We start from the raw sequence: 61,256 nt of genomic DNA, 5'->3' as shown, positions 1-61,256 counted from the left end.
CTAAGCATATTCAAGGAAGGCTTTTGCTAGCCCAAAGTGCAGTGACATTGGGTGAGTGGGAATGAAGCATGCCTTTTCCAAGCATTCTCCTTCAAGACTGGCAGAATAATGGGTACACTGGGGTTCTTCACAGTGTTATGAACATCTTAGAGAGCAAAAAATTATTCAAAAGCAAATCTTGGCAAAAAAAAGAGCCTGCCTCTCTTAACTCCAATGCTAACAAAGTACGTGTTTCTGCTTCTCCACAGCTTCTCCAGTAATCAGTGGAACTATTAATTAACCCGAGGGCCATTCCCAGCCTGTCTGTGAGCACAGCAGGATCCATGGAAGGGGCAGAAGATGAGCTGATGAAGATCTGGACTTATAGTCTAGAAAAGATGTCCACGAAGGGACGTACTTTCCCCTGAGGAGATCTCAGGCCATACTGACACCGTTGCCATCTAACATGGATGTTTTTCAGCCTGTGTCAGTCATCCATAGGACATGGCTCTTTCATACCATCTTCTCAACAAGGGATCGAGGTTCGTATGGAAACAGCACGTTCCTACCTGTGCCTGTGGTGAGTACTCATTCTCATGTGAACTTCAGAACACTGATTAAACATGCTCCCATACTGCTGGTGAACAATCGCAGCACACCAGTTTGGACAGCCATGTGTTCTCATTGAGCCCTGTTGTACTGAGCAGTAATTAAAAAGTCATGAGTCCTATTTAAATAGAGGGCATTCTGTCCTAAACCTCTAAGTGCCTGTGGCTGTGAGTAAGCTCACTCTCTGAGCATGTTCCCTGGTCTGTGTACATGCACCAGCTTCATCAAAAGGATGTAGGAAATGCCAGATCCAGATACATGAATTGCACTTGGGTTGCTTTTTTTTTTAATACATCATTGATCAGTCCAGGGGTAGCAAAAATTAATAGTAATGAGCTAATTACTATACCAGCTGCCTACAAAGAGGGGTCCTGTAGGCAGACTCCTTCTGCCCATTTGCCTGCTGGTTAAACTACCACTCTAAAAATTATAAAACAAAACTTTTTTTTCCCCCCCTTTATAAACATCTCTCAGCGTCACCTTTATATGGCCCACAGCACCAACACTGCCTAGCTTTTAAGTTCTCAAAATGCAGCCAGAATCTCCCCTAGCACATTATAACACATTTTACTAGCTTGAGCAGGGTAAAACACAGCCGTCTCCTCGAATGGAGCTGCTGAGCTCCAGCAGCCTCTGCGTGAGGACGGGCTGCCGTCTGCACGCCTGCCAGCGTCCGAAGCCCCTTCACAACTGCCAACCCTTTGAAAAGCCAGCTTGTTTCTCTGATTGATTCACTTTTTAATGAACTGGGAAAGCCTGTGAACTTAAACCCTGACACCTCCACCTCCCTCCCTTCCTAGTCATCCCTGCAGCAATGTACTGATTATATTTCAAGTTATTATGGGTTTAATACAGCTGCCCCCGGTGCCTCTTTCCCCTGAACTTCATCAATAAAAGTTGTGTACTACTCTTACTCCAGCTAGTTCAGTTTCTCCCTGAATCTCTCCCTGTAACCTGTGATATATCAGCAAGGCTGTATCATATCAGCCCTTCAGAGCTGCCAACGCTGCTAGCGTTTAAAACCTGCTTGTGTCACAGCCTTGCATAAGCTTTGTGTGTTTAAGAAGGACATCTTGATCTTTGCTATGCACTGCATCAGCTCTCTAAGTGGGTAGCACATACTTAGCACTACTGAAAATACCGAAATAAGGTAATCCACAAAGAAAGAGAAATTAATAGATTGTGCCAGTATCATCTTTCTTTGCATTCACAGAAAAGCTATGAAGAAATTTTCTAGTCAGGCAAGTTCAGTAGAAGAAAAAATAATGGTGGGGGAAGCAAAAGACCTAGGCCCAGCACAATCCAGTTTCTCCCACACAGTGTTTCTTTATACAGTACAAGCTTTACATTTACTTTTTTGTTGGTGTTGTAGGGATTTTTTTTTTCCCCTTCAAGATTCCTATTTGCTAAAAACATCATTAAAAATGTAATTAACTGGCTTGTTCTTTGGAAAGTCTGCGATTGTTTACAAAAGAATTGCCACACAAGCTGCCACCTTCAACTGTGTTGAAGTGGGAAGTTATGCTCTTGTTTACAACTGTGCATCAATTCCACAATATATTTAGTTTTGGTACATGTTACATATAAAATTCTTACTGAGCTTAATGTTGCAGCAAATAACACATATAGTAAGTGAGTAGGATTTATCACTGGCTGTAATGTCGGAGCACATATTCTAAATATATAGGGTGAATGATATATACACGTGCACATGCAAACCAAATGGAAATATATTTAGTTTAGGAAGTGATGAATTGTGTTTGCTTTCATTATTCTCATCTTGTATGTAGGAGAACGAAGATCAAGCGCATCCACAAAAAGAGTGGCTGGTTGGGATTACATCCATGAAGCAATGTTCACTACCCAGCAGGTTAGAGAAGAAACAGCACTTTGCTATCCATGGCATGAGAGGGGGGTCCCTGAGGAGTGTGGGAACCAGTGTGGTTGGTGGGTTACAAACAAATCCCATGGAGTCCCAAGACGCTCCTGGAAACCACAAAACTTCTATCCAGCTCAAACATCTCCCCCAAGATGTTTTCTTCAAACTTCCTCCTTAAAGAAAGAAGTGGCAATTTTCCACTTTAAATTCTTTTTTCTTTTCCTTTTCTTTCCCCCCTCCTTTTTGGTCTCTCTCATAAACACAGAGGCCAGAAGGCTATGCTTAAATAATTCATCTACAAATTTGCAATATCTTTTTGAACTATAGCAATTAAATGGAAAATGGAAAAATCAGCTCAGCATCCTGTTTGGATGTAATTAAAGGTATAATCTGTTCCATTTGAATACTTCAGTGCTTACCCTTCTTAAAACAACAAGTAAGAATAGTAGCTCATTTGCAATATGGTTTTTTTTTTCAAGACAGCTAAAAAGACCAACTGATGAAACAAGAATAATAATTTTTAAATGTGGCATAAGTACAAAAATACCAACTACAGCTTTTGAATGATTGTTGCAGATCCCACATCTGATGAGAGCTTCATAACAAGAGGTACGAGCTTTATGGCAAAACACTGAAGACTTCCACTATTTGGTATCAGCATCTTGATATGGCCGATATAATTACCTATCAAATACATCAGTGGGATGGATACCAGAGGATACCCAAAAGTATGTAAGTAAGTGGGATGCATATCAGCTCAGTCTTTTAGGAGCTGTTTGATCTTAAGGGTTCTTTTCTAAAAGACAGATACCACATTCATCGCCCCTTTGTTTTCTGTAAACAGCTGATGATTTTACAGCATGATTAAATCAGTCTGTTTATGTCTGGCTTATGAGTTTTCACTGAATATTTGTTTCCTCCAACTGGACATTTCTCCACTGCTCAAAGAAACTGAAGTAGGCATGAAGTTAATATCTGCCTTGTTCATTTATTCTTCTGTAAGCAATGAAGGTTTCCCCAAATCACAGCGCAATCTCTCACCTTGGAGAGTTAATATAGGCCTCGTTCTCTCAGTTTAGTTTAACAAAACAACTGGCATAAGTTCAATGGAACCAATGATTATTCTGAGAGGTTATGGTGAACCACAGAAGTTGTTAGCAAAAAGCTGGCTTTGTGAGATCTCCTAAGAGGAAAGGTGTATGGATGTTTCAAACCGTAGTTAACAGCGTATTCCAACAAGACAAGAGACAGCCACCGTCCGGTGTAGCCGCAGAGGAATGCGGCCTGGCGACAGCAAAGGGCACTGTGAGCACGAGGGGACCGCTCACCCCTCGCCACTGCCCAGAGAGGCACCAGGGCAGGCTTTGCCTGCAGGGCTTCCTTTCCTGCAGCCACCCTCTCTGTGCTCTGCAGCTTGGCTCCCTCCCTCCCTCATGGGCACCTCCAGCAGGTCAGGCCCCAGACCCAACCAGAAGGAGTAACTCCCTTCAAAAGTCACTTTTCCTCCGCTATAGTCCTCTCTCTCTCCAGAGAGGACCAAGAATGCCTGAAGCTTTTTGAGCTTAATGCTGTGTTTTGTAGGACTGTTTCAAAAAACCTGAGGAGGGATTTTTTGGTCTCTTTTTCATTTCTTAAATACGTAACTTAGTAAAAAAACAATCCTACAAAGCAAAATCTTATGTTTTACAAAGCATTTTTAATCGTTAAAAAAGTAATCCATTTCTGAGCTCAGCATTGGTAAGCTGAGGGGAACATCTCACGTGGGAGGGAACAGGTTTAATCGGGAAAAGTATTACAAAACTGTAAGAGTGATATTGCACATGGGAATAAAATGGCACAGTGGCCGGTATTAGAACGGTGACTATGAGAGAAGTTTAAACTCAAAGCTTTTTGAAAGTTACTCAGCACCTATTAAAATTTCCAGCCTTGCTACTTGGAATGCCCGAGACCTTTTCAGGACTGGTCCTTCAGAGGCTTGAGCCCCCAGCATTCCTCAAGCATCACCCTGTTACAAGGACAGCTCTTGGGTAAGTCACATCTTTTCTGACCTGGCTAAACTCGTCACAGTGTGGCCCACATGTGCCTTTCCAGTCACTAAAATTCTGAAATTACTTTTAATACAGTATCACTGAGAGGCCTCGTTAAAAAAACCAAAACCAAGTAACACCAGGCCCTTGCTTGTCCTCCAAGGGACAAGCTAGAGGCGAGCAGAGGTGAAATAAAGCAACATGAGCCACCAGGCAGGAATAAGCCTACATCCCAGCTACCATCTTAGATCTCATGGTCTCCACCTTCAATTGTGTTGCTTCCTGCACACCAAAACCACTTCTGTGAACTTACTGCTAGAACTGCTGTTAAAAGAAACACAACAGTGTAACACAGTGTGTTGAAAAATACCCACAGAAGAGAGGGGGAAAAAAATCCTCAGCGCGGTTGCATCTGTCTGGAGTAAAGAGGACTGTTTTCAGGCAGTGGGCTCAGACACATGACCAATCCACTGCGGGTGACTGTCAGTACTCACTGAGGTTTAAGCACAGGCATTTTACCTACCATTTGCCAGGGGATTAGAGCCCGCACATGCTGGACACGCTGACATTTCTGTTACCCTTTACCACCTGACGCAGCAGTTGCTCAGCAGTACTCACCTGCCCCAGTGAGGCACATTCAGGGCTAGGGCCGGAGCCATTTCAACCCCCAAGAAACATCTCTGAGAGACACAGACCTGTTTCTAAATGCAGCAAGGCTTATCTCATGCATGCCACAGGTGTGATGTCATCCCCTCTGGTGAAGGAACGAGGATGTCTACAGCCTCCACTGTGCAAAAATGCAGGAACTGAAGTTAACACGCCTCAGACTTTGTTATAATGTGGTGATAATTAAGGAATGTAATTACCACTACAAAGTTAATTCCTCTTTGAGTTCTTACAAACAAGTTTTTAATTTGCACCAAAAATTTCCATTTCAGATTTCATGTCAGCCATGACTGGCTTGCGAGCTCGGCAAGGGGACGGAAGGCGGCGGCTGGCGGGTTCTGCCAGGCTTGGGGGCAGGAGCACTGAGGCTCTTTGGGAATGGCAGAGGCGACAAGTGGCCAACAAACCCCGGTGTGTGCAGGTATGGCAGCCAAATTGCTCTAACCGGTCTTGTCTTGTGAAAATAACAGCTGTGTCAGAGAAACTGCTGCTTTTTATTAAAAGGAAAAAACCAAAACAACAACTTATAAAGTAATTGATTGCTTTCTTCTAGTCTTTTATTAGTTGTGATTAAGGAGATACAGTAGCCCTGTTTACACAGCTCTAACAAGTCAGGACCTGCAGCACGTTATTGGCTTGCGGCCCACAACTTGCAGTCCATTCTCTACAGAATCAATCTGAAGTTGAAAACATCCCCTGTAGGAAGCGTAGACATCTCTGCTTATACAGGATCAGAAAACAGTAATAACTTCAGGTCCTGTAAGTTGCAAGTTCAACTTACAGAGATCAGCCCTGACTTGTCATTGCTCTCAGCATGTTCGTGATGAGATCAGAGTGCTTCACGGAGGACTCATACTTTCAACTTGACAAGGGACATAGGTGAGCATGTTACACTTCACTGTTACTTGCAGCTCAGGCTGCAGAAATAAATTGAGAGCTCCTCACTGTTTAACATGCAGTCAAAGCGCTGCCAATCTAAAATGGCTGATCAGTAATACTTTAATTGCAGTTTCATAGAAACAAATTGCTATTTAATTGCAATAAGCTCTTCTGTGGCTTAGCTGGACTTGACAATAGTTGTACACCTGCTACTAAAAGTAACAAGCAGCAACAATGGTTATCTGGTACTTGACGTACAGGAGGCTCAAGCTGTGAAATCAGGCCTGGAACGTATGACTTCACACTGAAGAAATATAATACTTAAAAAAACCACCTCTATACAATAATGTTCCAATCTCCATTCTGTTATTTTACTAGAGCTGTTGAGAATGTAGATCCTTGCAAAAAGCCTCACGCTTGACATATACCTACCAGCCAAAGAATTTGGTGAAAACATTTAAATTAGAATGGCCTTTTGAGGTGCCTGACAGTACTTGATGGAAGTCATGTTATGCCAGTATGTGATTTTTGATTTTCAATTTTTTTAGCATGCACCCTAAAGTTAGATGATGCAAATTTTATCAGCGTTAACTAAGAGGGGAAAAGGGAGACAAACTCAGCGTGGTTAATATTCTAAAGATGTGACTTAATTTCATGGGCTTCATTTTGGTAAGACATTCTCATTTTATATTTCATAAGATACTGCATAACCTGTTAAAATATTTAAAGATAAATCATGTAGGACTGAAAAGACAGTATCTTGTTGCAAACAGAATTTGGTTTGGAGAGGCTTAATGTCCCACTGCCTGCCAGGATGCGTAAATCTCATAACTAGACAGCTGGATAGGTAAAAACATTAAACCCATTTAGAGGGCAATCTTTTTACAAAATTGTTTCATTAATAAGAGTGACAATTTATATGATTGAGTCGTTTAGATGCAGTATAGACAGAGCATTTTATCCAGGTTCACAAGGATGATTTCAGATTAGTAATATTTCCTTTGATTTTTTTTTGAACAGCATTCATTTCTGAAAGTGAGGGAAGCTCTTACTGAATGATTATCTGCTTGACTTTTCAGCAGCACTAAATGCAGAGGGTGTATTTCAGCCTCAGTGTAGCAAACGTGTGTGTTAAAAGGTGAATGAGTCCATGGTTTTCCTTAAAGATCTCCCTAAACAGTGATCTTTCACGTAAGGACAAATCTCAGTGTTTCCCGTAGCCTTCTGTCCACACCTACCATCCCCCTTAGAGACTGTTTTATTGTTTGAAATGCCTCTGGTTTCAAGAAAGTGTTTTACCTAAAGCAAGAATACTACTTAAATATGTTCTATTGTATATTCATAGCTCCATTAGTCCTCCTCCAATTTAGCACATCAAAGCAAAGGCTTCATCACTTGCATGTGGATTATGCTAACATGAGTGACATTTGTAATCTTATAGGTCTGCAACTTAAGAAATGCTTTTAAACTAAGCTATTAAATAGGTAGCTGGGCTTTACAAACCAGACATATAATAGTTTATTTAAAGCCGTTAATGAACTCCAACCCCTACATCACTAAACGCCACGCAACGTTACTTACTCAAAGTTATTATCTATCTTCTTAGCACTTCTGGGTTATATTGGACAACCAAAAATCTGTGCACGTTAGATTTAAACACTGTACCTTGAGTGCTTATACTGAAAGAGTATAAAAAGATGACTACACTCTTGCTAATACTTGAATTCTATATTCAGGGCCTCAAGTGTCTTTTCAAAGACACTGAAACAGCACAATTTGCAGGACTCTACCTAAAGAGTGAGATCAAAAAGCTTAGAAACTTACTTATTTTAAAAAGACATAAATACATGTAATGAAAAAGTCATACATAGCTTCAGCCATTTTATTGCTTTATATGTTATGCAAGTGTTCTTTTGTCTTTACTGTCTGATACTGTACATTTTCTCTGTGACAGTCCTATTTTTCCTCAAGCACTGAAGTGTTAAAAGAAGAAATTCAGCAGACCTCCAATATACTAGAGGTCAAGAAGTAGAATCTGAAAAAAAACCCCTGTATCTGCTGTTGGTTGTTTAGACAGACAAATCTATAAGTCAGCTTTTTGTTTATCAGCATCACAACAAAAATAAGTCAAGCTCTGTCCATAACCACACAGTGAACAGCTTCTCACAAACATAATTAAAAAAGGAAACAACATAATCATGATGTGCTGCAAATGTATCAGTCTCCTAGAAGAGTAGCTCTTAATATTGATTTGTTATTAATTGGGGCAGAGGCACGGTCTAGGTGCTTGCAGTTTCCTGACTGAAGGCACGCAATGCACAGACATGGATTGGTGTTACTGTTCCTGCTACAAACATGAAAAGTCCAATTTTTTGGTGTTTTTTTTTTTTCCCAAAATTATTCAGCACAGCTCTACCACTGAGCAGCTAATGGGAGAAATCCACTAAAGGAAGTTGCTCCTGTTCCAGGCTTACAGGAGGCTTTGTTGCCCTGGGGGAGTGTGTGTGTGTGTGTGTGTTGTGTTTTTTTGTTGGTTTGCTTTCAGAGGACAGAACATATTTGAGATCAGTTAGTTCTCAGAAACAGCTCTGGAAACGTGTTTTTCTTTCCCTAAGATTATCAGTGTCAAAAAGTTAGTCTCTTGCCACAGCAAACACAACCTTATGTTGTTGAGATCAGAATGGCTATTGTATTCCTTTTTATGAATACTCCATTCTAGGGCCCAGCACAATGTACAGATCTTTTGGTGCTTTTTATTTTATTATTCTTTGACCTCTTATGGTATGTACAGACACCTCTGATGCTTTGCACACCCACTGAGACATGGCACACCCTTAACACAGGGGATTCTGCAGGAGAGGACCGGGATGGAGACGGACCGCTGTACCAGAATAAGTCACTGCAATGTGAATTATAATATACTTCCAGTTACCAGAATTAGGAACAGCAATGAAAAATAAAGACCATTTTGAAGTAGTGCTCTGTACCCTTGCCAAATGTATCACAGCTAAGTACTTTAACAAATTCTTTACTGGCATTAGACAAAAATAAAGTCCAAACCAAAAAGGTACTTGTAAAGGTAATTGATAATTAAGGTAATGCCTACATAAGATACAGTTTCAGAGTCATGTTTTGAATGTAGGGGTTGGGGTAGTTTGGGTTTTTTTTTTTAAAAACCAAAAAAAAGCAAAGCTTCTAAAACCCATACTCAATGCAGTATTGTTTGTTTTACTTTTTTATTATTTAAATACACCATACTAGAGCAAATGTCTCTGAAAATATCACAAATAAAAGATTTTTCTTCATTCAGCAAATTAGAAGTAGGTGAAAATTTCTACACAGTAGCTGCTATGAGCCTGACTTTTTTTATCCTTTTTTTTTTCCTTTCTTTTTTTGCCATGGGAAGTAGCAACAGTAGGACAAAAACACTTACATGCATACATACATTGTATTTTACAGAGATACAATAAAAGTGTTTGTGATAGAATATCACAAAAGCCACATCTTTATCTCATGTTCAGTTTGATTGAAACACATTTCCTTACAACACTTAAATATACAAAGAGCAAATAGAATGTTGTTAAGGTAAAACACAGGGTACAAACTGGCCAGTGCCCTGCTAATTGTTAATGAGGGTAGAAAGCAGATTTCAATGCTTCTTTTAATTAGCTTCATTAGTCATCTTCCCCACCCGCCCCCCCCAAGATGTCCTCCGGTGGATCTTTTTTCATTTTCTCTACAGTCTCCCATTAGCCCAGGTTCATGGAGTCCTTAATGTTCATATTCAGTCATTTTAATACACCAATAAATGTGGGAAGGGCAATCAAGAATAAAGAAGGTGCAATGGTATGGAGCTGGCATTGATGCTAGCTACAAAGGTGACTTGTCTACTTGGAGACATGGGATCCATCTGTGATGAACAAAATTTGAGATGAAGGCACGCATTCTGCATTACTCTGACCTTTTAGCAGACCTGTAAGAAATAAAAATGGGTATCTTAGCTAGAATACTAAATTTGAGATAGGAAACTACGACATGACTTGCTTTTGTCTTCCTTATTCACTAATCTCTTTTTTATTAGATTACTTTCCAACTGTGACTTGATTAAGGCTTTCTACACTATCCATTTATACTGCTAACATTTCAATTTCAAATAGCAAAAAGCAAACACTTTCTGCAGTTCCACCACTAAAAAGAGCAGATGGGAAAAAAAAAACCCCAACAAAAAAAGACAACAATAAATAAGTGTACTTTCTGGTAACAAATCCCAGTGAATAAGGTATTTTTTTCTTGGCCCTCTAAAAGGGAAGAAACATTATGCCATGCGTTTGAAGAAGCTTGTAATACGATCTTATAATTGAAAGAAATAGTGTGTAAAGCAAATAAGAAGTATAGCCAATATCCTCCCAAGGCAACTTTGGTTAATATGCTGCATTGCACAAGAGCTAAATACAGATATTTCAGGGTTCCCTCCCCCCCCCCCCCCCTTAAAATTCCTCATCTGGTGTGTTAGTTAATGTTACATAAACATTTTAATGTATGAAGTCAAACATGTGCTTTCACACTGGTGTTAATGAATTGTGATAATTAAAAGTGTCTAACTCAATAAAAATCTAAATTTTCATGGATAAAATAGAAATTATCATCCATAGTCTTCAAATACAATCTGTTTGCAATTACCAAAATGAAATAATATATATTAGATTTTTATGGTTTTTAAATGACATTTTGCGCTTCCCAGGAAGTTCTTTTTTTACCCTTTTTCTAAGTTACTAAAAGCCTGAGGTCTATTAGTAACTGCAACCCCCCACTTTCAAGCTAATTAAAGTAGTAGAGGCTTGGAGGTTTAATTCCCCAGAGCTGAAGCTCAGTGTGAGAAAGGTAATTTGTCTGTCCAGAACAAAGATTAGGGAGCAGCCAGCAAGCATATTTAATAAATGAGCATCAAATATCTTCTGCTATGGACACAGACAACACCAATTATGTAACTACAAGGGAATTGTTGAGTGATATGTAAACTAGAAGATTTTTAAGATCTTCTCTGAGAGACGTAATCTAACTCATACTTTATTTAAAAGTATAGAAGCTGAAGACAAGTGTTTGCCACGAACATTACCAACCGGTGGAAAACTCACACTTTAAGTAGGTGGCAATGCAGTTACAAACAAGAACTGTTACAAGCAAGAACTGTTACAAGGATACCACCACTACCAAAAAAAAAAAGCAGAGGGAATTCTTGACAATGCAGCCCCCTTCAAATGAAACGGCACACAGGACATCACAGAGAGTCTGCATTCTGCAGCAAGCAGCACCGAGCTGGGAGAACACAGGCTTGTGTCAAGCTACACAGCAAGTGATGGGAACTTAGGATTTACATGCGTGGGTTGCCTCAGGGAGGGAGGCAAAAGGCTGGAACAGCCAACACCACAGCATTTACCTCCTTAAAAAGAAAAGCAAGGGTTTGGTTTGTATTTTTTTTTTCAAAGTTAGGTCCCACAGCCCTTTCTGCCTGCAGCCCTTGTTCCCTTTCACCCGTAGGGATTAACTTGTCAACTTGTAGTAAGACAATAGCGAGTTCGTAACTGTCACCTTACATACGCAACATAAATGTGTTTTAATACTGAGCGCGGGTCTCAATCTCTCCAGTTTAATAAAACCCCCTGTGAAATATTCTGCTACATCTATGATCTCTAGTGGCAGAATAACCTGGAGACTGATCGATGTTTAATGTTTAGTAAAAAGTAACTGTTAAAGCCAACTCTGTCACAGAGAAGAACATTTTTAATTAGTGGCCCTAAAACACACAGCTTTCTGCAAAACCTCTCTCATGTAAACATCTTCAGACTGTTAAAAAGCCAACCTACAGAACACGACTCTTTTGGCACCTGCCCCTGTAGCTTCCAAAACACTGCAAAAACCTGACAAAACTATGAATTATCTGCTCAACTCCACTTCTGTTTTCCAGGGCTCAGGTGCTCCACAACTCCCCTTTGAAAAACATCCTTTTCTGGAGGTTATACTACAAAGCGAAAAATCCACAAGCTATAATCTCTGCCCCCAGTCTCCTCCCTAATACCTCTTCACCTGCCTCATGGCCGACGGTAGGAACGCAGCTAACAGTTGGTGACAGGAACTAATGAAAACCTGCTCTCAGCATTTTCTTTGCATTTAGCTTGTACCAGGTGTCTATGAGCTCTGCACACCCAGTCCAATTTTACTTCTCTTTTCCATGTTCTATGTTCCTCATCGTGTCTAGTGCTTTTATTGCAACTAAATCATTTTTATGTTTTGCTAAGGCATAGTAAGAAACTGATAAAACTAAATGACAATTTAGACACCTATTTGAAGTTACATTAAACTTTACATTCGTAGAAGACAAGTGGATAAACCACTCTCTCAGAATGGTAAACCTTTTACTGCCTAGTATAAAGATAAATGGTTTTACCTATATTTTGAAATGGGATACCTACAAATACTCATCTAACAGATTCACTGCTAGCTAGTCTATATTACAGTTTTGTTTCATTAAAATTCACAACAGTATAAATCTATGAATCTTTAACTGTATTTGTACTTCCTTGAGAAGAGGCTGCACATTCTCCTCCAATCTTAATTATCTTTGTTCTGCCTAACTATATAGGACTTTTGTACTCAACTCTCTCATCACTTCGATTGGCAAATTAAGTAAATACAAAAGGTCCACGTTTTATTTTGATGTAATTACATTCACTGTATATGGCTTGAAAGAATACTTAAAATTAATCAGTAAATTTATGCACACACACACAAAAAGCAAACACAGATATTGAAAATGTAGCAACACAACAACAAAAAAATCATGGAAATTAAAAGGCAGTTTGTGTTTTCTTGCACATATTTCTCCACTAACAAAAAAGATTCTGTACGTTACAGACTAAATCAGACTTTTTCAACCTTCCAGATTCCTATTTGCAGATAAATGTTATTTTTTGTGATCCTTACAGACATTAATGAAGTTCCTATTGTAAATCTATAAAGAAATACCAACTCGAGTGTGCACTTTTTGTTTCATTGCAATAACTCAGTGCTGTGTGATTGCCTGGGTTAATGATGAAAAAGTCAAATATACTATCAGAGCTGATGGAAAAATCTATCACCAATCTGAAATTAAAATTCATCTGTGGTCAATAAGATTTAATATCCATGCAAGTGGTGCTGTAAAGAGTAAATGAATCAATGTCATCAATACATAATCAGTATGAAATATGATGTGAATAAAATTATGTGCAAGAGTCATACATTCACTCTTTTCTGGACCAGGGTGGAATGAACAGTCTCTTAACTCAAGGTTGACAGTAATTGTTACAAATTAGGCACAGCAGTTATCAAAATGCACTCACTTGCATAGCTTTAGGACTTATTAAGGAGATTAAAATAGATCTAAAACTATCTAGTTTCAGAGTTACAGGACAACTGTTGATCAGATTTTTTTTTTCCTTCTTCCTCTCTATATGATTCGTACAGTCATTATGTACTCGTTTAGCTAAAAACCCAGAGCTATCAACCACAGCTATACAAATCTCTAGTTGAGCTATTAGTGTTATGGAGCAGTAAGAAAATAGCACTTTGTTTTTTAAATCTGAGTTATGACATACAAAACAGACATGAAAATACTTCTTAAGGAGTACCCCCTGCATGCTTCCTCAACTAAAACCTTGCAGTGAAACACGTTGGTTTACTTCAGGAACCTTCCCTTCGCAAGACACATATTTCCATGTTAAAGGATCTCATTTTCCCCCCACAGAAACCTGCTGTCTTATAGCCCTTAATTTCAAGGCTATAAAATAAAACACTTCCCTTTGTTAAGAGTTTATATTAAGGTATGCTCTCTGCTTTGTGTTGTGCGTAAGAAGTTCAACAGCTGCACAGATGCACGTGCCCAAACCAAAATAAACTGTCTCACCCTACATGTTATATTTAAAAGGTTAGCATTTCCTCCCATACCCCATGCCTAAGTTATTTAAGGTAAGTTCAGTTACTTAAAGGTCTCCTTGCAGGGGTGGGGAGTGTCCACTATTAGAACGAAAGGAAATTGATCTTCATTTAGCTCTAATAAAGCTTATTAGTAATTGTTGAGTATTCACCTTCTGGTCTGGCAGTAGTGGATTACTCTGAAGTGAATTCAAATGGCCATTGATGAGAGCTGTAGGTCTATCATGTTCACAAAATAAACTGCCATTGATGTAGTGAAACCGATCTCCGGGGACCAGGCGATTCCGGCAGGTAGAGCATGTAAAACACTGGAAAAGGAAAGAGACAGCGAGTGAAACTACAGCACAAATTAAGCATGCTGCGGGTTTGAAAATTACACTTCAGAGACTGCAAGAACAGTTGAGATACGGAGCAGCTGGGTTTCTAGTATCTCCAAATATGGCATTAGTCTTACCTGTTGGGACTACGCAGGACATAACTCAAGTATAGTTTCACCCATTACAAGGGAACAAAGCTACACGCTAACAACAGAAGCTTTATAATATATACTCGTACTGCTAGCTATTGCTTTGCATTTCATTCATAAGCAGATGCAGATTTTACACCAAAGCAGCGTGGCAGTACTCATCAGCTCCTAAAAAGCCCAAGTCCACAGGAAAAAAAAGCCTCACCTTAAGATGATAGACGTTGCCCTGTGCCCTCATGACCAGCTCGCTAGCAGGAATGGACTGTCCACAGGCACTGCAAGCACCGCTGTTTCCAAATAACCTGAAACAGAGGTGACGATCATGAATAATTTAATACACGGGAGGCTCGAAGCATTTTTGCGCATCACTGCAATGGTTTATTACACAACTATTTTAGACTTCTGACCCCCGTCTTCCAACTTGCTTACGTGTCATAATATGAAAAAGTATGTTTTTGTGTAGCTTCACCCTACCTTGGATGTGGTTATGCGGGATTTAATCAGAAATATTGACTTACACCTCTAGAAACACAAACAATTCTGTACTACACACATTTTATCAGATTACTGGGTTCATCATAAAAAAAAAAAGAAGATACAATTCATGACTGGAGTTTAAATGCATTGTGTCCTTGAAATTATATGAAGAACTCTTTTGTACTTTAATCATATCTTGAGATATGAGTCATCAAAAGGGTTAAGAGGATTTGATTGTATATCTAAGAAGACATCATGCTCAGTGTATTGAAACTCCAGTAAACCTCCATCAGTGCAGAGTTTCCATTAGAAACTCTCTGCTATCCAGGTTGATATATAATGTGTATGGGTTAACCTTTTCAATCATGGTGTCAACACTTTAGATTTGCCTCTGCTCATCTCTTTCATCCTAACCTTCTCTCTCTCTTGATAATGAAATGCTTGCTCCAACTTCCCTCTATCTGCTCCTGAGTCCACAATTTAGATTACTTCATCTCTGCTAGCAACAAACTGAATGAAATTTCGATTTGAGCAGAAAGTAATTTACCGGGATCTGGACCCATTTGTCATCATATCTCTCTGGGTGTTTGCTGTATCACTGCAGTTTTCCTATGCAATCAAATGAGACCACAACATCTGCCATTGGGGGGGGGCACGCAGCGGGGGGGAGGGGGGGAACAGGCAGAAGAGTGGCGAAGAAAAATATATACATAATTCTTCAAATCCATTTAAAGGCACAACGCATCGATTCAAAATACACTACAATAACGATTATTGAGTTCTACCGTTACAGGCTGCGTTAGCTCGAATTAGAAAACCTTTATTTGCCTTTGCGCCCATCTCTAATACACACAAATATTTATAAAGGCTACCACAATCATTTTGCAGTTAAAAAAAAAAAAGGAAACTGAAGTAGCTGGCAGGGTCACAGACCCACTTTTCTGCACGATGTAAAACACAGTAATAGGATTTACAAATTAGCGTATTGGTGTCATAATAAATATTAATATTTGCATCTCCTTCCTGTCCAAATAAAGTCATAAAATTCTGTTTGTGTCAACCTAGGAGACGCATTACAACAGAATACCCGTAATCTGAATGATTGCAGTGTGCCTCTGTATAAAAATAATTGCTTTGAATTTTCAGAATCTGAGCTTGCAGAGGAGGCTTGTCATGTTCAAACTACTAATTTGCTGTCGCCACTTTATTGAAAATAGCCTGTAAGTTGTTATTAAATGTATCGACTGAACGACAGAGAGAGTAGTAAAACTGCCCCTTAAGATGGCTTTTAATAGGAAGCTGAGAAACAAATTTTGCAGCAGCATCGATTTGAAGAGTTCAATCAAAACTCCATTTCAAAACTAATTAGTCTGAGATCCACGACACATTGACACGTTCTTGCGGAATCACAGTGGTTACAAAGGGAAAGCTGAACTAACACATCGCCAGGACCTCCAGCCAGAGGGGCCAAACTGCCCGGCAGCTCAGGATCCATTACTAGGGCGTCTTCTAAATCAGGACTGGCTCCCAGCAGTGACATGAAGTACTGACGTTACTTCCAAAGCTTTACGATACGTGTTTTTCTTCCTCCGTTGTTACCACTAATGAAGTTGGCACATAGGAACAGTGCACGAGATGCAGTGCAAGGAAGCAGCGTTACACACCTAGAGCAAAGACCTCAAAATCCAGGCTAAGGGACTGGTGACAAGGGAGTTGCAGGGCAGGGGAAGACAGGGCAAAAGATGAACAGACAGTGTTACTTGTCTTGGGAGAGCCCCAACCTGGTGAGCGGTCGCCCACAAACCCCATACGACGGCACCACCCAACTGGAAACGCTTTGAGAATCCTGATCTCATCCCACCACTTGTCTTCGTTAAGCATTCATGTGCTAGATACAATTCTCTCTGACCAGAAGTGGTCTTATACCCTGAATTCATCATGAATTCTAATAAATGGAGTCAAACTAATCCAGAGGCTTTCCACACTTCTTAGGTTTTCCCTAAGCATGTTCCCAGAACAATTCTGGTTTGGACAGCCACTTCAGCTGAATCTTCTGCTAAAATTCCTAAAAATGTACTGCAAAGTCATGACACTTTTCCACTGCATTGTATGACTTACCAGGAACATTAAGCTTATTTTTTCATCTCTACTCTTATGAATGGTTTTGTCCTGTAATACCATTTTTGTCTTTAAAAAAAAAATAGTTATTCCTCCTTACCAGTAAAGGAAGTCTTCCACAGTAAGTATTCTTTACTGAAAAAGTTGTTTCGCGTGGTTTCTGGGAGGCTGGAGAGCTAATTATCTAACCAGGGGGACTGTCCAGGACAGTATTTGATTTAAAAGGCTTGAGGCTTTAGGTGCTCAATTAAGTAGCTATCGGTCTCAGACCGGACTTTAATGGGCTCTTTTCTCTTTAACTGCAGCAATGGGTAGAGATACCCCAGGTCAGGCTAATTAAAGCCAGGGGACTCTTTAATTGTGATGACAGAATTGGTTTCAGTTTCCTCTTTGGGTCCTCAGTCCAAGAAGGTCATTAATATTTCAACATTTGGGCAATGCAATCAATCACAAACATCAAGAGGTTCGCTATACAGACAAGGCAGCTCTTCCACACTTCACAGCATTTTACTGAGCCACCTTAAATTAACCACTGTGTGCTTCCAACACAGCATTCCCCACACCCCCAAACGCATACAAGCTCCTGGGGTTTTGGGGGTTGCTTTGGTTTGGTTTTTTTTCCCCGAACTTTCACGAGAGTGGGAATGAAGGCAGCAAAAAAATCTTTACAGTCTAGTTTCTTTTCTTGCTGCTCGAAATTCAGGATCAGCAGAAACACATCTCTAGCAACTTACACGAAAAAAGGTTCCAGTTGTTTCCAAAATTGCGCAGACAGATTGAAGCGCTCCGATTCCGGCGCAACACGGCGCACATTTGCGCCCACAAACACACATCCGAGCCCTCCCAAAGAGAAATGCACATCCAGACCTACTGATCCAGAAGCGATTACTGTTTCTGTACATTCCCTATGTTTCATCTAAATTCTGCACCAGCTATATTAAACGCAACAAAGAAAGGCAACACAGAAATTACGCCTGGAGCCAAGTCCATTAAAGGTACTTCAGAATAACTGGAGACCGAGCACCTTAAAAGCACCAGAAGCTATTGATACTGAAAAGGGGGGCTGTGCATAATGGCAAGTGCTGCATTAGAGAAGGGGAAGAGGAAGGGAAAAAAAAAACCCAGCCAAATTACGCTTGGTTAATTCAGAGTAACAGATCTGCCCCCAAGTGAATTGGAGGCCTTGAATTAATTCTGTTATGACAAATCAAGATAAACGTTCCCCCTAAATTGCATGCGATTTAATTAATTTTTGAGATCCTGGGTTTTTTTTTTTTCCTAGCTAATAGTTCACATGCTCCTGTGCTGTCATTGTGCTTGAGTGGGCAGACTTCAAAGTGATATTAAATAACCAACTATTAGATTTACCTAGCACGTCCTATTGGAAAAGTGCCATTTAATTACCTAGCCTGTTCAATTAAAGGGACAGCACTCCCTGAATGTAGCAGCTTGCCGCTGATTACCAGGGACACGAGCCCACCGCCCGCACCCCCCGCCCGGCGCCACGCACCCCCCACGGAACGCGCCGGGCGCGGAGCCCACGCCACGCGGGGAGGGGCTGCGGGCGCTGCCCCTTTAAGACTCGCCAGGCAGCCGCCCCCCGCTCCCCGCCGGCCCCTCTTAGAGGCCAATTTTGTTAATTAAATGTTTTGTTTGCGACGCGGCTCTCATTCATTTCGGACACGTCATTCCGAGCAGATCTAAGCCAGGGACCAGATCTCATTAGATAAAACCTATCAGAACTAAGAGAAAATGGAGGAGACACTAATTAAAGCTTTTAATTGTGCGGATTCGCTGCCACGCTGCTGCTTTATCTGGCATCTTGAGGTTGGGAGGGCCGCGCTCCGCTCTGCTCCGCTCCCCTCCCCGCCAGCGGGAGGGGCAGGGCCGGAGTTCGCCTCCCTCTCCTCTCCCAGGAACCTCGTCTCCCAGCGAAAGCTGCTGCCGTAGCTCTACGGCTAATTTGGTGTCGGGTTGGTGAGGGGGAAGGAGGGAAAAGGGAATGTTGTGCTGTTTAAGCAACAACCAAACACACACAACACCTCGGAGGGTTACTGAGCTCATCAATAAACGCCCCCCCCTGCTCTCGGCCCAAAGGAGTCGAGTCCCTTTCACCTGGCTCCTACCGGGCCAAGCAATCCTTCTCTTCCTCATTGTTTTGTTAGTCCTGTCCAGCACACCCCGCATCTCCAATAAGACCTGTGCCCAAGGCTCAGGAAGGGAATGTGCTGCTGCAAAAGCCCCGAATAACATTTAAAAAAGGGGGAAGATGGCAAAAGGGAACCCGAGAGACTCCTTGCCAAATGGGTGGCATTGTCTCTGCAACCAAACGAGGCCCATTTCAGACAAGAAAAGGGAAAGGACCATGCTCATGCCAGCACAACCCACATGGAAGTCTGCAAAGTCCACTTCCAGCAGGAAAGCTCCAAGTTAACTCAGCCCTGGCAGGGCCGGGCTGTCCTACCCCACCTTGAGTGTATGGTGTCCAGTTCAAGTTTCAGCAAGCATCTGTCTGAGTTATTTTTGCAAGTCAAATTACACAGATCTAAAGAGAAGTCAGGCGATAGAACAAGGAGATCAATTCAAACCCTCATCTGATAAAGCATCCTATTCATAATCGCCTACATTAAAATACACGAGTATTAATTTTTGGCAACACAAAACCAGGGGACTGTGATAAGCTTGCCTGAACTTGCCTCTGGGGTAGAGTGGACGCATCTTCTCTTTTTAATTAGTAGTAATCAGACATGAGGGTTTGTTTGATGTTGTCGGTCGAGTGATGAATCTGTACTATTCAGTGCATCTTAACAGTAGTGTCAATTTTTCCACTTCAAACGACTCTTTCCCTAACACCGTTCTGCTCTATTTAATTACCATTCTGCCAGGCTTAGGCTTGTTGTTTAGGATGATGACCAAAAAGCATCACTAACACCACCCCCACCACGGATTTTCTAACATTTCTCTCTAAAATTACCTGCCAAACTAGCGCAGCGAAAGTTCCAGCTCCTCATAGGTACCATGAGCTGTGCTTCATCTACTTCCCTGGCCGAAGCTGCAGCCTGGTGTCAGGACAGCGGCTGCACCAGAGTGATCGAGCTAAGACTCTGTCCTTTCAGCCTGAGGTCTCTACGCATATGTGCATGGTCTGAGCAGCTCTGATCTTCGCAAACACAAGTCAAGTTTTAAAACATAAGCAAACTTGCAACATTTGGTGGCCAATTTTTTTTTTTCCACAAAGGAAGGAAAAAAGTGCAACTTTTTGGCCATCAGGGAGAAGGGAAAACCTAGGCTAACTCCTGACACGTACTACAAAAGAGAAACCAGAAGCATTTAAACAAAACACAATTTGTTTTAACCAAGCACTTCTGTTCTGCCAGGAAGGTATGAGGCTTTTTTGTTGTTTTTTTTAATTACCGAGTGTTGAAATAGAACACCTCCTTGAAGCACTCATGTGCATCAGTCTATCAAACCATTTACTCAAATTAAATGTGTAATCCTTCAAAATGCCTCCTTTTAAATTAATGAGTTTAAGTAGCTTGAGTTCACCTGAAAAGATCATACGGGCACCTGACCTCACAAATTCTTTCTATTAATTATATTGGAAACTCGTTGGAAGGGATACTCTGCGTAATCTTACAGTACCCCAGCAGATGTGAGATTAATAAGGCTTAGTTCCCCCTACCTACCCAAATCTATGGCATTTAAAGCCAACAGCTTCAAAAAAGAAAGAGATAAGAAGTAAAGGGCAGGAGCAGATCCCTTCTCTCCTGTCCCCCGCATTTCCTATACTGGAAGTTCAGAAAAATGTCGGTTCAAAGCTTTTCTGTGTCGATGGGAAGACAAACACTACCACTGGTTTTGGCTATAAGTAGAACCGGTGGCCCTCCAACTGTCGGCTAATCAGCTCTTTCACAAGGAGAACAGAGAATGAGTCATTCTGTTTCCACTCAAAGGAGTTTAAAGGTGCTTATGTAAATATCATAATTAATCAGATGCTAAAGGCAGGCATTTCATTACTTAGCACCTCTGCCACAGCCTTATTTAAGCCCTACGATTTTAACATTTACCGTTCAGATATGCACACTTCTCCTTCGACACTACAACAAAGCAGATTAATTTAGCCTCTCTGATTGCTGTTTATTTTTAGTTAGGACTTGTTTTGTGCTGACAAACCACTTTAAAGTTACAGTCCTCGTTCCGCCCCCTCCCCCCCCCCCCCCCCCCCCGACTCTTCCCTCCACTTGGCAGTAGCAACTGCGCTCTGGGCAAGGAGCTGACATCCGCACCCCCACCTCCCTCCTCTCCCAGCCAAGGGGCGATCCTGGCCCAGAAATAAAGGGGAAGAAAAGTGGGAGACGGAAAAGAAAGAAAAAAACCTAAAAAGGCAAGCACGGCATGGAGGAAAGGGCAGAGGGGTCCCCGCCTGCCCGGCCATGGCCAGGCCGCTCACCACGCTCACCTGATGTAGTCGTTTCTGCAGAGGATCATGCCGCTCTTGGTGTAGCAGGAGGTGCCGATGTCCCCCAGCTGGGCCTGGCAGCAGGAGCACTTGAGGCAGCGGCTGTGCCAGTAGCTGTCCATGGCGTAGAGCAGGAAGCGGTCGGCGATCTTGCCCCCGCAGCCGGCGCACCTCTTCCACGAGAGGGAGCCCGCCGTCACCGGGGGCGGCTGCGAGCTGCCGCCGGGGTTCACCATGGCCTGCGCGGAGAAAGCCCGCGCGGGTCAGCCACGGGCCGCGGCTCCGCGCAGCCCGCACGGGGCCGGGGCCGGCGGGGGAACGCGGGGCAGCGCCGCGGCCGCGCTGCAGGCGAGGGGCAGCGCACGCGTCCCCCGCCCCGCTCCAGGCCCGTGCAGCTGCTGCGCACAAGTCGGGAACAGTCCGGGGTTGTTTTGCTTATGGGGAAAAGAAGAAAAAAAGGAAAGTGTGTGAAGAGGTTGGGGGGGGGGAGCGTGAAGTTGTGAAACTGGTTTTTCAGTCTAGGAGAGGCTCTGCAGGCACGGGGCGGTGACGGGGCGGGGGGGGGGGGGGCGCAGGGCCCCCGTCCAGACCTCGGGATTTCATTTTATTTTTGTTTTATTTTGGAGACATAAAAACACTCAGAGAAAACACTCCAGCCTGGGGACACTGGCCCGAATAATAGATCATTGAACTTTAGGACGCCGGTTAACTTCCTCCACAAACATACTCAACTTTTGTCTCACTAATCTGCCCTTGATCAGCAGTTTAAATGCTAAAGCTTTGTTACTCAAAGAAAAGGAAAAAAAGTTTACCGACCATCAGAGAGCAGCAGATAAGGAAGGGGCCCGCTCAGGCTGCAGTGGCTCTGGCTGCCCCCCAAACTGCTACTAAGGGCATTTTTCACTTTCTAGTAAATGCTTTTCACAAGCAGGACAACCGAGAGATAATATAGGAATCAATTCATAAAGCTTACTCTAAACCGATTAATGTGTTGCCTTCAATCCAGAGTCCAATAAACTCCCGGTGTTCCTCTAGTCACTTATACTATAAAAAGATCAAGTTATTTACTGCCAATTAAGCAGCATGTTTTGCCTTTGTCCTCCGTAAGCCGTACGTGCCGATGCCGAGGCATCTGGCTGGCTGCTTGGGACCTGCACACTGACACCGCCTGAGCAGCCAGGACCAACTTTTCCTGCCACCGGCCCAGCCGGGTGGCGGGGAGCCGAGGCCGGTCTCCAACACGCCTCTCCTCCGAAAGAGTACCTGGAGGTATGTCCAGCGACCGCACAATAAACCAGAAGAACTGCGCCAATTAAGCTGTAACAAAAACCCCGAGACTTTGGAAAGAAAACCACTCTAAAAGCCATTAGCGTTGCATTTATCCGAACGCATCATATACCTTTATGTAAATTGATTTCTGATGCATTTGTTCAAGGAACTGCCTTTTGTTACAGTTTCCAGCCACAGTCTAAATGAATCTGCATTTCCTGCTCGAGTCTTTAAACCGTCTCCCTACGCTTTAAATCACTCCGGATTTCTTAAAAGAGGGAAAAAAGATTCCATGCCACCACCTTAGCCCGTCTTTGTCGAAGGCAAACAGATAATAAATACAAAATGGGAAACGTTACGCTGAGAAAACCACCCAGTAACCCCATTAAGCTAAAGCTCTTAAGGACAAGCAATACCTTAATGCTGATTAAATCTAAAAAGATGAATCAAGAGGACTGACCAGAAAGTGACTCCCTTGATAACTAAGGACGGGCCCTCATCAAGTTTCATTTAGAGTTGGGGGAAAAAAAAAAAAAAAAAGCTTTTAACTTAAATAGGCTTACTCTAGTAATTACATAGCCAAGCAATTTAGGTCCTGGGATAGGAGTCAGTGAAACAGAAAGCAGAGCTGGAAGCTAGAGGCAAAATAACCCCCTCTTTTAACGGCGTCTCTGGTGGTGTTTTTTTTTTTTTTTAATGGAGACCAAGGGAGGGACAAGCGGAGAGCTGGCAATTTGTACTACAAAAATGGATGCTTAATTCATGTCTCGGTTTTAATTAGGTGATTCACCGGATTTCTCCTGGATTGAAACAAAAGACCGTGTGGGGGGCAGGAAGGGAATCGGAGAGGAGAGAAATAGAGAGCTCACTTTGATCTTTTCTGCCACTGTTTCAGAATAGTGTTTACTACGGGGGAAGCGGGTCCCCCAGCACACCCTCCCCCCGCCCCGTCCCCTCCATTCACAGCCCAGGCAGGCAGAGCCCTTTCCCGGCGGCAGCTGGAGAAGGGGGAAAGCAGAGCCGCCCGGAGCGGCCGCCGCCAGGCTTTGTAGGCGGGGGCCGCCACAATGCCCGGGCCCGCGGTCCCCCGCGCCCGCTCCGCCCCGCTCCGCGCCCTCCACCGCGGCGGGCAGCGCGGGACGGTGGCGGGCGAGGGGCGCGGGCCGGCCTCGCACGCACGTACGCGGGAAAAATAAGGGGTAATTACCGGCACTTCTTACCTGCTTCCCCTCTATATTGCAAAACGCCGGGGAACTACGTCGCTCGGGGTGCCTGAGGAGGTCTCCTTGCAAAGAAACAAACAGCGCTCGCCCTCTCGCTGGCTTTCGGGAGCGCTGGAGGCAGCCCCCCGCCCGGCAAGGGGCAGCCCACGCTGGAGAAATATAGATATTGCTACGAGTGGCGTCTGCCCAGGTCCTTCCTCCGGCTCCCGCTTCCCGGGAGGGGAGCTGCAGAGCTCAGTCCCCGCCGCTGAGCTGCACACGCAGGGCGCCGCCGCCGCTCGCTGCTGCAATCGCCGGGCAAGTTTGGCAATGTGGCTTCACTTTGTACCGCTCCCCCCCCGCCCCCCCCCCACCTCCGCCCCCTTCTCTGGGCTGCTGGCAAGCTCCCGAGCCTCCCGCGGCGCGGAGCCGGCTGCGGCCCGCCGAAGCGCCGCAGAGAAGAGAGAGAGAGAGAGGGCGAGAGCCGACGAGTTTGAGCGGGGCCGGGCGCGGAGCGGCTCCGGGGATCCTGCGGCGGCGGCGCGGGCGGGACGCGGCGCGGGAGGAGGCCTCGCTGCCTGCGTGAGCGCGCGCGTGTGAGGGAGCGAGTGCGTGTGTCCCCGCGCGCCCGTGTGTGTCCGTGTGCGTGTGCTCCCGCTGCCCCTCACACATGTGTTACTGACAGAGCAGAATCCCAACTACACTCCGGCTCGGCTCCGCCGTCAGCCCGCCGCAGCCAATCCGCCCCCGGCTTGTTCAGGCGGAATAATAAAACCTGCCAATCCCCGAGAAGACAAAGGAATGAGTGAAAGGGGAGGGAAGGGGAGGGAAAAAAAAAAAAAACGGCGAGAAAGGGAGGGGGCGAGGAGGAGGGGAATGGAGAGGAAGGAGGGAGTCAGGTGGGCAGCGGCGGCCGCGCCGCCCGCCCGGGCGCTGAGGGGAAGGCGGTCGCGCGGCCGTTAGGGCGCCGCCCGCCCCGCTCTGCTCCCGGCCACCAGTTGAGAAACTTGGCGGCGAGGGGCCATCCCGGCCGCGCCCCCGCCGAGGACAGGCCCGCTCCCCTCGGGCGGTGGCAGCCGCCAGAACCCGCGCCTGGCGCTTCCCCCGCCGCTGCGGCTCCGCTGGACCGGAGGCGCTGAGGGGACGTACAGCCGCGGGGGCCGGTCCCCGCCGCCCCCAGCCACCCGCCCGGAGCCTGCGGCCTCGTCCTGTCCGCGCTCCTATCCTCAGGGTGGCCCGGCCCGTGGGTCCCTTGGCTGGGGCGGAGAGGCGGCCGCGAGAGCTGTGCCCGGCTCGCTCCGCGGGTGGCAGGGGCCTCGTCGAGCCGCCGCCCTACTTCCCCGGTGAAAGCACCGGGGAGCTATGCTGGGATCCCCGTCCGGATACGGCCGGCTATTATTAGCGCCCAGCGGAGGTTTAAAAGGGTTAACGTGCCGCAATTGGCTGGCAGCCCGCAGCACGGCTCGTCACTTGAGAAGACGGCCGCGTTTGCGGGTAAGGAGCCCGACCACAGGAGCTCATCACCAGAAGTAACGTTCAGTAGGGATACTTAAAATTGGGGAGGGGGGGGGAAACAACCCCCGTATCAGTTGCACGTTTCTGAGGCCTAAGCGCAGCACAGACGATGAGCAAAAGTACAGCAGGCTGTAGCCAGAAAAGCCCCCCGGCACAAGAGCAGCCCCTGCACAGGCGCCGCAGCGAGCGGCTGTTACCCCGGGGACAGCGGCGGCGGCCGGCCCCAGCCGCTCGCGCCCGGCGGGGCCTGGCGGCGGCCGGCGCGCGCCTGTCACGGCCCGGGCGGCCAGCGGCGGCCCCGCGGCCGGTCAGTTACACACCTCGGGACCTGCGAGGGAGCACAGAAAACTTCGTCTTACGAGTTTGGCGATTCCAGACTGCTGACGTAAGTAGCAGCCAATGCAGTGAGGACGGAGGGACTGGCTATTCAGGCGCCGCAGCAGCGAGGCCGGGCGGCGGGCGCGCCGGGCGGCTCTGGCCGGGGCCGCAGGAGAGGGCAGGACGGGCCCGGCACCGCTCGGGGGTACGGTTAATTGCTGGTGTCAAATAAATATTTAGTGATGGCAAGTAGGGCTGAATTACGAGTTTGTCTGCGTCCACCGTCTCTTCGCTGTCCAAGACACCAAAGTATGTCAGACGCATTCCTGCCGTCGGCTAACGTGGAAGCGATGCGCCCGCACGGGTACAGGGCCCCTCACCCACGAGTACGTTCTTAGTAGTAAGTGCACTGGTAAGGAAACGCAGCCCGAGTTCCCTCTGACAGGCCCTCTGACGGCTACGGCAGGTCTGCGGAGTCGCAGCCCAGGTGTACTTGACCCACATCGCCACCTGTGGGCCTCCCGCATCCCTGCATCCCTGACTCCAGCTGGACCGCGGACAGAGGAGCCCAGAAACCCTGTAAAATTTAAGGAAAACATTGTCTAGCTAGGGAAAAAAGTACTCGGGAAAACATAGGCTATCATAGGTACATTTTGTTTCTAATTATATAGCAAATAAACCGCTGACGTTTGAATGGCACTATAGGTACGATTTAAATGCAGGAAGAAGGTCTCTTGTTTTTCTCCACAGACTGGGGTACGTTCAGAGCCTGTGCACAGAGCAGACTGGGAGCTTGCAGAAAGCTTCTGTGGGGAAAGGGGAGAGACGTCTCAGTGTCCTGGTTAAAAATAATGTGGGTTTTTTAGCCTATGAAATACATCATCTGGATGTAATCTCCATGTCCATATTACATTTAAACGTGCTCAGCAGTTTTACATTTGTTAGTCAAGATTTGGTACAATTTAAAGTATATAAAGTAACAGGGCATGCTACAGATAATCAACAGTCACTGTTATTCTAGCTCTCTGACAGCTAAGAGCACAAGACTAGAGCAAACACCAAGCTAAAATAAAATCTAAGTTGTCTAATTATGTACGCCTGTAATGGCTGGAAGCTACCAAATTCAGACTCTGGAAGAGCCATCAGCACCTCTCCTTATTGGAAACAATATTCTACCAAGAGATTCTGCCATAGGCACTAAACTGTTTACTAGTCTTAAAGCTGATGGTGATGCAAAAAAAAAAAAATAGGGAATTACCTTCTCAAGGAGCAGAGTTTTAAATGGCTTAATGACATCTTCCAAATGTCATTACAATGTTCATGTCTTTTTCTGAAATCTGATCTTCACTAATTTTTGTGATTAATTTTAACAGAGGAAAGCTTAACTGAGAGCATTTTGCAGAGCAATATTTTTCTAATTTTTCTTTTGTGCAGCATCTGCTGTTGCTGTGCTGTCATCTTCGTTATGTTTTTCATTGTCTATGTGCCATAATGTAATTAGTTAGTTCAACATCATCTGTGCTATTAGATGAGATGTTTCTATGGTAAGTTAACATAGTTCTGCGTAATTCGTAGATTTCAGCAGTAGGCATGAATGTATCCATCAACTTTAGGTCGATTTGAGTCCGCAAGATTTAAATTCACTTGGCATACGTTATCCTCGAAGACTGTTAATTTTGGCTGAATGGATAAAAAACACAATGCAGAAGAAAATCTGGCTGCTTATATCGTGGTACTGTTGGAGTCAGGGAAAGGAAAGCATAAAATTGCTGGCTTAGTAGTTGCAATCTGAATGTCTGGAAAATGTTACAGCCTGTGATCCAAATCATTCCCCAAAGTAGACGTGCCCCTGAGATAGCAGGTAGTCCAGAATTCATCGGGGTTATCTCTCCGTTCATGAAAGGAGTCTTGGTTCTCTCCCTAAATACTGCATTCCTGCGGGACCTCGACTGTCTTTTCCTTTTCTCATTAGAGGGAAATGTTGAGGCTGCTGCTTTGTCTTGAGATCCTCCATGCTGCACTTTGCTAGTCCTCGTGCCTTGCAAGCTACACCTTTTGAACGAACAATTAGACTTTTAAAACAAGCCCTCTGACCCCAGTCTCTTTGGAAACAGTGATGAAAAATCAACAGCCGTTTGTTACTTTAAAGTAATGCATCCTTTCACTCACATAGGATCTTCTCTTTTAGGGCCCCAGACAATTTTGAAATGTGACTGGATTAAGTATCTGAGTCGGCTGGACAATGATATGGGAGAGTACATGTTCTGGCAGAAGCTGGGAAGAATCCTGGATGGCTTTACTCTCAGTATTCTTTTCCATGCAGTAGACTGCAATGTTTGCCCCAAAGAACAAGATCATTCACTTTTGGAAATACGTGCATAGATTTTGACTTGCTTGTAACTACAGAAGTAACTTTGTTTACAGGAACCCAGAACCATGGAAAGCACGGTTAGCTTAGGTAAGGGCTCACAAAAAAAACCCCTTTTATCATCACTATATCCATACCTTAGGACAGGAGCCAAATAATGCAAATGTCAGTAGTTATATATATTTATATGAACGATGAAGTCCACTTGAGGAAGAGCTAAGGCCGTAAGACCTCATATGGCTAAAGTTACGTTCACTAATTTGTCCTGTGTGCATTCCTGTTGGGAGGATTTATATATTTTACCACAAGCCATCAGTAGCAGAAAGTCCTGGAGGTGAGTTCTGCAGCTGAAGTCAAAGACATCAGAGTCTGAAATGATATGTAATTTATACTTTAAATTAAAAGTCTCTAGACAGCACTAGAATATGCATATGTAATAATAAGTTCACTACATAAAACAATCTTACAATTGGAAATGCTCTGTGGGTTTTGAGAGCAGGCTTTACATTCCACAGTCTAATAAGGCACTTTTAACATGAATCAGTTAAAACTGGTTTGATATTCTTAAACATACACTGACAATGGGTTTTTGTGATGACATATTTGCAGAGTGATATCTTGTCACAAATATAAACATGAACAGTGTATCTTTATGATTCAGATGTCACCATCTTTAACAAGAAAAAAAACATTGACAAATACTTAAACTCATATAGAACTTACCCTTTGAAGTAAAAAACATGTTTTCTTCACAGATACTTCTATAGAACTTGCATTAACATTTTACCTCTGTTCACTAGTCACCATGACAAGTGGTCAGCTTAGAGGATGAGACAGACCAATCTGGAGCTATCTGAAGGCCTAAAGTATAGATTAAACTAGCCACCGAGTTACTTTGAGTTTACAGAACAAAAAATATAAACTGGAAAGGAACTTTTTAAAAAATCAGACTAATTCAACTGACCAAATGCAGAGGTATGTGTTTATAACACCGTCATTGATGCTTCCAAACATCCATCATAAACAGCATGCTTTTGTTAAATCACTGCCACTTCTGTCAGAATCACTTCAGAAAATTTCAGCAAAGTAAACTTGTCTTCTTTTCCCTCTGAGACAAGAAACCATTGAAACATTACATATTTTCTACTCAAAAATTACCTTCTCTCTTGTAGCTGTTTTAAACATTTCCTCTGTCAAAGAAACATTTTTTGAAGCATGTAACTGCACTTTGGTGTGATTTCTGAAAACAGTCCTGCGCAGAATTTAGTAAAAACAACATTCTGGAATAGAGTGTTACAGTGAAAGATGAAAACTGAACTCTAGCCTGTGTTATTTTATTAATTAGCCAAGTAAGTTTAAATATGCAGAATAAATCAGTATTATGCCCCAGTGAATAAACAGCATGTTTAATATTTTTTGACGCTGTTGTCCACACTTTTATAATTTCCATGAAACTATTTTTGAAGCTGTGTGTCCCGTAGCAAATCCTAAGTCATTAGAGAATCTGCCTAATACAAGTGTATCTGGGCAATGAGCTATGTACTGTAACTCATTGCTATGGAGGACTGCTGATATCATTGTAAAGTTCCCATAACTTCTGAAGGACACGATAATTTACAGAAAGGTCCACTACTGACCTTTTCCACCTATTTTGCACCTATCCACAGAGAAGTCCCTTGCAGGTATCTGGCTCGGGATATAGTAAATCAATGGAGGAACATTTGCTCAAGCCATTTTCTGTGTAGGTCTTCAGGGGAAGTCCATGGCCTAGAGCTTCAGAGGATTTTGTTGTATGATACATCGTCGATGGGAAGGTATAGTTTTAGCTAATACATGTTTGTGGTGACTGTTTCTGGTGGAAATTTGACATCAGCCATTGTTTTGAAGGGCTGAGAGAAGCAAACGGACCAAGACTGAAATGCACACATTACAGGGATCTCCTGTTGAAGTTGTCTTTTTCATTTAAGGTCTAACAGCACAGTATGAGAAAATGGAGGGTTACAAAAATAAAGAGGAAGAGCAGCCTGGTGTCTTGTGTCTGGCAGAAATGCCTCTATTGTATTTGATTTGAAATTTACATAGATGCCAGTAGTTATGACACAACTGTCACTCCCAAGTTCATTTAACTGGACACGAAACAATAATGACAAACAGTCAGAATGACAGTTCTCCTTCTATTCTGCAGTGAGGTTCTTCATATCTCAATTCTGCAACATTCCTTCTGTTCACTCTGCCAGACGAATGTGCTTCTGTTATTATGATTTCTCTGACTCGGTGCAGCCTTGCTTTCAGGAAGAGTTTCTAAGCTTTCTATTCACTTTTTCAGTCATACCATTTATCAGAACAAGAGTTTCTTAGTAACAGTTTTTAACATTAACTGTTTAATAGTTGCTTTGCTGATGTAATCCATTATTTAAAAACATCTTCTTGTGTAAGACTATTACATTATTTTTCATACAGAAATATAGCCCTCTACTTTTCTGAAGCTGTTTTTCAGAGCTGGAGCGACTGCTGTACTCCATGACCATAACTCTTTTTATCATTCTACTATGATTCAGTAGCTTTTGCTGTCTTATAAACAATCTTACAATTAAGAGCTAATGTTAATGGAATAGATTGTTGTCATAGGATAATGGTTTCCTGCTGCTAGATAAATGCTGTGGCAAAGCTAGGACATTTATTGAAAGTAATAGTGAAGACAAAACGAAGAGATTTATTTCTAAAGCAGGTGCCACAGATCCAGTGACACCATTCTGTTACAATTGTTTTATTTCTGTTTCACTAAGAGACTGATGAAGATGGAAGCATCTTGCCTGATGTATGCAAGTGCAGCAAAGTGACAGCGGCTCATTTCACTGGTACTGAATAAGCTGCATTGCACTTGGCTCGGGAAGAGATTTATTGTGCAGCTCATCCAATCAGAAAACAGTTTATCCATTAACTACAGCTTTAAAATATGTTGTATTTCTATGAGCAAGATGGGGCTTGATGCTCTCTTTCACAGCAGCAGTTAGGCGTAGTACACAGGAGAGGAGGAAGGCGAGGCCCTGCGGTGCTTGTTGTACGGGTCCATCCCAAAAGCCCCCTTTGTGCCACAGGGACAGCAAGTTGGGCAGGTGAACTTGTCCATAGCGTGTTCCCCTTGTCCCGAATCAGTGGTTCCTTGTCTTCCTCATTCTACATTGCAGGGTGTTGTCCCAACATTAGCAAAGCAGAAATGGCAACATCGTTCTTACCAGCAGTGCCGTGCTGTATTTGACCAACGTTTCCTCTGTCTTTCAGTTAACAGGATCTTGACGGTCTGGAAGGCTTCTTCCATTTCCATGACTCTTAAAATTGCTCATCCCTGAACCCTCCAACAGAGAACTGTGAAAAGCAGAGCTTGTAAAGCTTCCTAGTCTCTCTCTGTGTCCTTGTGGAATTGCAATAAAACACTTTGATTACCCCAGGTATCCACCTCTGACAAAGTTGGAGCTGACTGTTAGGAAGCACATGGGATCCATTCAATTCATGGGATCCATTCAATTCAACAAGCTTTCTCTGGACTGGTATGACCCAGATGCCCGACTTGGGCCTCGACAGGTCTTTTGTCTCTTCTTTTGAACTGTAGAGCAGCTATTCCAAGTGGCACTGTTGTAGCAGTGACAGCTTTAAGGATATCCCACAAATAATAAAAAATATGATCTCTTCCCACAAACTCTGAAGCATCTTTAAAGTCATGTTGTAAAACAGCATAATGACTGTATATGACTGTAAAGTCCATGCTAGGATTTCCTTCAGAAACAAACTAATCTTATTATTAGGCCTAAAGATCTTGACATCAAACCAACAATTCACCATTCCAAGGACTTAACACGGTGTAGCTGCTCACAGCGCAGCTCTGAATTAACTTCTAAGACCAGAGCATGAAGGCAGTAAACAACTTTAACCTTTTCTTGACCCCAGACATATCTCATGGAGTTGAGTAAATGCATGATTTTGCTTTAACCCACGTGTGGACCGTCTAAGGACTAATTAATCCTTCATTTTGTGAGTCTTAAGAAAGTTTTTATACTAATAAATAGGCAAGTGTTACAGCACTTGTGTCAAAAAGCCATCAGAGAAGGTTGGTGCACTGCTGAGCTTAGTTTTTTATGAAAGGTGAGCACCAAAGAAAACATCACGTAGAAGAGCAAAAGTGGGAGGCACCTGTAATCCTGATGGGATGAGTCCTGGCAACTGTAAGGTCCATCAGATCATCTAAAGAGCACACAATCTAGAGAGCTCCAGCAAACACATACTCTTCCAACTAGATCTCCATAGCAGCATTGCTATTCTACTTGATCTTCTAACACTTGTGCTTTCTAGAATCAGTCTCCTATCTGAAGTTTAGGATTTACAAGAAAGTTCTAGGAGATGGACAATTTCTGCATCTTTAAAACATTGGAGTCACTTACCTAAGTACCTTTAAGGACGTGACTCCCAGTATTGTGGAATCCTATGATTTCATCAAAATATTTGGTATATGTATTTCAAGTCCTAACTGTGGAATTGTGGTCTTTGCACAAATCTGCTTTAAACTTGTTTAGTTAGAATTTTGAGTCTTCTTGGTTAGGCAAAAATTGTAACTCTTAAAGATCAACCAGAAACAAATAATTCCTGCCCATTTTCTGGTTTATTTTTTTAAATGATTCTTCATTTGATCTAATAAATAGCGAGGAGTTAATGTCTTCTGAATTTTTGGGATTACCAGTACGATAACTAAATGTCCTATCACCACATATTGAATGTGCTCAGGGACTCCTCCTCAATTCAGGGAGTTATGAAACCTATTTAGTCGATAGGCTTCTCCATATCACACAGGACTGCACACAATCAATCGATATTTAACTTCCGTACCACGATTCACTCCCTCAGAGGACCAGAGTTCCCCATGTCAGTCACCCCATCTTAAAGTGAATCCCCAGCCTCTTGCAGCTCTTTTGACTAAGGCAGCTACGTACATCCTGCCTGGATCCGTCCCAGATGCTTTATTTCTATTGCATGAGATGATTAATTATGTGGTTTCTTTCTGTTTGTCTGATAGACGCTGAGGTAAGAGAGTGATGGTTGCTTAGTGCACTATTATTAAAAAGCTGCTTTTGATAGCCCTGAACAGGCTTGAGTTGTGGGCTACAACTAATCATAAAGCTGCTTACTTGGAAATGTAATGCTTGTTAATACTGTACTCTACTCTTATAAGTAAACTCATTTTTGATTGGCTAGAGTTTAACTATGATCAGTAATTAAGGGTCAGCCATCCAGTAAACTCATTAGTTTACACCAATTACATTTAGTATAGTAACTAATGATTTCAAGGATCAAGCCATTTATTTCTAAGCTTTCAAAGTATAATTATTGTGTAAATCAGATAGAGTGTAAATCTTTTCCATACGTTTTGCTTGGTAATTGAGAAATAAAATGGTTTCCAAATGTATTCTCTGTCCAGTTTTTGTTCTGCAGTAGATCTCTCTGGGGACTCTTTAAAGTATATGGAAAAGGTGATGTCAACAGAAGTGTACGCTAGGCAAACTGAGACAGGATTAATTAATAGAGATGAAAGAGAAAAGCCAGCCCCTTCCAAATCATGGTCCAGGCCTCAACTTGGACATCACACCTTTAATGACAGTTTGCAATCCTAAGAGTGAGTCACGCAGATTGACAAGTATTCAAAATCGAAGAGAATTAAAATCCTTTCTGTTTCATGTATAAAGGTTTTTCCAATATGCAGTTTTTAAGATGGTGTAATCTCTGGAGCATTTTCCTTTGAAGTTTAATATGTAGTTCCTCACATCCACATAACATTTTCAACACGTTAAACAAATTAGTCTCTGGTTACAGAAGTTTTTAGACATTTACAAGTTGCTCTTTAACTAAATTTAATATGTGCGAGCGAAGTCGCTCATGCACTTGTTCATTTAGAAAAATGCACTTTTGGAATGATTAATAAATAAACCAGCCTTTCCTATCCCTTCAACTTTAGTGTTTATTTGAAAGCAATCTACTTTAAAAAGACATTAATATCCCTAGAATTATTATTAGAATAATTGCTTTTAGTCTTCTTGGAACACACATTTTTTCTCATTTCCCTTCAGCGCAGACAGCTTTCGACTCAGATATAAACTTCCTATTATTATTCCCTACTTCCCACCCCAAAAATGAAGAATAGGAATTATACACTTTTCACTAAGGAATAATTAATTTGTCTCAAGTATTAGAACAGAGAATTGTAGAATGACTTTGAATGGTAGTCTCTAAGGAGTAGCATTGTTTGTTCTGTTCGGTCTTTAATGAGGTTTAGTAAATGGCCAGGAAAAATTACCTTCTTTCTGTAATATGAGAGAAGCGAAGAATGAAGGAAGCTATAGAATCCCTAGGAGAAAAAGGAGCAGACACACACACACACACACACACACACACACACACACACACAGAGCTGCCTGTACCACATCGCTTCCAATGGTTAGTGTTCATTTGGACTGAGTACTAGACCTCTAGTTTTTCCATTACAGTTAAAACATATAATGTCCCTAATGTTTTTGTAAGAGAGAAAATTCCTGGATGTCTCCCACGTACTGACAGTGTCTGGCTTATGTTGGGGGACAACTGCCTAGAGCTGAGCTCTGGAAGTCATTCTGGCTTCCTCTGCTTTGGCATTGATTTTGTCTTTTAAGATTCCTTAGTCTATTTCTACCTTTAAAAGCCTTTCCATCCTTATACTGCCCCAGCCTGCTGCCCTGTCTTCTAACCGACTTCTTTTGCCTCCACTGCATATTTGTTGTCACTCCTGTACAGAACGGTAACTGAGGCAGAAGTGGCAGGTGCTTGCTTCAGCTACGGATATGGACCTGCCACCATGGGTGACAGAGTATGTCCAGGAGCACCTTTTCTTTCCCTTCTCTCCAGCCTCAATGTGTGTGCTCCTTGCCGAGTCCCATAAGGTGTGAGTGTGGCTGAGGCAGCTGCCGTTGCTGCTTGGGGTGTGTGGGGAGCTGCCCCACAGCAACCAAGTGAGAAGAGCACAGTCTGAAAAGATCACGTGGAATGGGGGCTCTCTCCCATCCATCCCCTTGGAATTGTTCCAGTTTGTGTGGAATAATTAAGTATTAACTGGTTTGCCATGTGTGCTCACTCTCTAAGCAGTAATGAGGGGAAGAAACCTGGGTTCTATTACCTTCTTCCAGGGAATACTTTAATCCTTTGTATTACTTCTTGGGGCAGGCCCTAGCAGACAAGGTTCCCCCATCCAGGTGAGTGTCTCCACTACAGGACTGACAAGTCAAACACAAGCTTTCCCAAAGAAAGCTCAGTGGTCACACTCCCTACAGAACAGTCAGTAATCTCTTGGGTAGGGTGCTAATTCAGGGGGCAGGAGATTCAAGTTCAAATTGCCTCAGGCAGAGGCTGAATACAAGTTTCCCCGTATCTTGGCCAAATTGCACCAGCCAGGAGGCTGAACCACAAAAGCTTGGGAGAGGAGGAAAGGCAGAGGAACAAGGAGAAGAGACGTGCAGAAGGCAGCAGCGCTGCCTGTCATTATTCTGTGAGAAAAACCTGGCACGGGTGCCCAGTTCCTCGAAAGCGGCGGAGCAAGCCTGGTGAGTAAAGTAATGCACAGTGTTACACCACCTTAGTCTGATGGTGGCTCTGGATCATGGGAGGTGCTCTCATGGCAGACATCAGATTACTGACTAGAATTCAGGGTCATGAGGAACGTGAAGAGAGATGATGAAAGTGGGGAGAGCTGCCTGGACCCATCCCAGACATTTAGGAAAAGATAAAAGTAAAATTCCGCTGCCAAAGTAAAAATCATTTCTCCCTATTGTGGGCCTTCTTCAGTGCAATTGTTAGAGGAGAGTAAATAGAGAAAGATGGTTGAAAGACAGATAGGAGGCAGTGAGAACAGGACTAGTAAGTGAGGTAGAAATGTTGGAAAGAAGATTAAGAGGAAGAAAGATAAAGAAGCAACAGGAGGATTGAAGAAAGCAAAAGGAAAAACCATGACTGACCAAGACACCTCAGCTCTCATTTCCTCAGTCTTCTGGCAATAAAATAACAACCATAAGAGAATCACTAAGCATTTCAGTGACTTTGAAGTCCATAAATATTTAGGAGACATGTAAGTGGCCTGTTGATCAGGACTGTGTTAAAAAGAAAGCAGGGAAATTTAAGAATGTTTTGAGAAATCTGAAGCACTGCTATCAGGAGGAAAAAAAGGAACAGGACTTAACATACTTAATTTTACGTGTGTAACCGAGTATTAAAATCCACAGGCAAGCACACTTGTGCTTTTTAACAGTAGAAAAGATTGAGCCTGTTTCAGACCAGCAAGAACACATGGTTTAAGGCATGCAGTCTCTCTTTCTTCAGTAAGAACCTACTGTGACTCCTATAATTTATTCCTCCCAAGATTCATTTGAACATCTGCAGTATCATTATTTGAGTTTGTTATACTATTAGCTTTAAAATTTTATAAGCCATACAGTAGGATAGGTGACAAGTTGAAAAGTTAAGGAGGGTTAATTTAGAAGTTTTAAAGCAAAGCTATTTTTGAGTTATACAAGTGCAAAAAAAGCATCTGAGTCCAAACCTCCATGGTTACATTTAAATAACTCAGAAACTGCTGAAAGGATTTTCTTCGAACTTCACTCAAGATAAATCCCTCTGGGCTAAGACCGAGCATGAGAATTTAACTCAAAAGGTGATTGTTGTCTGAAGGGAATTTTCTCTTCCCACCCTTTTCCCCCCAAACCCCTTTTGCTTGTTTTGTTTTCACTGTTCTGAAAAAAAAATAAATAGCACTGAAAAATAAGGGTCTGGAGTGTAACTGTTCCATATCCATTTTATCATTATAATAGGAAAAATGCTGTTCGTAAACTACCTTTTTATTAAAAGCAGACCCCCTGCTTTGCCTTTAGCTGTTAGCAGCAGCCTTTGTACCCACCTCTTGCAGGCATTTGATAACGCTGTAACTGGGTGGTTCAACAGAGAAGTATCAGGCTGTACTCTCAGCCCCATCTGCAGCCTCTTTGCATGCCTCAGAAGCTCAGTGCAGCTCTAATACTACCCTAAATGGGCAACTGAGGATTCCCCTTAACAGAAAGCCTTTGGAGAGCAGACAATCAGCAGCTCTGCAGCACTCTTTCCTTCGCTTCCCGTCCCCAGTTCATGGGAGGTGAAGCACTCTCTATACCTGTAGGCTGACCTAAACTATGTTTTGATTTCTCACTGGTCCAGGATTTGGAAAGCAGAAAGGCAGCTGGTAGTCATGCTTTTCCCAGCTCACTGACTGTTATATTGCTGCATCTGGCAACCTCATTCATTCTTACCCTTTACAGTTGAGACCAAGGGACTCACCTCTTAGTTGTGTAGCTGTAGGAACCCCAGTAAAGGAAGATCCTGAACGATGAAGTGGGACACTTCTGTTTTCTTTCCCAGAGTCCTCAAAGTCAGTTCTTTTGAATAGCAGTATCCTGCAGGCCTGATTATCTGGATTAAAAATAAATAAATAAATAAATGTTTCCCCCCTCTCTTCACTTCAACTCTCTCCCACATCTTGTTTTCTACAAATTGTCCCAGGACAGACAAGAGCCTTTCCCTCCCCCTTCTATCCAGGCTTGTTTCTGAGTCTCTGGTAGCATCTCCCACAGTTGCTCACTCATTTGTTTGTTTGTTTTTCCATTTGCAACTTTTGCCCCCTCTAAATAGCTGGCTTGCCCAGGGAAATTACAGTAACTTACTTCATTTCAAATGTATTCACAAAGGCATTTTAATTGTTCCTTTTCATTTAGAGCAGCATCCAAATTTGGAACTTGTGAAAAACTGAAGGGGAAGTTTTGGAATACATTTGCTGAAATAATTCACCACATCTAACCCAGACAACTCAGATATATGTGGAAACAGCTTCCCTTGCCTATCTTTTGTATAACTGACCTGGATTAAAAGCTGCATTGAGCAAGAGCCAATTCATTGTTTGTGGTCCCAGCACAATGTGGCTTGCAAGCTGTGGCAATACTGCTAAACCTGGGGATTTGTTTCAGGAGACCTTGATTTTGGAAACAAAAAGCATGTTTCCTGATGACTGCTATCACTGAGCAGTAGTAAGCGTAGCTGAAATGGGCATAGAGAAGAGCATCAGGAATCCAAAGTCTTGGGCTCAGTTCTTATTTGGTTTAATTTGGGGGAAGTCTACTGTGGCAAAACAGAGAGACCTTAAAGCTGGTATCAAGATGCAGATGCTTATCCCTTGCAGAGGACTAGGCAGCTGCTGGAAGCTCCCTGCTGTACCAGCCCTATAGGAGCAGGCAAATTCTGACAAATGTTGAAAAAATTGAGAACATTAAAAAAAAAAATAATCACAATATTTAAATAACCAGAAAGCCTTTCCATTCATAAATGTCCCATCTGCTCTCCACCACCAAACTTCTGGGGTATCATTTTTCAGTCAGCACTTGGCACTCAGCACTTTAAGCTGTCTGCTGGTATCTCATTCATACAGCTTTTTCATTGCAGGTCAATATTATCTGACTAGGTTCAGATTAAATCTTAATACACCGTTCATCTGGAAAACCCCAACTCCAGGCACCTTGAAAAATTGCAAACATAAACAGTGCAGTTTCCATGCATGATGACATATTGAAATGTATCCCAAAGGGAAGAGTAGCAGGAAAAAGAGGAATGTGAAGTTATTATCACAGAAGAGAATGCCCTTCTTTTTCAGCTGAGATTTTAAGTAAGAGTGAGAAGGAATATGGGAAAGAGAAGAAAAGTCCCCACTGCTGATTCTTTAGCAAAGAAGATTTTCCCATCAGCTATGGTTAAATTAGGCAGAGAAATCAAAGATCTGAATATTGTATGGGAAGATGTGAAATGAGGAAGAGTTCAGTGCAGTTCAAGGCTGGCAAACTATCATGAAGGCAAATGGAAAGTAAGAGCTGAAACCGGAAGAGGTGAGCTGAAGAAACCTCATATGAAGATACAAGCTTAATTAATAAAGACAGGCAGAGTAAGCTGAACGAAGAAGACTCATTTAAAATGTCAAAAAATACCTTTAGTTGTGGCCACTAAGGTAAAAATAAAGGCAAAGTATGTAGAAAAAGCACAAAAGTTGAGGAGTGCAAGACTGGGTTCAGTGATGGGACTGCTGAGAAAACCTGAGACTGCAGAGAAGCTCTTCTAGGGGGTGACAGCACTTTATTACTTGTTGCTGCCTTCCAAGTACCCATGATACTGCTCCTTTAGTAAAAGGGACCACAAATTACCTCCTAATCTTTTTAAACTAAGTCAGTCAGATTCATTTCACCTAGTGATGAACACGGATATGAGCTAACTAGGCTGGCTTTACTTGAGGTGCATTAGGGAATGTATGTTTGGCCACTTGTAATGGCAGAGCTATGGGAAGGGACCAGGGGCAAGCAGCAAAATGTGGTGTAGTTTTCAGCTAGTAAATGGTGGCTAGGCACTGGGGAGGAAATTCGTTTGGTCTAGGAGAACACATTGACATGTAAGGCTGGAACCAATCCAGACATGTGGAAGGATACAAATTGCTCAAAGTTGAATAAGACTCAAGGAAAAAAGTTAACATCAGCAATACAGAGTGCAAGAAAAGTTCATCTCTCTACATCTCACTGATATGAATGAGGAATACTTTTAATATTATTGCTACTGGTGCAAGGTTAATCTCTGTAGAGCTGTATCGATGTGCTTGGGAGAAATAACAGTTACTGGTTGGTTAGTAACTATCAGAAACCATAACAGAAGAGACTCATGATTTTACTGTCTCTGGTCCAATAGAAAACTGTAATCTATGCTGCTTAAACTTCATATACTCAGCATTTGCAGATGCCAAGTAATCAAAATTTTTACTGACATAAAAGTGAGCAAAGTTGAAGCGCAACTGCACATAAGGGATCACTAGGACAATATACCGTGGCTTTCACTTCAGGGTAATAGCTTAATACCCCTGTTCCTTTAGGGGCTTGCAGCGAGCCAATTGTTAGAGTTAGGAAGCACATCAAAACCTGAGCTTGCATACCATTAATTCACTTCTATTATCCAGAGTGGTTCTGTTCTTCAAGGTAGGTAGATCATGGGAAGTTTGCTTTGCTTCAGCTACTGCTGTAACAATTCAAAGAGAGGGTGCAAGAATTTGGGTTCCACAAGTAGATACATTTTAGAAACATTAAAATAACCTCTTAAACTGAAACATGGAAATACCCTTGGTAATCTCTTCTGGCTCCCTCTGTAACAGCTGGGAATAACCACAAATTAACTTTTTGTAAGAGGCCACTCCTGTGTTTTTAGAGGGACTGCAGCTCTAAAACCTCTGCAATTAGTTTCATATCTATCTTCATTGTTATCATTTAGATTGAGGCTTTTAATATCTGACTCAGGATGCCATATGTTGTTTAGTTCTCCATCATTTATCTTCTTACTTTGGATGCCTGTCATTCATAATCCTGCAAAGTTCAGCTGAAACCAGTAGTGCCCTGTTCATGTTACTGGTACTTTGCATTGCAAATATTAAGAAGCAGAATTTGCAATCCAAGTCATTCACAGAACGTTCTTATACAGTACATAATTTGCCAACAGCTAAATTAATCTTGCTGCACAATGTGAGGCTGTGTAAATGTGGTTTCTAACACAAAAGGCTCCAGTGAAATCAATGGTATAGGCACCATACTAAGTCAGACCCAGCTTTTTCAGGTCCATGAAGCTTAGTCATGTGCCTGCTAATTTAGAAATCAAATGTAAGCAAGAATCTCAGCTCTCCTTCTTAAACAGTGTGACGTTTCAATCCAATTTACCTTGCATAGATGAAAACATAAATCAGTAGCTGGTCTCCACTGCTCTTACTAATTTAATGAGCTGGGGATTTGACCACATGTGTATATACACTCTGGGAACCTGAAGACTTTTCCCTCTATACTGCAGTAGGTTTGGAAGCATGCCAAAGAATTGCAGAATCTCAGAATCTCAAGGATTGGAAGTGACTTTGAAAGATCACCTAGTTAAACCCTCTGCCAGAGTAGGACCACCTAGAGTAGGTCACACAGGAACTTGTCCAGGTGGATTTTGAACGTCTCCAGAGAAGGGGACTCCACGATCCATCTGGGCAGCCTGTTCCAGTGCTCCCTCACCCTCACAGTGAAGAAGTTTTTCCTTGTGTTTCTTTGGAACCTCTTATGTAAAGGGAGAAAGGAAAGGCAGTCCAGCCCACTAGCTAGGTCCAGTGTCTAGAACAAGGGTGTGAGCCCCAGGTCAGGTGTCAAGCACCATCCATACCCTCAAACTGGCGACCAGTTGACGAAACGCATGTGCTGCTGCAAGTAGCACCACAGCCCAGAGAGCAGCCTCAAAACACTTCTCAAGACATCTCTGGGGTCACCACCACTCAACTGGAAAGGTCTTTTCCTCCCCTTATCTCAGCTAGGAGAGAATCCAGTACAACACAATTGAGCTGGAAGAAAGCTGAGAGTGATACAAAAGCTCCCTCAGACCTACGTTTTGGCTCGTTGCCTGGTGTACTACAAAACAAAGCACATTTAGAAGTTTTATCTAGTAGGTCTGCAAAGAAGGTGTGCAATGATTAGTCTGTCAGAATGCAACACTAAGTTGATAATTAAAGGCAGAGGGTAAATATTCATGCACACCCATCAAGTGTGCTTTGGCACCATTCACATTGCATGACTTTTGTTGACCGGACAAGACGGTGACCTGAAACACAGACTCCAAAACAGCAGTGTCTCCTCAGCTTCTGTCTGCTCTTTCTCTTGTCCCAAAGACCATTGACCCAGAGGGATGAAGCCTTGCACTTATCATGCTCAAATCTCCATGCATTTGAGTCCATAAACAGCTCCCTTTTGCTTGAACTGGTCCAAACCAATTCCCTTCATACACTCGTCTAGGCAACAGTGCATCAAATTCCAAGTTGTTTGAAACAACAACTGAAATGTTGTGCAAAATAGTGAAAACAGACTTCTTTGGGCAGATGTTCCTGAGCAGGTACTCTCAAAAACATGACTACCCATGCCAAGTGTCGTTGGCTTCACAGAGGAAGCTGATATAAAGCTGGGGAAAAGTAGAATAAAGCTAAGGGTACAGGAAAACAAAATGCTGCTGGAACATTAATTCCTCATTCACTGCAAAAGCAGAGATTGCAAGACACATTCAGATAGCACTACTGCTGGTCACTTCTAGTTAGGTTCCTCCTTATCTACTACCAGAAGAATTAAATCTAGGCCAGATTTTGCTTAGGTGCCAAAGGAAAAAGGAAATTATATTAACTATGTCTGTGAATCTAAACAATAGAATTAGTAACGATCTTGACACTGACATTTATTTTAAAAGTGTGTTTAGCTTATCAGATTGAGCTTATTAAAAAATTAAAAATCAGAAGTCCAGTGATGTGAGAACGAGCTACACTGAGAGTCCAAAGTCAGCACATCCCCAGCCTGTGGGCTGGGAGGGCCATCTCCTACCAACATTTAGGAAACATACTCTGGGTGGAAAGTTTCCTTGCAGCCTCAGGCTTTGTTATAGTAACTGAGCTTACCTTTTTAGCTTGTGTTCTATCCAGGACTCTAGTTCAGAGCACCTCAAATATAGGGCTCTAGCATACTATCCTTCAAAAAGGAAGCAGTCCTCTATGCTGAGGCCTCTTGGTGGAATCATGCTGAAATCCAAAGAACTTCACACAGGCACAGGAATCGCTGCTGTCAGGTTCCAGATCATAGCAGAAGCAAAGCTTATCCAGAGAACACACAGAAGGGTTTTCTTCCCTGAAGAAAAGCCATCCAAAACATTTTGATTACATTTTTTTTCTCTCTTTGCTATACGGGAGTCTAATTTATTTTTGCATATTTTCATTATGCAAAGTCACACTGGACCAAACAATGCAAGTACCCCCTTTATTCTGTTGGTCTGTGGCTTCTTATTAGAAATGTTATCAGAAGGTAAACACAACACATGGGAAGGTTTGCTGTGGAGTAACAAGGTTTTAATATCATACTATGCCATGTCGACAACTCAAAAATGTTTTAACAGGTTAAAAGTATTTTTGGTAATTACAAAGAAGCTGAAAGGAAAAGCATCCCCTCAAGCTGACAACACACATTTTATACAGAAAGAGACGAGATATGAGACCATGAAAATTGCACAGACACAAATATTTGAGATGTAACTGAGAGGCAGAAAAATATATTAAAATCATCATTGATTGAGCCACATGGAAAGAATTCTCTCAGCAGGAAAAAAACAGATTTTTGCAGGTCACTGAGAAAGCACAACAGTGCCATTTTTGTGACAATACTTCACACTTCCACCTGAAATTTTAAAGCCACTTCTGGATATTGATGACTGTCTCTTTTGATATAGCTGTTATTGCTATTTTACAGATAGAAAAATCGGTTTTCCAGAGTGACTAAGAGATTTTCCTAAGGTCAAACGGTAAGTCAGGGGCGAAGACAGAAACAGTCTAGTTCTCCCCAATATTATTCTCAATCTACTCCATTAACAGATTGTACAGCCATGAAAAACAATCTCTTCCCTGTGAAAAGGTAGGTTTTGTGAGGAAAATAACAAGTTCCACCTGTCTCTCCAGCTGATATTAGCAATACTGAAAATTTCATTCTGCAGAAAAACTGCCGATGCAGCACTTGTAAAAAACCTCCAAATTCATGTGCAGATCAGAAATTGCCGACGCGCTTTCAACAGCTGCAACTACCACACACTTCCAGAGAGTCATTTGAACTCATCAGATCTGACTCCGGGATAGACAGCAAAGCCCAGATGTCTTTGTTGTACATAAAGCCCTTGTGCCTTACGTGGGCTGAGGCAATGTGGAGCTGGGGCTCCGCAGGTTTGCGCTGGCCCCAGGTTAAGACGGGGCACACCAGTGCCACAGCCCCACCGGCCCTCCCGCAGTGACTCCGAGTGGAGGACGCTGACAGAATGTACGCACGTGCAAGTGTTTAAATACTCGTCGTTCAGGGCTACAGGAAAGCCTACAATAGACATTTCGCCTTGGGATGTTTTCTCTATTGCAAAAAAGCAATAAAAATATGTGCTACTCTGAGGGCTCTTTCTCTGCTTAACCAGCCTCTTTATTATTATCCAGCTTCTCTCAGAACATAGCCTTTCTCCCAACAAGCCTGTACTGCTCCAAAGAGCAAAGCTCAGGTCTCAGGCAGGGGTTGCCGACACACACTTCTTCATTTGCCCAACTTCTTTCTACTACAGGTCAAACCGATTTGAAAGTGTCCAGCCTATCTGTACAAAGCTGTACTTTGACCCCTTTTACCTGGGTCAAAGTAACCCCCGTGCACAGACCAGCTTCACAGGTCACGAGCTATGCCATCCCCATAGGCAGCCCCATAGCCCAGCCTACAGCACTGGAAACACATGGGGCAAAAAGGTTTTCAGGAGTGCTGGCCATCCATATCCCTGGCACACGCCAGCCAGAGGAAGCTTGGAAAGCCCAGCCTTTTTATTCTCCAGAATTAAGACTTTGATTAGCTGCTGGCTCAAGACCAAAACTCCATCTGAAATGCTTTAGTCAACCCATCTGTGCTCGGTTTGGGAGTCTGAGGAGCGCATGTCGTGGCCCACTCCTCACCAGTGCCAGGCAAAAACAAGGGGGAAAGAAGAGGACGACGTGCTGGGTGGGAAGGGGCACTCCCTGGCCCCTACACGCTCAGGAGCACTCACCTCTGCACCCATGTCCCCACACAAATGCCTCGTAAAGTCCTCAGGGCTACCCCTGGCCAGGGGGCTGGCTGGCCACCTCGGAGATCACAGACTGCGTCCTGAAGCCCCCGTGCTGGGGCTGAGGCCTGGCGCCCGGCCTCCGCTCCTCCTGCATCCGCTGAGGAGAGCCCTCAGCCAGCCATGGCCACCAGGCTCTCCCCCTCCACCACCCCCAGAGCCCCGTGGTCCTCCGTGAAGCCCCGCACCTCATGATAAATTTCATAATTATTCAGCCCTTACTACCAACACGGAAATTCATCACTCAAAGCAAATTAGCCGAGATTCATTAGAATAAGACATCTAGTAGGCACATGTACTTTATTAGCCTCTTACACCAATAGTTTTAATTAGGTACATATTTCACAGCTCTAGAGCTACTCGAGTGAAGGGCTGCTTTTATCTCTTTTATTTACAGTAACAAGCTATCAAACAAATACCACCATAATTAAACTCAGATGAAAAAAAAAGAAGAAAGAAAGGGGGAAAAAAAGCAGATATTTAAAAATTTTAATTAATAGTGACCTACTCAAGCCTCAAGTTTGGTAAACTTGGGGTATTTAATTAACGAAATCGCCCGCAGCCGGGCAGGGCAGCTGCCGCCCTTCCTCTCCGCTGCCCCCGGCCTGGCGGGCCCTGCCTCCATGTCACCTTCAGGGAGGGAGGAGAGCTCCTCCTGGGTAGACACCGCCGTGATGCGAAAAGTGATTAACACCCAGAACGTTTCTAAATTATTAATGGGGAATTTAAATGATGTTATAAAAGAGGGAAATACAGGCGAAAATGTTACACATTCATGGAATTTTTGCTCATGCATAATGATAAGTTGAAAACACTAGTTATAATACTTCCGAAATTAAAGGCGGCGGACGGGGCGGGTGGCAATAGGGCACGATGTGTTTCTCGGGCCCGCCCGCGCCGCCCGCCCTCACCGCCCGCCACTTGGTGATCAAGAGCGCCACCTGCCGGCCGCTGCTGCGAATCGCGGCCGCCGCCGCTGCCCGGCGCAGGGCGCCCGGCGGGGCCGGGACGGCGGCGTTGGCGGCTCAGCGCAGGGCCTGGGCCGTGCTCCAGCCCGGGCTGCGGAGACACCGTGCCTGTGCCCGTGCCCGAGCGCCAGCGGCCTCGGGCTGGCAGCAGACGTAGCTATGGCAGCCGCAGTACAGGGTGGGCCGCGAGGCTGGGGTGTCACTCCTGCCGCCCTGCACGGTGCTGTTTGCGCTCTCCCGTACAGTACCAGGACAGGTGTAGCTTCACAGGTGTTAACAACGCCTGCTTGCTTGGTGAGAGCACCTTGCCTGCACGTGTTTAACTGCCACCTCAGCCTTCAGCGGCTAGTGCTGCTTTATGCTGAAGGCTTGTTCAAAAAGCACAGCCTGGCAGGGAATAATCCTGTGAGAAGAGCTCCTTTCTGCCCCCTGCACGTGCCCAGCCCCCTGGTACCCAGGACTGTGGAGCTCACTGCGGCTGCTGCTTGGGCTCTGCAGGCCTGTCCCAGGTCTCTGTGTGTACCGTCTAAACCCATCACTTGACATTTTGCATCCTGGTGAATGACGGCAGCAGTTGGTACCAGGAGAACGAAAGGCCAAAGCTGTGAGTGGCATGCACCTCACATAGCTGTATTTTTGTCTAAATGTCTATGCAGTCTTTTCTGTAGACTTCCCTCTACCAAAGCGCTGTTTGTGTGATCCATAGAGCCACACACTACTTGAGGGTTTAATCTCTAAAGACCTATTTAAGGTTTTACACAATCAGGCAGTCCTTTGTATCATCTGCCACAAATTCCAGGCATCACTTTCCTCTCCCCTAGTTAGGGGAGGAACCTGCAAGCCCACTGAGGTAGCAGTCACTGGAACACAACTGTAGCCACAAAATCTCCCAGACCTGCATGTCACCCCATCTGAATTCCTCAGGGACATCCTGTACTTCCAGGTGCCTTTCAGACCACTAAAGCTGCTTTTGGTAGCTCTGCAAAGGAGACAGCCACCAGCTGATTATAGTGGCAGCAAATAAGGCAAGAACAATCCCAGGCCGTTCTGGACTGTAAGGTCTATGCAAATGCAGCAAGTCCCGCTGAATGCTAACTGGCAGCTTGCACCAATTACTGAGTAATGGGCTCTCCACATGCCCCTTTTACCTAATAAGTAGACATGGCCTGCACTCACTTTCGGAGCTCAGTTGCCTCTGGTTGTAACACCATCTGAATGCTTTGCAATCGGCTAGCCTCACAGCAACTAAAGCTCAGATCGTTATAGCAAAGTCTCAACCAAAAGAAACTGCCACACTCTTCTCAATTGGAGCAAATGAAATAAAAGCTCTTGGACACAGTTCCTACCTAGGAGCCTGCCAGGGCCTAATAATTGCAATATACTGTGATTCTAAAACAAATGTGTCACAGAGAGATACCCAGGGAGGTAAATTTGCCTGGACAAAACTCCACTGAGTTGTTTCTTCCAGTGCTCGAGCTGCTTCCGCTCCTTTTCTCTGTGGCACTGCACAGAGCACGTTTGCTATCGTGAGCACCCGTGGTCCCTCTGGACAAACCAGTGACATTCAGATCAGAAACAAAAATCTGTGCTTTCTTTCCTCCTTTGCTTCCTATGAAATCTCCATGGATCATATTGTCATTATTCCTTTACTTGGACACTACTACCTGCAATTTCCACTTAACTTTGGGCACATTCCTCCACATTTTCTGTCATGGGACAACTCATTCCCTGTCTTCAGCTAGATAGAGATGCAAATAGGGTTTCACTGAATGTTCTTGAGTTCCACATTTTCTCCCTAGATCTTCAAAGGAATATACTGAATAGAAGATACAAGAGAAGATCTCTGTGAAATCATGATGCAAAAAGAAGTTACTGCCAAATATTCCCAAAGCATCTGAGATAGTTTCCACAAAGAAAGCAGCAGGGACTCCTAGAACACAGTTTCTATACATCCTTATTAGGAGTGTGACACCATTGCTTTCACAGCTAACACTATGAAAGGCTGATGAAATGTTCAAAGGAACTTTGGTAGGTTTATTTTTCTCTTTGGAAAACGAAAATTATCACTAAAGGCCTTGTAAAAAGTAAGAAACTTTCACAATCTTGAGTCTCTACAGGCAGCAATTACATGCAAAATGTGGTGCCCAGTTTATATGCTTTAGCTGGTTTAGATTTTTTTGATGCTGGGGGAAGGGCATTTGTAGCCAGGTAGTTAGTGTCAGGTTATTATTTAATGCAACCAGCTGCATGAGTGCAATGCTGTGACTGAGATTTTTACAGGTATGCCATTCAGTGAATTAAAAACCACGGTTTCTGCAGCACCTATGATTTGCACTCCACATATTATGGACTATCTGACAGTATTATAGACAAGGAACCATCTCTGTGTGTGCTAGAAGTGAGTAACTAGCTGCTGTGCTGAAGGCCATCTGAAGTTTTAGGTGCCTCGAAAGGCACATTAAGTTTCAACTTCAGGGTTTATTACCACACGGTAAGCGGGCATGGCCATCTTTATCTGAAATCAGTTTATTCCTAATTTGGTGTATACATGTGCAGAACAGTGAAGCAATGATGGCTGTTCCATATTCCTTCCTCATCACGTGTTTTGGTTCTATGCCTTGACATCCTGTTAAATGTGGTAACCAGGACAGAATTTCCATTAGTATTAGTTTTAAAGTGCACGTGGGAGGTGCAAAGGGAACCCTCTGACTGCACTAGTTCATTGTCTGAAGCAGGCAGTAAATACAGATGTGGAACTCCATATTCATGTCTCAGCACGGGTATCTCTTCAGTGTCACACCTGCAGATATTTATATGATCGCACACTGAAATAAATGCAGCGTGTGTGGGTGTGTAGAGCTGCACCTGTACTTCTAATGAGACATTCAAAGAAATCCACTAAGTTTTGTTGCAATCCCACTCATTAAAAATGTTCTTGTACATTTTGTCCTGCATGTTTGATAGCCTTATCCCTGCTGCTGAATCTTTCTCTGGACTGGGCTGGACTGCCCTATGTACACATCTCCCTCCCTCATCCCAGAGAGAAAAGCTCCTACTTTGTCACTTCCTCACTGCTCTCATTTTAGAATGACCAAATCCTGTGAAACCATCTGCTTGCACAACTTCTGCTGAGCTTAGAGTAGCTGGAACTGAAACTGGGCACAGAAAGCAATTTGTACACCCCTTGGCTCTGCTTATTTGCCTGCTTTTTAAAGATCATATAGACTTTCCCTATAAGGTAGCTACTGGCTGGTGAGTCCTGCTCTGGCACAGAAATATGGCTTTGAGAGTCCTCTTTCAGCCTGTGAAAGGTCACAAACCTTAACCCTTGTGGTTTATGTGCAGTGTAGAGCCCAATACTTAATATATGAAAAGTACTATTACATCACTCAAAGAGCACAAGGAATGCAGACATTATTCTTCCTGGTTTTTAGAGGAGGAAACTGAGCCAAGGTATCCAAGCAAATTGCCCAAGTAAGCATCAAATATCAGTCTAAAATTTGGAACGTCCCTACTTACCTGTGAAGTAGTTTAAAGCTCCTTAAGACTGAACAATGGCCTGCCAGGATTTGTAGGAATCTCATCATTGGTGGTAGCTTAAGAGTACAAGAGAAAACAGAGAGAAAATGAAACCATGCAAAAGTGCTGTAACCACTGGACTTGGACTTAGAAAGGTTTGGACTTTGTGTCATACTTCAGCCCATATTTCAGTCTCCCTTTCTGTACACATTTTAAGGGAGCAGGAGTAACAAGAAATATGTTTCTTTTTCACACTTTATAACCAGACTCAGCATTTCCTAATGGCAACTGTAGAAGGAGAAAGTATTGCCTAGCCTTTAGGCCAGGGTGCTATAAGTAGAGAAACAAATCCCACTCTGGATTTTGCTCATAAATGGCTGTCAGATAATCATGCTGTACCTTAGTTAATGCATCAATATCACAGGTATTATAGTGTCTCAAAATATTTTCTATTGCCAAAAAAAGAGTGCCACCCCCCTCCCCCTCTTCCTATTTGCCCAGCCACATATTGTGTTTCTCCTTCCTTTCTGATGGATGCTTTGGTGAAAGAGATTTGTTTTATGGCATTTACTCTGTTTGTTGTGCTGACATCACAGAGTCAACGAGAACAAGTATTTATACTTCTATTATGCCTTCATTGAACTGAACAAGGTGTTCAACAGGACATTTTAATTATAATCCCACTTCTAACAGCATGAGTAAAGGTGTTTAAAAAACACAATCAAGCATGAAATAGAACAGTAAACATGCCATTTCAATTACAAAATTATGTATAAGCACATCCTTTCACACCACACCATTTGAAGACTGAGGGAGATGCTAAAATCCTATCTGAAACCCTGGGAGGTTTGGTGCATGGGGCTGAAGGAGCTGAAACACTCTTTCCTCACACTCTTTTGTGCATTCATACAGAATTTTTTACTCCAGGTGAAAACTCACAAAGTCCCACACTGACAATTTTTGTACAGATTTCCATGGAGGGAGACTAGCCATAAGCTTCTTTTCTCTGTATGTTGCAGTGTCACGTCAGACACTTGTTCTGTTTGGGGAGCTCTTTGTCACTTCCCAGCCCAGTGATGCTGAAACTGAAAAGCAAATGCATTGGCAGATCCTTGTGTTGTTATCCACCATCATCTACCTGCTCCAGTACAAACTGCTCACCACCAGGAATGCAATGGAGTAAATACTGTATCATCTTTATAGATACGTTGCCCACCAGAAACTCCTGGACACCTACGGTCCCTCTAGGCTGCCTTGCAAAGACCTGTAAATCCCCCAGGCTGCCAGGAGAAAGGATTTCATCCCTCACTCAACACTGTGGACTTCACCAAATCCCCGGTTCAGGGAATTGATGCAATATATTGTTTTACAGCAGACACTCGGAGGATCATATTGAATTCCAAAATGGCACTCTGGAAACAGCAGTGGAGCTGCCTTCCCGCTGCAGAGACACTCACCCCAGGAGCTTCTGAACAAGCAAATGGTGCCTCAGCCTGGTGAAGTCCAGTCTCTCTCCAGTGAGTCCACGCACACTGCTGAAAATAATCCAACAGTGTTGTCAGAGAAGCCTGGCAGTTGTGACAGACTGCTATACTTCAGGGACTTTTATCACTGTAAGCAAAAGGGAATGTTGGTGCTGCAGCGATCGCGGCTGGGGACAGGACATGGAGCTGTTGCAGGTAGACTCACTAACTTTCTGTGGTCAGACAGGTGTGTAGACAAAGGCTGCTGCTAGGTGGGACTTTCCCCTGGCCTTCAGTCCAACTCTTCTCTCCAAAGCAGCAGCACAATGCCCACCTAGTTCTCCAGCACTCTGGAAGCACAAATCAAACAGGCAAAGAGGCCGCAATCACTTTGCTGCCCTAAATAATTGTCTGCTTGGCCAATGTGTAGAGCCGTTTCCAGTGGGCAAGTGTCAGAAAGACCTGTGAACACAGCGCTGTCCTACTTGCAAGGATGAAACCTTTTCTTTGCTGCACATAATACCTCTGGGAAGCAGTTGGCAAAGCGGTGAATGATCGTACTGAAGAATGGCTAGGCTACCCTCACCTGTCTGCTGCAGCCCTTGGGGAGACAGTTTCTCCACATAGCCCCAGGGAGGAGAAAATTGGAACAACTTGCATCTCTGCCATGCAAATTAAACTTGAACCAATGCTGGATGCATTAAGTTCCCAAAGGCATCTGGAGATCATAATGCAAAATCTGGTGCTATCTCATGATCTGGACTGTTATCTTTTCCACAAGCCATACTGTTCTGTTTAATAGACTGTGAGACTGTTTGTGGCATTGAATTGTCTTCTAGAAAACCTGACCTGGGAACTACTTTGTTATTATGATTTTTCAAGACTTTTATGGTCACTTAGATGAACCTGTAAAAACAGGGGATGATGAGGTGAATCAATATTTAATAATCTGCTAAACATACATGTAAGAGGGTTTAATTGATAAGAAAATCTAATGGCGTCTGCAGGTATTTAATAGCACAGGCAGCATCAGAAGTTTAATTGCTATCCCTTTTTTGAAACACAATTTGTTCATTTCTCACTGGCCTTTCAGAGCTGAAGGAAAAACTCAGCATATTTTTTCCATTTCTGGAAGAACCTACCTTTCTCAAAATGCCAGAGCACCTCATTAGTGGAGGCCTTGGTTAGCTTGTAGATAGCTGGCAGAGGTGTTTTGTTGTGCTTGTTTCCACTTCATTTTCCCCCACTATTACTAGTAAGTAGAAGTAAAAGCACAGTTTTCGTTGCATTTAATGGGAGCAGAATCTGCTTTTACTTCATAGCTATTTTCCATCCTTCTCCTGGCACTACACAAAAACGCATGTGAGGTGAGACGCCTCGGCGAGGTGACTTGGCGGTGAGGGTTCTAAAAGCCAATGCTAAATGCAGATAACATATTTTTGACTAGTTACACACATTTACAGGCCCTGACAGAAATTTAAGAGAAGGACTATATGGAGAAGTCATTAACTAAGATTTAAATTTAGGAAATACAGGAAATATGGGAAAATCTAAAATTTAAGCCCCAAATTTAATATCCCTCTACTTCAAGCAAATCAGTAAATAGAGCAAGGCTGTGAAGTTCATTTATACTAGAAGAAATGAAGGAGACCTACCTGATTCCTACATCTTCTTGAGTATACCACTTCTGTTAAAGGAGATCTGTGCTGCTTTTGCTGTTGTTCAGAATTGCCAGAGACAGCTCACATCATCCCAAGCTTCTGGATAAATCAGATTCCAACCTCTACAACTGAATAAATCCACAGAAGGTTCTCCATGGATATATCACCACCAGTTATAACTCAGGACATAATTAGAAACAGTGATCATAACTAGTTAGTCCTGGATAATTACGAGAAGTAATGATGCATGGGAAGGAAAACATCTCATTTGATTATGAGAACATCACGTTCAGGGTCAGTTTTAGAAAGTCATATGTGTTTATCTATACATTCAACACAGAAGCAAGCGTGGAAAGGTGAAATCTTAAATTGAAGCCACTGCTCAAACATCTTCTGTAGCAAGGAGAAGTAGAAACAGCCTCAGGTGAAGGCAAAGTTTGTCTTCTAGCTTCTTGTTGACCTGCTGGAGAGCAGGTCTGTGGAGAGGAACCTGAGAGTTCTGATGGACGACAAACTAAACATGAGCTAACAATGTGCCCTCGTGGCCAAGAAGGCCAACAGCATCCTAGGATACAAGAAGAGTGTGGCCAACGGGTGAAGGGATGTTCTCCTCCTCTTCTATTCTGCGTTGGTGAGGCCTCATCTGGAGTCCTGTGTCCAGTTCTGGGCTCGCCAGATGAAGAGGGGCAGGGAACTGCTGGAGAGACTCTAGTGCAGGGCCATCAAGATGATCAGGGGACTGGAGCATCTTCCTCACGAGGAAAGACTGCGGGAACTGGGGTTGCTTAGCGTGGACTGAGGGGAGACCTCACTAACACTTTCAAGTATTTAAAAGGTTCCTGTCAAGAGAATGGGGTGGAACTTTTTTCTGCTGTCTCCAGTGACAGGACAAGGGGTAATGGACATAAGCTGAAGCATAAAAAGTCCACTTAAGGAAAATCTTTGCTCTGAGGGTGAGGGAGCCCTGGCACAGGCTGTCCAGGGAGGGTGTGGAGTCTCCTTCTTTGGAGGTCTGCAAAACCCACCTGGACACGTTCCTGTACAACCTGGTCTAGGTGGACCGGCTTGAGTAGAGGGGTTGGATGAGATGATCTCTAAAGGTCCCTTCAAATCCCTATCATTCTGTGATTCTGTGATTCTATCTACCTCCTCTGTGCAATTCAAGAGCAGTCTCAGCGCTGGCCTACCTGGACCTACCTCCAGTAGGTGTTTGTGTCTCTTCAGAAGGGCATGGACGTGTCCAGGGGATGAAGCCTGTGTAGGAGGACTTCCTGAGTGTAGCTGCTGGGAGTTGTTGAGCCTGGAGTCCTCTGCAGCCACCTAGCCAGGACATTGTGCACTTCTCCAGGGCTGGGCACTTGGAGAACCATCTAAGCTCACAGATGAGGGTGAGCAGAGACCAGTGACACCAGCTCATCAGCAGGCCCAAATGTTGACTCCATCTTGCAGACATGAGGGCAAAGGGGGTAGCTGAGAGATGATACAACTGATTTGCAGAGCACAGCCACGATGGGAGCTGTAATCACAGAGAAAACAAGTGTCTGTCTGAAACACTATTTCTCCTTTATTCTGTAAATACGGGAACTATGACTTCATGTCTCACACTTCAAGAGACGTATTCTTGGGTTTGTTTTCTTCCATATCAGAGTTCTAAGAAATCCAAAATGTGTCACTCTTTCAGTTCTGGCTCGAGGTTAATCTCTTGAAACAAGTAATGTAACATTTCCATCTATCTTTTATACTCTTTTGGCAGTTTTAATTATACTAATACGCTATGACAATTTAAACAAGACACATCTCAGCTTCTGGTCTGCTCCGTAATGGTTCAGCTGCTACGTGTGCTCCAGTGTATTTTGCTCAGACAGGCTGCTGCTGGAGGCAGGGAGTAGGCAGAATAGTGCCCTTCTGTCATGAGAGATTTCGTTGCACCGATCATTGTATGTTTGACAGATTCTTTGTCAATGTCAAGTGTCTTTTGTGGTTAAGCCCAGTAAAGCTAAAACAAAAGGTCTCCTAGATATTAGATATATAGTGACATTACTGAATTCACTTGGAGGCAGTAATTTTTTGTCAGCCTATGAAAAGAAAAATGGAGCTAATGGGAAAACAAAAGGAAGATGCCGGCGTGCCTTTTTAGCTATTTTTGTTTATGTCAGACATCGTGATTGACATCTGGCCCAGAACACCCCTTCAACCATTGAGGCTGGTGTCATGAAACAGAACAAAGAGAAATTGGCAGCCAGGAAATCACCACTGGCTCATAACGCACTGCCTTTTGTTTATTTTCTTAAAAGTGTTTAATTTTCAGTAATCAGTATCATTACACAAAAGTAGTTGCCTCATATGCATCCCCACTTACTAATTGGACTTTTAACTTTCGTTCATGTTTGCTTTCTTTCTGCCTGCTTGAACAGCACCAGAGTGCTGGTTTGGTTGGATGACAGTTTGTCATAACAGTGATGTTTGAGGTTAGTGAAAACTGACGTGGAAAATACAATCCATTGGCCTTTAGCTGAAATAGCATCTCTGGTTTTTGTGGAGTTGGCAGGCAGCATTTTTAAGCCCCTTTCATGGTGAAGGCATTTACAACATGTTTTTCCTCTGTATCAAGCCCTTGCATCATGAAGTACATTATCTACATCTATTGTCCTATCAGAATATTGCCTTTGAAAAGCAGTTTGTTGTTCCTTGTGTTGACACTTCCCTTGTTGAAGTGTCCTAGAAGGGTTAAAGGTATTTCGTGGTCATTCTCCAGGACCAGACCAATTACAAACCTTTAAAATTCATTTAAGAGCAATTTTGAGGAAATATCAGTGACCAGAACAGGTCCTGCAGACTCACACCGCCAAGAAGTCTTTGTCACTACTGTTCTGCAGGTGCTGTAGAATTTCAAAGAGCTGGTCAAAATTATGTATCAGAAGGAAGAAATAATTCCTTAAATGTCTAGTTTTTCCTTGCAACTATGATGCTGAACATCACAATAATGAAAGCCTTCTCACAAGATGCAAGCGGGACAGTCTATCAGCCACTCCATACAGTTATAAGCTGAAATTGTATCAGAACTAACCAAAAAAAGCCCTTAATCACATAAAAAAAACTTCTAAGGAATTTGGCCCTTGAATGCACACATGTACTGGACCTACACATGCTTGCACCTTTTGAATAGGCTGCCTTTCAGTACTGAACACTGGGGTACATTCTCCCGGAGAAGCACACACTTGGCTCCCCTCAGCATTAATAGCTGGTGTGCTCACACATCGAGTGGAGAATTTCTCTCTGTCTCTTTGCACAGTGCTCTAAAAAGAACTTTGAAGAAATTGAGAAAAACAGAGCGAGCACTATATTAATTTTAAGGAGATGAAAGCAGTATATGTCATTCCTAAATTTCATGGAAGATGCACCGTTAGTAACAAAGATGAGTAGAAAATTTCAAAATCATTTTGAGCAGCATTAAAATCAGTCTTCCCTGATTTTCTGTTTTCCCCTTCTTTTCAAAGCACATACATTAAACTCATTTTATGCTTATAATGTATATAATGATTCTAGACAACATAAGAAGGACACTGGGATTCTTCCTATTTCAACGTATAAAGTGGCAAACCAATTTATGCAGCTTAAACCATTGCTAAAGAAGATGTATCAAAAATTGCCTGTGATCATTACAAATAACAGCCTGAAATGTTCACACGAAGCTGTTTGCTTATCATATTTTCATTAAAACATCTTTTCACCTGCTTTGCTTTTCCCATGCCTGTAACCTGCATTGTAATCAGTCTTATTAACTGAGAACATAAATATGATTTATTATGGTCTGATAATGGAAGCTGCATGGACCAAGAGAAGGGATATATTGTCCTTTGATAAAATGGCTCTTTTCTCTCAAATAGAGCTCTATCATGAGAGCATGCAGAATGTAGTGAGTGATTATTTCCTGAGGGTGAATGATGGCAGAACCCTACAGAAAATCTTCTTGTTGGCCATGACAGCCTCCGAGTGTCCCCAAATCTCACCGAGTTTGACAACCTGCAGACACTTTTGATGAACTGTATTCTTCTGTCAGAGACAGCCTGTCTGGGAGGAGAAAAGGGAACCTTTATCGTCTGATCTGCTATTATTGTCTTGATCTTTTATAAGCAATCTCTAATGCACACGAATATAATATCCTTTCACACAAGTGCCAAACATAATAGAAATGTAGTTAAAGGACCCTTTTCCCGGTTATGTAAATGTCCTAATACCATAATTAGAAAAGATGGTTTGCGAATGATAGAGGCAAGGAAAGGGTAATCAAAATGCTTCAACATTATCTTTCTGTTTTAGAGACCAAATTCTGTGATAAATAGCATTTATAGTGGATATGGGGAACCAGCTTGTGCTGAAGCTTTTACCTAAAAGAGAATAGTTTTGAGCGTAAAACTGGTGTTATATTTTCATAAAACACATAAATGGCAGCTGGTTTTAAGCCAGGAATGATTACTGGCAGATATGACTTAAAGAAAATGAGTATTCCACTCAAAATCCCTCCATGGCCGTTACAGAAAGAACAAAGCGTTATTATTAAGTAGTGTATTTGGACAAAGGAGTGTTCAAGACCAACTGAAGTTTGCCAACAAATCTCTCTTTTATCTACGTCCAGAAGAACAAGCATAACAAAATCTTTTTCAATTAACAGCTGTACACATTAGCAAAACACCCGTCTTTCTCAGCTCAAGCGGTCTGGCTTGTTTATCACAAAAAATGAAATGTTTGGGGGGAAGGTTTCCAGATGCCCAGTACAAGTAAGATACTTGATTTTTCATTAACCTTTTGACATTTTGAGCTGGGATGTCCCAATATTAACTACTAATGGTCTTTTGCATTACCAGTTGTTGTTGAGAGAAGTCCCGATTGTCAGAGTCAAAAGGTTAATCAGCAATTTCACACTGGTGATGTGGTCAGAGTTCACATGCTACAGCCTGAACAGGAGGAAGAAGAAAATAAAGTCATTAACAGAAAACTACATCCAGACATTATTAAATCTCTCTTGTATTTTTTTGTTGGAAAATACTTCATCACCTAGTTACTAAATATTCTCCATTTTTAGAGGACTTTGCACAACTTTGCAGAGAAGTCCAGGTCCAAATATGTGACCAACTTGTTTGATTTATTCTACTGTTCATGTGGAAAATAAATAAATAAATGAAATTTTACTCACCTACCAAGTTGTTTGTCCCAGGCCACTGTGAGTGAAGCCTTCCAGGACTCTTGCCCATGGAGATCTTGAAGAAAGCTATGCAACAGGGGCTAATCCAACCCGAGGGTTGCCCCCCGACTCCTGGAGGGGAAGATACCTGAACGCCCATTCATTCAGGGTCAATTTCATAGGGCAGATGCCAAATCAGGGCTGAAGTGTGTTCAGTAGTAAAATCCTGAGTGTAGACTTTCCCCTCCTGCCCTCTTCTGCCTTCACTGTAGAGGATAAATCAACAGTAGCATTCCCTTAACAAATATGGACAGCAATACAGTTTCATGTGAAAGTACTCATACAAACAGCCATGCCAGTACCTCCGCTGGTATCATTGGACCAGAAATAGCCACAGCTATTTCTTGACTTGTGGCCCAAGAGCCTTCCTAGCCATAGCAAAACCAGATTTATTTTCCAAAAGAAAATATAAATTATTTCTGAAAACATTACAGCTTGGCATTTGCTACCAATATCAGTGTTCACACACAATGGCTTCTCATTTGCCCTGGCAAAATCCGAAACTGTTAACCGTTGTTTATCTTGTGTTTAGCCCTGATCAAAACTCTTCTGATGTCACCATATGGATCAGATCAGTTGTTCTATGGTTTTGAGACACTCTCTTTTTCCTATGGCTAAGACAAATAAGTAATGAATCTTGCCCAAAACAACATCCTTCATCTTGGACTATTTTCTGCAACACACAGTTCCTCTCTTTTTCTCCGGTTCCAACAAAATCTACAGCTAAAAATCTTTCCTATGTTCACTGCTTCAGTTTTAATGGGGATGGGATTTTACCCTGAAATGTTCTGAAAAAAAAATAAATTATCAGTCTTTCCAAGTGCCCTATTACTTAGTCCACCAATTAGCTGCCTATGGAGCCTGAGTGTCCTTGTACATCTTCCCAGTCCCCATCTGTATACTTGGCTGCATATGTTTATGCAATTAGAAATGGTGAAAATCTAATAATATTAGGACAAACCTGAGTGAGCCATAATTCTGCTTAATCTCTCAAACTGGATTGTTGAAAGCTTGCTGAATTCCCCAAACCTCTCTCAGGTGCCAATGAATGAGTCAATATCATACCAAAGATCTCGCAGCATAGCAGACCTAAATTGTACTTCCAGAATCTTATACACACCCTCAAATAATGAATCTAATGTCTCTAAAGTAACAAAACAAAAGTAACAACCAAAACCCAACTGTTTCCTCCAGTTACCAGCATCATACTTGGTGGCCCAGAGTGGAAAAAAGGAGAAAACATGGCAGATTTGCATGGGGAAGGAGGAGTCACTTTAAAGGCCTGTGCCTTCCCATGGCAGTAATGACAGCAATCCAAGCCTTCTGCCTTCAGAGAGGACCACTGCCATTGTCACACTGGGCTTTGCTAGATCCCCTTGGAAAGCCCTGAGAAACTCAAGAGGGGAGGATGAAGCTTTCTTTCAACTCAGTGTGATGCCTCTCCAGACTTTCCTTTTGAAAGGCTGTTTTACACATTGATTTATACTGCAGTGGTAACTGGTGGACTGCATAAAAATAATCATCAGTCTGGAATAATCCCAGACCACTTCATACCTGTGTCCTCTCATCACTCACCATTCAAGAGAAGCCAGGAAAGGAAGCAAATAATGCCTTTGGCTGAAATTTGAGGGCATTTTCTTTGAAAAGGAGGACAGAATTAGTTAGAGTTGAAGCACAGTAGAGCAATTAATAACTGTTCTTGGAAGAAAGACCTCATGATCTTTTATCTCGAGTTGTGAAAGCCTTGGTTTTGTATCTAAGCCAAACTATGTGTTTGTTACAGAATGGGGCTCTTCAGCATGAGGAAGAAAATGTAAGGGTTGTGGCATTGGGTCTGTAACTCAGAAAAAAATATTATCTGCAGATCAACCAGTTACTTTTTTTCTCCCTGTATGGTGTTGTTCCTCATAGACTTTACCTCTAATTATGTGCCTTGTTTATTCTGTGAGATCTTACAGAATTTCAGCAAGGAGGCCAGAAACAGATTTCCCACAGTCACACCACTGAGATATTGCTCCCACTCATACAGAATTCCTCAGATTTTTGACTACTCTGAAATCCTCCACTGATGGAGACTTCTTCACAGCTCTAGTCAATTATCCCAACAGAAAACAGTCTAACAGTGAAAGATGTTGCTTTCTTAGACATTATATGCTATGCTCAAATACAACTTAAACATATTTATACCTTTCACCTCATTTTTTTTCATTCCTTTCTGTCTCTGTTACCTTTCCTTCGCTTTTTTATTTTCAAACTTCATTAAGTCACTCCCTTTCTTTTCTTGGATTTTGAACTATGTGCTCTTTGGCACCCATCTATTTCTTCTCTGGGTCTTTCCAAATACATGAAAAACAGACTGCCATGTACCAGTGTCCTCTCTGCAGAGACCTGTCTCTTGTCATGTCCCCAGAGGGGAGGCAAAATGATACATTTTCACTCATTGCATCAAAACTGCTTTTCTTAAACAATGAGAAATTATACAGATATATTCAAATCTGGGTAATGTTATTGAGGTGTGACCAAAAAGCATAGCTACCTATGGAAAGCACACAATCTGCTCTGAACATGCACATGCAGGGGTAGGCATTACACAGCCACTAAAAAGAGAAAACAGAACTCCTGACAGTCATGTTAACAAATATCTGCTTCCCGTTGACTGCTGGGGTATTTAATGTACAACACAGTTCTGGACCTACAGGTTCAAGAACACCAGATTAAGTGACTTTGCCAGGGAAAGTGCCATCAAAAAGAGTTAAGGTGGAGCATCACCATAAGCAGAGAATTGTTTTGTCCCCCTAAGCATTGTACATGTAATACATTAGTATCGTGCTGTGACACTACAGCCTGCTTGGCCTGACAGGTATTTGGAGATGATGAGATAATCTCCAAAGTTCAGCACATTTCAAACACCAGTGTCTCTTTAAAAACAACTGTTGCAACTTATTCTTTCAGTTTTGGACAGAAAATCACCAGAGAGGCAACCACCCCTGCCACAGGAGGAGATAAAGGGGAGGACTAAGGAAGCTTGCTCCACAATTAAGAGTAGAACACAAGTTTGTTTTCCAGCACAGCTGTTTCACGGTGTATTGTTACTGCAATATACATTTTTTTAAACTGCTGTATTTTCCTATCTGCTTTGCCCAGGGCCTGTGCTTGAAAGGGCTGAGTGCAGTGGTCTGAAGCAAGAGTATTGCGGGCACCTGATAAAGCAGCTGTTTGCATCAGCACTGAGGATTCACAGCAATGACATCTCAGACTGTGCCTTTCTGTAGGAGGTCCAAACATAAAGCAGGAAAACTAAACTTGGTCCTGGCAGGCAAAGGTTCTTTGTCCCCTGCTTGATCTCAGACAACATATTTCCTCTCGCCAAGACTCATTTTTTTCCCTGAAATAGGGACTGACAGCTTCCTATCTTCTCT

The 61,256-nt window shown here is 43.0% G+C and overlaps 1 protein-coding gene across 1 annotated transcript; it reads right to left on the bottom strand.

Moving 5' to 3' along the window:
• Positions 1–5,751: 5,751 nt before the first annotated feature.
• On the bottom strand, positions 5,752–24,363 carry LMO4 (LIM domain only 4). Its single transcript, XM_062003823.1, has 5 exons — positions 24,020–24,363; positions 21,531–21,769; positions 14,682–14,778; positions 14,163–14,318; positions 5,752–10,012 (listed from the first exon to the last, which is right to left on the bottom strand). The coding sequence occupies exons 2-5, from the start codon at positions 21,764–21,766 to the stop codon at positions 10,004–10,006; spliced, it is 498 nt and encodes a 165-aa protein (XP_061859807.1). The 5' UTR covers positions 21,767–21,769; positions 24,020–24,363; the 3' UTR covers positions 5,752–10,003.
• Between the last annotated feature and the right edge of the window lie 36,893 nt (positions 24,364–61,256).

The sequence above is a fragment of the Colius striatus genome, chromosome 10 (assembly GCF_028858725.1).
Source record: "Colius striatus isolate bColStr4 chromosome 10, bColStr4.1.hap1, whole genome shotgun sequence".
NCBI classification, from domain to species: domain Eukaryota; kingdom Metazoa; phylum Chordata; class Aves; order Coliiformes; family Coliidae; genus Colius; species Colius striatus.
This window is presented reverse-complemented; position numbering and strand designations above follow the sequence as displayed.

What these genes read in the sequence shown, in the direction of transcription:
- LMO4 (XM_062003823.1), bottom strand. Translation starts at nt 21,766, where the DNA reads ATGGTGAACCCCGGCGGCAGCTCGCAGCCGCCCCCGGTGACGGCGGGC. An exon ending in TGCAGAAACGACTACATCAG is followed by an intron (nt 14,779 to 21,530) that starts GTGAGCGTGGTG and finishes CCTCTGTTTCAG; the next exon opens with GTTATTTGGAAACAGCGGTG. An exon ending in GCAACGTCTATCATCTTAAG is followed by an intron (nt 14,319 to 14,681) that starts GTGAGGCTTTTT and finishes TTCCTTTTCCAG; the next exon opens with TGTTTTACATGCTCTACCTG.